We start from the raw sequence: 72,089 nt of genomic DNA on the forward strand, positions 1-72,089 counted from the left end.
ATAATCAAGCCAGGAACAACATAGGGTCTGCTATATGATTCATTCTCAGGGGTTTTTTTTGGTTTGTTTTTTTTTTTTGAGTAAATAAACAAGGTTCAGATTCAACTAATGTTTATTGAGCTCCAGTTATGTTCCAGACATCATGCTAGGCACAATTACAAGCATTAATTCAGTTAGCACTCAGAATAATCCTGTGTGAAAATGGTCCTCTTATCTACTTGGCTCAACTTTTTTTTTTCTTGTCTCCCATAACTAATTAGCAAATCATATTGGTTCTGCCGTCAAAATCTGTCTGAGTCTGATCACTTACTATCTCTACCTCTAGCACCATGGTCTAAATCACTGTCGTCCTTTGCACACACTGCTTCAAGAGCCCCCAAGCTGCTCTCTCTGTTTCCACTCTGCATTTCCCCTCCCCTCAGTCCATAACCATTTTCCTACAGAGAAGACAGAGCGGGAAAGTGTGATCTGATTAAAATATGAATATATTGTATAGCTCCTAGGATCAGTTGTATGTGGAAAGTGGAGGAGAAGGAAGATTTGGGAGAATGTTGTACACATAAATAACCAGAAATCTAAAATTATAAGAAGAGGACTCGGTCCTCATTGATGTCTATCAAAATGGAAATAGGGAGGAATATATTTGGTTATGCAGTGTAGGCAATTTAAATCGTATATTTTTTTCTATTGTTGTGAATCATGCAAAATATAATGTGTTAGAGCTCCTAACACATACAGCAAGGACAGGTGGTATCAGTACTGCAAACAGTGAGCACGCCCTGTGTGTAATGTTGCATGTTTTCTGCATCCCAACTTCGGTAATGAATTCTGATCCACTGTGCCATAAGAAAGACTGAACTATCTTTTTATTCTCTTAGAGAAAATTACACTACAAAGTTATTGTCATGTGGAGAGGTGATCAAAGAGTAAGCAGGTAAAAGGAACAGGACGAAGTTATTACAAGAGTTTTATCAGCCAGTTAATTAACAAAAACATTAGGATATTTTTCTGGATTTTGTGGTATTTGTAACATTTGTCAACATTTAAAACATCGCAATGTGCTGTGGTTTCTTTTCTCATTCTTAATAAATACTCACTTTCAAACCTAATTTTGTGTTTGAAATTACAGAGACTCCCACCCTCCTTGCTCCCCGCAATCATTGTTTAAACTTTGAGCCCTACAACATCTGGATCCCTCTCTGCTTTTGCTTTATTTTCATAAGCTCACTCACTTACATAATCTCCAAAAGGTCCTTCTCCCTAGTTTGAAGGGTATTTCTGCTTTATACAACCCAGAGAGCTTTGACGAACACAAATAGCTTTAAAGAAATTAGTGGCAGAGTAACAGGCAGAGGGACGAAGAGGACAGGTATAGTGGGTGGGCAGAGAAAGGTCCTAATTGCGGTGCAGCTCTCAGGGAGGGCATGGCCATATGGGGGGTGGGTGGAGGGGCGTCCTTAGGGTGTTCCTGAAGATCCCAGGGGAACCTAGGAATCATAGGACAAAGAAAACCCCGCAGCCCCCAGCCCCGCAAAGAAAAAAGAGCACAGAGGGAGACGGAAAGGGGCTGGAGAATTTAGCCAGCAGCCAGTCTGCTCCTTTGCAAGTTGTACACACTCCTCCATACAATGTGTTGACTTTGTACGGGGAGGCTGAGGCGCTGCTATCCATTCAGATGACGCTGGTGTGGAATGAAAGCAGAACGGCAGGAGCTGTGTAGCGGAGAGGGCTCTTTTGATTTGCAGCTTCTTTTGTTGCTTTCCTTTTCAGTTTCCTTGGTTCTGTGGTTTGGACCTCCACAGACCTAGAAAAGTTCAGAAACTTGAAAGGGAAGAAGCCCTTCTTCCCCAGGGCTGGTTCCTCCACTTTCATCCTGTGTCAGGTGTTCACACCTCACAAAGATGGTGCTAAATGGAACTCTCTGCAAACTCTGGGTAGCTGGGAGTCCTTCTGAGATGTTATGTTCTGGCAATAATGGAGTCTTGTTACTACAGGCTGTTAACACGCACCCTTCCATTGTTGGAGACAGACATCCAGGTAGCCACAAAGCACATGGCTTCCAGGAGGCTCTCAGGCTGGAGGATCTCTCAGAGAGTTTGGTTTTGTGAAAGGAACACAGAAAGCTCGGGGCCTTACTTCTAAGAGCTCTTTTTCTCTTTTTCCCTGAGTAAGCCGTTTAATTTTATCTCTGATTCACAACATAAGGAGTTTAAAGTAGTTGGTTGTAGGAAACAACCAACAAGTACAAGCAATTTCAAGGAATGTGCTTTGAGATCAGGTTGTGTTATCTTCTTTGAAGGATCGGGATTCTAAATATCTGTATCTATGTCTATATCTATATACAATAGGCTAGATATATTGTTTTCTGGAATTTTCTATGTATCATTGTATCTTGACGCCTAGAGAGGACAAATACATGGCATATATTCTAATATGCAACCATTCCCTGTCTGTGTAAACACTGCTATTCGATCATGGCATTCTTTCCTGCTAAGCTCTGATGTGGCTTCCAAACCATTTTCAAAGAGGGTTCTAGAGAGTCCCTCTCAATTGACTGAAATTTGTGCCTCACTGAAAAAGATTGTTGAGGGGAGAAAAGTTCCCTTTACATGATTCAAAGATTCTTTCACCAAAGAACTTCTTAAAGGCCAGACACTTATTTGCTTACTGCCAAGATTAAAAAGGAGAATATGAAGTTTCAGAGAAAGTTTAAAGTAAACAAGGGATAGAGGGGCTGGTGAAATGTGGGCGAGAGAGAGAGGGGGGTGTGTTTAATTTATATTAGGTATTTTTGTCTGCTAGGCTGATGATTAAAAAAAATCTACCTTAGCAAATCAATTAGAGTTAGAATGACAGGCTACAATAGTAAGAGTTGAGACAAGCTTCATTAGGCATTTGTGAGTGTGGCTTTTTTTCATCTCAGAGGTCTGCCTGGGTCACTGGAATAACTGTGAATTTGGGTCAAGGACCCGAGTAAGGAGGGGAAGGCTCATTTATCATCAGAGAAGGGAGAGACAACTGTCCTCACTCTATTTGACTCCAGCTGTGAAGTGAACAGCTTATTTTGTTTTAGTGATGATTTGAGAGAATCATCAATAAAATCACCCATACTGTTTGCAGTGCAGCAATCTATCTGTGTGTCTGTGTGTGTGTGTTTGTGTTTGTTTGTGTGTGTGTGTGCTTGTATACATGCACATATTCTTGATGCAAGCAGAAAGGGAAAAAGCAGGGAAAAACTTTACCTTTACACCTGTATTTACATACGATTTCCTCCTTTCTGCTCACTGATGTTAGGGACTCATCTCAGAGTCTCCAGCTGGTCCATCTTTGTCCCTGATGGTTAGCATATTGAGCCGGTTTTGCAGCTTTATTCCTCAAATGTGCTTCCGTTGCCTACTGTGCAACTCATATAACCAAGCACAGAGGATTCTTTGGAGGAAGGAGTGATTAACTGGAAGAAATGGGCTGAGTAGACTGTCATCAATCACTTTCCTTTATCTTCAAGAGCTCATCTCTTGAAACTTAATCATTTTGAAGACTCTAAGGTCCTTGTAATAATTTCCTGGGTACTTACTAAGCTAACACACACTCGGCACGTATGATGTGTGAGGCACTGTGCTAAGCATCTTCTTTTCGTGATTTCATTTACTCCTTACACCCCCACTGCGTGGTAGTAAGTTATCCTACCATCCATACAGTTATTCAGGGACCTGGGCTGATGGAAAATTTTTCCTCTTCAACAAATAGTTTTTAAGGTCACCTTGGGGATCACCTCCATTCTAGCTAGGTGAAAGATAAAAAGAATACGATGGAGTGCTGTGTGGGTGGTCTTTATGTGTCATGTCTGGAAGTTAAGGCCCTCAATTCTGTTCATATTCTGTTGGCTAGAACTTAGTCACTTAACTGCCTCTAATGGTAAAGGGAACTGGGAAATGTAGTCCCTGGCTAACCAGTTACTTCTCTGAGACATCTCAGCTCTATGGGGGAAGGGTAACACAGTTAGCCTTTGTCCTAGTCCGTCCCTCTGGCTACCAAGTATGTAAGAAGAGCACCTTTCTTCTCAGACTGTTGCCTTGGAGAGACAATCCTGAGTCCCATTCATTTATTGCATCCATTCATTTACTGCATATGGGCTTTCTGGGTAATGCACTGTCCTACATGGAGTGTGGGTGAATGTGACTCCTCGTGACCTGCAACACATGAACTGAAAGCTGAGTTATCTTCTCTCCCCTACCATACATCGATAAATAATGACAGTTTAAACACAAACACATAAACCCCAACCTGGAAAATGAAAGCATGGGAAGCTCACAGCCATGATTGAGCTGCAGCAATGATGAAATTATCCCTGGCCTAGTAGATGATGGACTTTTACAAAAAGTTTTTATGAACATTTGAATAGAATGCATCTTCTCTGTTTGGTACATACACACACACACACACACACATATATATAATATATGTTACATTTAAATTTGTATGTGTCTATAATATTATATCTATATGGGTATAATATTCATACCTATATAGGAAGAGATAACACATGTATAATGGTGAATGGATTTTTTAATTCAAATTCTCTATATCTCTACTTCATTTAAAACCTTTTTGTTGCACAAAATAAAGTATACATTGAGAAAAGTGCTTGAAACATATGTACATTTTAACATAGTAATAATGTGAACATTAGTACGATCATCATGTATGTCAAGAAATAACATTACCAGCATGCCAAAAGTTCCCCTCCCCCATCATTTTGTTATCACATCCCCTTCTATTATTGCCCAAGGTAATTACTCTCCTAATGTAATGAGATTCACTACCATGTTTTCCTATGTAGTTTTACCACCTAAGCATGCATTCCTAATATATATACTTTAAATCTGTTTTTGAATTTTGTGTGAATGGACTTATACTGTGTTTGTTTCTCATGTCTTATTCTTTTTACTAAACATTGTAATATTTATTGAATATCGCTGTAGTTGATTTATTTCTATTCATGATTTAGAAGAGCTTATCTCTTATTCTAGCCTCTTACCTTTTTCAGTCTTACATTTTCAGGTAATGTGTTCAATTCTATGGCCTGCTGTTTTGCCAAAAATTAATCAACAATTGTTCTGTGTTAATTACAAGATATATATTTTTTTGTTTATCTCAGCTTTTTTTTCTTTCAGTTTTTATTCAGTTATAATATGTATACAGTAAAGTACAAAAACTTTAAGTGCATAGCCTGATGAATTTTTACAAATGTAGGTATCTGTGTAACCACCAGCCGGATCAAGTTATAGAATTTTTAGCACCCCAAAAGTCTTCCTCATGCCTTTATCAGTGAATACACATCCTCCACCTATATTAACCATTCTGGTTTCCATCATCATAAATTAATTTTTCTTTTTGAACTTCATATAAGTGAAATCATACAGTAAATTCTATTTTGTGTCTGTCTTCCACTCATTAGTATGTTTTGGGGTTCCATTCATGTCTTTGGGCATACCAGTAGTTTGTTCCTTTTTATTGCTGTGTAGTTTTTCATTGTATGAATATATCAAAATATGTTTATCCACTCAATTATAATGAATAAAACTGCTCTGAGCAGTCTTTTTTAAATTTTGATTTAAAAAATTTTTTATTGAAGTATAGTTCATTTACAATATTGTGTTAGTTTCAGGTATACAGCGAAGTGTTTCATTTTTTTATATATATGTTGTTTCAGATTATTTTCCATTATAGTTTATAACAAGATATTGAATAAAGTTCACTGTGCTATACAGTAAATACTTGTTGATTATCTATTTTATATATAGTAGTTTGTATCTGTTAATCCCATACTCCTAATTTTTCCCTCCCTCCCTCACCCCTTTGGTAACCATAAGTTTGTTTTCTATGTGATATTAATAGACTGTGAGTCTATTAATATTTTGTATATAGATTCATTTGTATTATTTTTTAGATTCCACATATCATATAGTATTTGTCTTCCTCTGCCTGACTTACTTCACTTAGTATGATAATCTCTAGGTCCATCCATTATGCTGCAAATGGCAATATTTCAATCTTTTTTATGGTTAATATTCCATTGTATATATATACCACATCTTCTTAAACCATTTGTCTGTTGATGGGCACTTGGGTTGTTTTCATGTCTTGGCTATTGTAAATGGTGCTGCAATGAACACTGGGGTGCATATATCTTTTTGAACTAGAGTTTTCATCTTTTCTGGATATATGTTCAGGAGTGGGATTGCTAGATTGTATGGTAGTTCTATTTTTAGTTTTTTTAAGGAACCTCCATACTGTTCTCTGTAGTGGCTGTACCAGTTTACATTCCCACCAATGGTGTAGGAGGGTTCCCTTTTTTCCTCACCTTCTCCAGCATTTACTATTTGTAGACTTTTTTTTTTTTTTTTTTTTTGGCGGTACGCGGGCCTCTCACTGTTGTGGCCTCTCCCGTTGCGGAGCACAGGCTCCGGACGCGCAGGCTCAGTGGCCATGGCTCACGGGCCCAGCCGCTCCGTGGCATGTGGGATCTTCCCGGACCGGGGCACGAACCCGTGTCCCCTGCATCGGCAGGCGGACTCTCAACCACTGTGCCACCAGGGAAGCCCCTATTTGTAGACTTTTTGATGATGGCCATTCTGACTGGTATGAGGTGATACCTCACTGTGGCTTTGATTTGCATTTCTCTAATAATTAGTGATGTTAAGCAACTCTGAGCAGTCTTGAACATGCCTTTTGTGGATATATACACACATGCACACATAACACATACTTATTTATCTTGGGAATATATAGAGATGTGAAATTGCTGGGTAACAGGGCAGCTGTATACTTTACTTTATTCAAACTGTTTTTCAAACAGTTTTAGGAAATGCTTGTAACACTTCACACTCCAACTGGCATTGCCTGAGTATTCCAGGTGCTTCATACCATCACCAACACATATGCTTTCAGTCTTTAAAATTCTAACCAGGGGATGGCAAACTTTTTTTATAACTGGACAGACAGTGAATATTTTAGACTTTGTGAACCATAAGGCCTCTGTTGCAACTATTTACCTCTGCCATTGTAGTGCAAAAGCAGCCATTGAAAATAAGTAAATACAAGGGCATGGCTGTTTTTGCTGATCTTTGATTTAAAACATCTGTTCCATTACATCTGTACTCCAGCCAATGGGTAAAGGAAAGAGAAAGTGGAAGGCATTTTTCTTTTCTTTAAGACAATGGCGCACAGTTGCACATATTGCTTCATCCCATATCTTATTGGGTAGAATTTTGTCACATGACCAATAAGCAAGAGGGGATGAGAAAGTATTTAGCTTGGTCCTCTGTGATAAAAAATTCTCACGGCGTTTCTTAAGAGAAGAAAGGGAGAATGGATATAGTGAGACAACTAGCTATCTTTTCTACAGTGGGCCATGTCCTGTGGAAAATTTCTTTAAGTCAAGGAAAATTGATGTTTATTTCTATCATTATATTCCCTCTCCATGTTTTTCATTCTTTTCTTCTAGAACTCATGGTAGAGAGATACTGGCTTTCTAAGATCTGTCTTGAAAGATTTAAGATTTGTCATGACTTTTGCCACTTCTCTTATAATTTCTATCTCTTGGTCCATTTGATGGATTTTCACCTTGCTAATGCAGTTTTAGTTGATGTCCATTTTGCGATTTTGTTGATTTATTTCCTTTTTAAAAAAATCTTAGCAATCCTGTTTTTAATTTGCTGACTGATGATCATTTTTCACAGTGCTCTTTTATAGCTGTAAGTCCTATCAAATCTCTTGAAGATAATTGTTATGTATTTAAATTTATATTCACTATTGTTCATAAGCTCATTTACAGGGATTGGTTATTTTGGTTTTCAGCCTTTTATCTCTTTCATTTGTTAGTTTTCTTCATAAGTTTTGTTATTTTGGCATTCTTATATTTATAATTTGGGGTCTAGATTGATCAGTACTAGTAGTTGGAATGGATTTCTTCAGCATAAATGAAAATAGCTGTTCTTATGGTAGATAATTCAGTTATGATTACAGGATCTGTGGCTCTACAGCTGTGTAGGGCAGAGGGGAGAGAAACATTGGGCCGTGTAGCCTTTTCTTTAGGTGCATGAGTAGCTTAACTTTGGATGCTAGGAATTTCATGCAACATAGTGTTCCAGTGCTTGCTTGAGTTGTCTTTTGGGGGCATATCTTCCACTTTATTTAGAGGGTTGTATTTGAGGCTTTCATTCAAAATGTATTGAAGATGATTTGAAAGCAGGGACCATTGCAGCTGCTCTCTAGCACTTTAATTTTCTCATGGACAATCACAAGATTTGTTGACTCTGCTGAAGCTTGCTACTGTACCTGATTCTCTTACTTGGGGATTATTCTGTAGTTCTGTTGGTCTTCTCTTTTGCCTGAGGTTGTAGGTTGTAGGTTGTAATTTCTTCGGGAGTTCACTGTCAATCATATGATGTGTTTTTTCTATCTTCCTGAAGTTCCTCAATGATCAGGTTGGCTGATGCACCTTCCGTGTTCAGTCAGCCATCATGAAGCGGGACTGCCTCTATCTGTTGAGTTTTGTGTCAGGGCTGTTGGAGAATGAGCCAAAAATCTCAACAGGGTCCTTGGAATAGGCTAAAACTTTGAAAGCAAACGTCCTTTCTGTGTTTCCATAACTTGTTTAAAAGCATTCCAGCAGAATGTTTCATTTTGCTGGAATCTTTTGGAAGGACAGTTTTGTGGAAGTCCTGAGAGGTATATATCTGGATAACAGCACAGAGTCTGGTACAGGAGGCATTACGGGACTGTCAAGGGAGCCAGTTACCATGCTAGCTAAGGCCTGGAGGAATGGAATTGAGTGACCAATGGTGAGATGGGGAGGTTTTGTAATTTTATTTGTTACACTTTGCTGTGGTTTTGTTTCTCTTTATTTAGAATGAAGCCCATCAACTGATTTTCAAATTGACTTTTGGCATTTTGACAGTATTTAGAGGAACAAAGTTGGGATCTAGCTATTGCTTGGATTTATCACGAATTACTCGATTAAAACCATTATTTCATTAAGTTCCACTTTCCTTAGTTAAGTTTATTATTATATGACATGTTTGTTTTTCTTTTTATAAAAATAATATATGCTCAATTGTAAAATTTTTTAGCAAATGCAGATAAATTAAATAAAATAATTTAACGCTTAGTCCCTCTATCCAGAGGTAACTCTTGTTATAAAGATATATATATATATATATATTTAAATATATATATCTTCAGCTCTTCCTTCTCCCATGTGTGAATTAGGCTTAATAGAAATTAGGTAACTTACTGATAGTTATTCAGTAAGTGGTGAGGCCATGATATGAAATAAGAAAGACTTACTCCAAAGGCTTTGTTCTTAAACACAACAATTTATACTTTGCCTTATGGATCAAATCCTAGCCTTCGAAAGTCCTGGAAGATGTAGGATTATAGCAGTTGGTAGCCATCAGCCAGGAGCCGAGTGCAGGAGGTTGACTTCTGTAAAACATTCTGTTGGGTCCTGAGAGAAGTGTTGTTCTTTAGAAGGTCTATTTCTCTTAGTTTTCCAAAGGTCCTGCTCTTGTTGATGACACGTATCTTGTTGAATATGAAATTCTACTCCTTGGTTCACTGTCTTTAGTTTTTGTCTTTAATAGAAAGTCTGTACTGTTGAACTCTATAGAAAAACAAGCCAGCAAACAAACGAAAAACGCTTACGTGGATTCTAATATTGTAATTATCAACTTGGGTGCGGTTTTCTCCTTGAGGTTCAGCAAAGATAGATGAGGCACTGTGCATGCTACAGCCTTCTTCATTATCCTCCGATTTGCTCATCTTCTTGGCAGTCTCATGGAAGTTTTCAGGGACCCAGAGAACAGGGTTGCCATAACATCTCTCTCAGATCTGCTTCAGGCAGTGCATTTCAGCCAAGAGGAAGCCTTGTAACGTCACAGGTATCTGAAATTGCAGGTGATGGTCCAAATTCTTGGCTCCAACTATAAAAGACTGATTTCCCCAACTCCTCTTCTTTGGACTTTCTTGCTCTGAGGCCAGGCTCGCACTGTTTGCATAAAGTACTGTTCCATCTGAAACAGCTGTGCCTAGAAGCAGATGAGAGTCGGCAGAGTAGGGATCATAAGTCAGCAGAACTGTGCTACAGAAGCATTTTCTGTGGCTGCTTTTGGTGGCTGCTGACTAGAAAATCAGACTCTCTATAATCAACAGAACTTGATGCATTCTTAACTTCTGAAATACATCATGCATTTTAGAAGTTAAGACTCTAAGCTCAGAGATCCTTAATGGCTTACTACCCTGGACATAAAGTGCAGCTCATAGATTCTGTTCTTTATGTGCATATTTTGATCTCATCAAAATGAGTGTTATCAGAATTCCTTTTAAATAGGTTTTTTAACCTATTTAAAAAACCTCTGCCTTTTCCTCCTCTGCTGAAAGTCACATGGTCCCATCTTCCCTACTTGAGTGACGTAAGCTACTTCTACCTGCTGTCCATAAGACATATCTTGGTGGGGATCTTAGCTATACTCAGGAACAAAAGGAACACTGTCATTTCAGCATGTTAAGAAACTGGGGAGTGGTGGTTCCTATCACCTGGCTGGTGAACAGTCTCGTGCTTCCTTCAGTGCAGTTCTTATAAATGACAAGTTTTGGGGGTTTTTGTTCTGTTTTTACATTTATGACTTGGTGTTCTTTTTTTCTATAACAAAGTTCAGCCATCCCAGGATGCTCTATCAATCCTAAAAGTGGTATCAAAGATAGAATTCAATTAAGAAGGCAAGCAGGATTTTGAGACTTTAACTGATACACTGAATAAGACATTCTTAATATATCTTTCCTTCTCTCTTATGCTATCTGGCAATCATCTTCAACCACAGCCTCTATCATCTATACTCCCTTCCCACAGTTCACAGAGCCATGAGCTGTGACCCCGATTTTGGCCTGAGTGAGAATCTACTATTGATGATGGTGGCAAAGCTGGTGTTGGGCTCACATCATGATCCAGGTTCCTGAGGCAGAGTTAGACACTATAACCAGCCTGTCACCCTATGGGTGTAAAGCTTGAAAGCAGAGTGACCAAAAAAATGAAGACAAATCAATAGTTTCTCTTTCCTCATGAGGAAGGCAATCGTATGCTCTTCTCACTCCTAATAGTACACTTCTGAGGCATCTTTATTGTCTGGTTGGGTATCCTCCAATACCTTGAAAAAACATTCAGTGTGATAGCCATATGAAGTTACTGACCAGGAAAAAGCAGGAAGTTGGGATGTAACATATTTAGTCAATGATAAAGTACAATTGAAATGATTGGGCTATAAAAACTGGCTCCCAAGCAGACACATTTCTATATGAGAGTATGTGATTGTAGAAGAGACTAGCCGTCCACCAAAATTGAGTGCTGTGCCTTCCATGGTATAGGATCAACCTTGGGAAGAAGTTGCCCACCTAGGGACTACATTTCCTGGTCCTCCTGGCATCCAGATATGCCATGTGACTGCTCTTGCAAAGGAGGAGAGGTATTATTTCCTGGGCCAGAGTTTTAAGAAACCAGTATCTCTTTGACCATGTCTTTCCCCTGTCTGTCATCTGGTTACAGGCGACGCCAGGGGCCTAGGAATTGACAGAGCCACCAGACAGTAGGATTCTGGTTCTCTAAATCTCCATGTGGAGGAGAGTAGCCTGCTCACCTAGAACACTTTCACTAGATGCTAACAGTTTTATTTTTAAGAGGAGCTGGTGTTGCCCTAACTAATACAGGCAGGGAGGCAAGTTGGGATGATGTATTAGTCACGGCAATGACCTTGTCTGTATTTGTGCTTTACGTTTCAATAGCCCAAATGATGCTGTATCCAGTTGCGAATTGCCCAGATGCCCCGGCAATGGATGTACTTATTTAAGTCAAGCTATGTGATCCTATTCTTTTGCCACTTGATTTGCTAGCAGGTGTTTAAAATGGAATGCTCTCCTTTGTCTGAGCATGTGCTATCAAAAGTTGTCTATCAACAGCAATAGAAAATGCAACTAACAAAACCTATTTCTTTTAGATCTATTTCTGCATGTCTCATATTCTCAATGTCATTGGTACCACCCTCCCACACCCAAGTGGTCATCTGGCCTTCCCTAACACAGTTCTTTAATTTCATTGAGAACAGACGTTTGTCAGATTTAGGTGGCATATGTGCTAATCATAGTTTAATTGGTCTCTCTTGGTCTGTGGTGGTACAGGTGTGATGCAAATAAAACATATCTGCAATGGAGGCGATTGGAATTACGGTCAACTGACAGCAGGCATCAACCTCTCAGTGCCTGAAGAGCCAGTTTATTGGATAAGACAGGACAATTACCACAAACGGCCCATCAGAATGGTTAGAGCTCCTTACAGGCTTTGAGGCAGGTGTTTGTGCCTTCCGTTTAATCTCTTCCTTTCTGGTTCCAGGCCACATGCAGCCCTTGGCACCAGCAGAAGCATTTATACAGAAATCTGGGTCACCTGGATGCCCAGCGCAGTGGATCAGGACATTCATTGCCAAACAAGGCATGAGCTCCCTATAACGCAAGCTCAGTTTCTCCAGGGGAAAGGTAACCTGACTTGCAATCTTTTTTGGGTCATCTGTGTATTTTGTGCAGTAGCATCGTGGAAATTTAGAATGTTTTTTCGTTAGCTCTAGTGGACCTCCTAGAACATTTTCAGTTCAAATCTCTCATTTTATAATTGAGAATTTGGGGTCGCAGAGAGGTTAAGCAAGGGCCCCAGGTACAGCCTATTAGGGGCGAAGCCCAGGCGAGATTTTAGGGCTTCTCAGCCAGTGCTGATTACAGGACTTCCTGTTGCTGTTCTGAGCATCCTTTCCCGTCCCTGGTCGGCTCCTGTTCATAGAAGAAGCTGAAGCCTCAGCAGCTTTTAGAGATTGGAGAAGTAAAACAGATACCTCCAGAAGGAGAAGTTGTGAATAACTGTTTTCTTCTTAACACCCCTCTTTTCTCCTGTAGGGATTTTTTTTTTAAACTCATCACAATCAAAGTAGCTATTATGCCACAGTGGTGCTTTTCTGTCTGCTAGTGTTGAAGTCGTTTGAGATCTGTGACAATTCTGCTATATAGCAAAGTTCTACTTCATATATTATGGTTGATCATCAGAGTTTCACGGAGGACATGTATTGGAATGTTAGTATCCCTCTCTCAGAGAAGCAGAACCTGGGCTTATGAAATCTCTTATAACTTTCCTAAGGCTACCTGGGCCGTGCTGGCAGAGCTGGGATTTGAACCTGAGACTGGCCTCTGCCAAACCTGTGCTGTTGACCTCATGATACCATGGTCCTGCAGAACACTCAGTGCTTCTGTAGTGATTTAACTTACTCCCAGGGAGTAGATTCAGCTTTGGGAGAGGCTGTTTCACAAGGTTGATGATACATTTTCTCAACTCTCCTCTTTCAGGATCAAGATTCAGATGGAAATTTTCTTATTAGATCTTCTGAAACCATAAGTGGTCTGAACGTTGTTACAGTGATCAAACTAGGATCAAACTTGGACTCAGAGAACCGGACCAGAGCAGTGGAAAGATCCAGAGGTCTGGGTAACGGTACAGCCTTCCTGAGAAATCTGTCAGTGAAATCACTGTTGAGTTGTGTTAGATGTTAGTTCATTGTCTTTAATTAATTTAGTTTCTTTGATTTTTTTTGGCAAAAAATTGGTCTTGGCTACATTTTACGTGTTTACCACTTTCCTCATAGAAATATAGTCCTTGCTACTTGGATCATTGCTATCAAAACTAAACAATTTCTAGGCTAGTAAAAAAAATTTGAGCATTACTGTTTTATGGACCAATTTATAAAACTGTCAGCTTTCTAGATGGTATTTTTTTAGTTGTGGATTTTTCTCAGAAAATTCCATGGTTCAAAAGCCTTTTTTTTTTTTTACAGTTCATTACACAAATTTTACCCCCATGATATCCCTGCTGATTGTGTGCAATTCATCCAGTTTTTCTTATGTTCATTGCAAAGAACAAAAGGGATAAAGGCAGTGGAATGGCTTTTTAAGAAAAGCCAAGTTCTGGGAGAAATTGGCAGGCACCACTCAATTATTGGTTTAGGAAAAGCGCTTCTAAATCCTTGTCTGGATGGCAGGATTGAATGTGAAATTTGGGGGGCTTTCTGATCCAGATGCTTTTCTTGTTCCCTAGCAAGTCTACGTTTTCTTCTTTTTGGGAGGATGAAGACAGAAAAATGAAAGGTAGCAAAACTCAGTTTTTCTTTGGTTTTTTATTGAGCGATTACTCTAGTCCGCCCATGTTTTGCATGTACTGCTTTTCATAATTACTAGTTAGCATATTTGAATATACAAATGAGCATCATCACCTAGATAAAAGCATGACCAGTTTCAAAGCCTGGAGTACATGTGCAAAGAACTATTTCCCTGGATAGAGGTGCTCAAGGCTGAAGATGACCTTGACAATCTTGTCTTTACTGCCAAGAACGTGTTCAAATGCCTAGGTGCATACTTCCCATATATCTTTAAAGTCTAGGACATTTCTTTCTGTCTTTTTTTCCCTCTCTGTTTTCTTCTGCAGTATTTATCCAACTTGTGTTCCATTTTCTTTAATGTAGTTCTCTGCTCCTTGGTTGGCAGATAGTCTTATAAACAAAAAGGGTTTGTAATAGACTATTACCAGGATGAATGGAGCCTTTGGACACTTGCCCAGAATCTGTCTGTATCCTTTGATATAAGAACATTGGATTGTTAGTTTGAATTGGAGAGAGTAGTTTGGCTGCAATAAAGGTTACAAGGAGGAGGAGAGACAAAAATTATGAGGGTGTTGTTTTGTCTTTCTTGCCTATACAATGGAATGGGTTTGAGTTCATTGCTTAATGGGGCAATGGTCAGTAGTTGCTGTAATTTTTTTTCTTATGAGAGTCTTTAGGGATTCTGGTGCCCAATCAGTTGTGTTGCAGAACCTCGGTGTCACATTATGGCACAGAATGGAAAAGATGGATGTCTCTAAGCACTGTTTTGGCACCTTTGGAATTGGCGTCATGGAGGAGTCTCTGGAGACCATGCTCTTGCATGGACACTGGCATTCACAGGGTGGATGTGGTGAGAAGTTGCTGGGGGGAAGCTCAAAACACCTATGGAGGCAGTTGGTGGAGGAGAGGGAGAACATGGCAGTTCTGTGTGGTGGCTATTGCTGACATATCGGTTCATGGGCATGTGTGAAGCATTCTTTTGGGAGTGACAGCGTCTGGGGAACCTTTTAAACATCCCTTAGAACCACTGCAATTCAGGAGTCAAGCAATCTGTTATTCCTGTGAGGAAAGAGTTGGTTGTTCTCAAGTTACATATTAATTTGTTAAGTGTGGTGAGTGTCCAGAGCTGTGATTGTCTGAAATTTTAACTTACTTGCAAACTAAGGAGTCAGCCTGCGACAATTTCATGGATGCCGGTTGAAAACATAAGACTCCTGGGTAGAGAAAACAGACCTCCTTATTCATGGCTCCCCAGGCAGCATGAGCATCATGATTTCCTTGGTTCCCCTTGTCCCCAAGTCCAAAGGATGACGCAGAAGAGGTCCAATGGGATAGCTGTGCATATAATGGGTTTGTGTCATGGTTGAGGAACCCCAAGCTTAGGAAACTCCAGTTTTTTAAAGAGGCTGCTGATAAACCTGACCAACTTTTGCCTCAGAGGGAGACATTATCTGTCTTACATTGGTCAGGAAACAAATCTGTCCTCTGTCCCAGAGGAAGATACTATCTCTAGCTTCCAAGGCTGTTGGCTATTCAAACATTCTTGACAAGATAGTCTAGGAAAAAACTGTCAATGCCTCTGCTCAGAAAACTTGCAGGAACATGAGAAACCTATGAAGAGTTGACCCCAATGATATGTTCAAAAGACTCATATTTTTATAGTTACTGCATTTAGGTAATGCCTGAAATCAACGGAGTAATACTAATTACGGTAAAACAGGAGGAGTGTTTTGGGGGCATATCAGTTTTTTATGTCTCCCACTGAGGCTTTCCCTCCTGTGACCTGTAACTTGGATAGATTTTCCAGGGTGGTGCCTTTTTTCTCTTGTTATTAAGGCTCATCTGCCACAGACACTTAGGATCTGTCCACAGTGCTAATTGGGATACAAAGAAAAGGCTTTAGACTAAATGTTCCAGTGTCCATTAACGAATAGTGACAGGAACCAGAAGATGTCATATCCTGTCACTATGTAATATGCTGGATCACCTCCCCAGATTAACTAGGGAATAATGAAAAGTCTATGTGTGAGTGAGTGAGTGAGTGTATGTGTGATGTTTGATGTGTGTGTGTGTGTGTGTGTGTGTGTGAGAGAGAGAGAAGAAGAGAAAAGGGGGAAAGGGAAGAACGGAGAGGGAGGAGGGGGAGGGGGTGCTGATCACAGCCAGCATTCAGAAAGAGCGTGCACATATATGTGCTTTGATGCCGTTGGGCTAGTGAGGCTCACTTAAACGGCATTTTAAAGCTCTTAAATTTATCCTCTCACACCTTCAAGACCTGCAAATGATAATCCAACCTTTTGGATGGTGATTCTCTTGGATAAACATGAAATTAGCCTCAGAAACACCTTCTCTTAATTCAGATATTGCTTAAATCATGGCCTTACAGTATTCCAAAGTCCTAAAGATTTTGCAGATAGGAGGAAAAAGGAAGTCAGTAGTTTAAGTATTTGAAAACAAAGTGAAACAAGGAAAATAATATATACTTTACAGGAAGAGCCTCTTAAGCCTGTTTGTGGCTAATCTGTTAGCTATTCTTTGGCTAAGGTGGAATGAATGTATTATAAGAGCGGCTCTATCGAGCACAGTGTGATGATAGCTTAATCTGACTGTGGCCGTGGCTCACAGATCACTGTACCCAGTCAATACTCTATTATTGCAAGTTAAGTGGTTTGGTACAGTATTCCACGCACAGGGTATTAGAAGCTGTGTTTCCTAATTTCCTAAGCAATAATGGTATGAGCAGTATGCATTTTTTATGATAAAAACTAGCAATTGCCTCCACAGAGTTAATGGTTTTTTATGTACCATTGGTACAGGAGATTCAGTCATAAATCAGAGCAAAATTAAACGTAAAATATACTAAATTTTGGCAGAATTAGATTTTCTTTGCAGAGACTGAAGTCTTCAGTTTTGCTTGGAATCAAACTTTGGTTTTCTTCCCAGTGCTTTTATTTTTTCATTTTATTTAAATGGGTATGCTGTTTCTTGATTAAAATTGATTCCAAATAATTATAACAATAGTAAATCACAGCATGAGCCTGGGTGTTCTTTGTAGCTCCTGGAGGCTGTCTCCATCCAGCCTTTCTGTGCTCTCCAGTTTTTAAGTGTTAACTATATCTGCAGCACAGACGGGGTTATGAACCACACAACAAAGGCTGTGGAGTGAAAGATCATTCCTCCTTTCAAATGGCAGCTGTTTGCACAGGTTGGCGACCCTGAGCAGGACAGAACTTCCTTGGCGGATTGCTTATCTGCTCATTTTACAGTAAATAGAAAGTAAGAAAGGACAATGGTTTTTCCTCATTAGGAGCCTTGGTGAGGATTGTTAGTTTCCACGTATCAGGAGCCCTAGCCCAGGAAGGTGGGAGAGCAAGGGGTGGTTAGTGAGAAGGGACATGGGTGTTTCATTCAGACTGAAGGTAGAATTAGAGCTGCCCGTGGGTGATACGAACAGGAAGTTCAAAGTCACTGTAGTCAAGCTTATACTCTTCTCTCTCCTGGAGGTCTCCTTTTTGCTCCTCTCGCACATCTACTTCATTTTTCTTTCTGCAGTTGGGCTTTTTCTGCATCTTTCTGCATGTGCAGAATATGGTGGCCTCAAAGGGTCTCAGTTTCAGTGATCAGTCCCACCCGCTAGGTCAGAGTCAGGCCCAAAGGCTGTCAGGAGCTGGGCCACACCTTAATTACCAGGTAGTGATGGGACAGTGGCAATATGCAGAGTGCATTTCTTCCTTAAAAGCATTGAACTTAAACAATATTAGTATAGGTAAAACTAAACACAACCAGAGGGACTTCCCTGGTAGTCCAGTGGTTAAGACTTCGCCCTCTAATGCAGAGGGTGTGGGTTTGATCCCTGGTCGGGGAGCTAAGATCCCACATGCCTCACAGCCAAAATAACAAAACATAAAACAGAAGCAATATTGTAACAAATTCAATAAAGACTTTAAAAATGGTCCACATCAAAAAAATCTAAGAACAAACAAACAAAACCACACACACAACTAGAGTCTACAGGCCAAATGGAGTCTTGAGGCTGCCAGTGTAAGATCCCTTGACTGGGCTTTCTTAGACCATTTCTCAAGTTCAGGGGATACCTAACTTTGTCAGCAGGGATGGGTCTAGGGTTAGGTGAGTGGAGCCTCAGCAAAATTTAAGGCAATGACTAAAAATATCAATAATCTGGATAAATAATACTTCAATGTAATATTTTACGAAATAAAAATTAATGCAAAAAATTCCGTGGTGAACAGAATACAAAATTTTGAATAAAGGGAGGATCACTATTACTGATTTTTTTCTTTTTGCCTCAGGTTCTAGTATGGCTCAGAGCAGCATGGTTTGCCAGGTGTCTACCCCTAGGCCAGTTAGTTATGGGCAGGAGAGTGAGTACCATTAATACCCTGTGGGTGAAGGGGGTCTCTGTTCTCAGCAGTAGGGATGTGGGCTAGGCAGGCAAATCCCAAAAGATGTCTGCTAAAGGATATTAGAGCATGATACTTTCTTCTGGGATACGGTCCTTGTATTAGCCAGCTCGGGCTGCCAGAACAAAATACCATACACTTGATGGCTTCAACAAGAGAAATCTGTTTTCTCACAGTTCCGGAAGTTGGAAGTCCAAGATCAGGGTGCCAACACTGTCAGATTCTGGTGCGGCCTCTGTCCCTGGCTTCCAGATGACTGCCTTCTCCCTGTGTCCTCACATGCGCGTGCGTGTGTGTGTGTGTGTGTGTGTGTGTGTGTGTGTGTGTGGAGAGAAACTCTCTGGTGTCTCTCCTTGTAAGAACACTAATCCTATCATGAGGGCCCCACCCTCATGGCCTCATCTAACCGCAATTACCTCCCAAAGACCCCCTTTCCAAATACCATTACATGGAGGTTGGGGCTTCAACATGTGAATTTTGAGGGGACATAAACATTCAGTCTCTAATAGCCTCCCCATATTAGGAATATACTCCAAACATTGTTAACTCCCCTTTAGTCATCTTTCCTGAATTTGTCATGTATAAATTAATCTTTTCTTAAAAAAATCTAGTTATCTTTTGACAGTTGTGTCAACATATAAGCTCAATAAAGTTAAGGTTTTGGGGCTTCCCTGGTGGCACAGTGGTTGAGAGTCCACCTGCCGATGCAGGGGACACAGGTTCGTGCCCCGGTCTGGGAGGATCCCACATGCCGCGGAGAGGCTGGGCCTGTGAGCCACGGCCACTGAGCCTGCACGTCCGGAGCCTGTGCTCTGCAACGGGAGAGGGAAAAAAAAAGTTAAGGTTTTGTCATTGACTTCTTATTCCAAATAAGTTGCCACAAGAGTATATTTTTGCAAAGCTGAATTAATCATCAGAAGAATGACTCAAAGATTTAACTAGAAAATGAAGTTTGGGTACTTAACCATTTCTGAAACCCCTGGGACCTGACCAGCAATTACTCTTCCCACCCATAAGAAGACAGAAACATTTAGCATATGGTTTTTCTTTCCCACCTAAAATCAATCAGAATTATGTCATTTTGTAGCTTACTGTAGTCAATCAAAATATGCCTAGTTCTTCTAGTTGTAAATCTGCTAAAGACATTTTTCAGAAAGGCCTGTCAAATTATTAAGTGATAGGAATATTGGTAGAGAAAATAATTCCTTTAGACATTTTGTAGGGACTAAAAAATTAAGGAATTTTTTTTTTTTTAAGTCTCCTCAAGGGCTGTTTTGGTTTTGATATTCAAACACCATATTGGAGAACATTTCAACTGTGAGTATAATCCTGAAAATACTTTGAGCCCTGACAGTATCTGTCCTGGGTAGCCTTGTATCAAGATGGCAAACAAATCCTGGAAAAATTGGGAAGTATTTTTGTTTTCAGAATGCTTTATATGCAGTTCCCCAGAAACAGCTCAAAAAGACAGATACTCTTTTATAAAAGGTTGCTGGTTTAGCACTTCCCAACTTACAAAAGTTGGAATTTCCCACTGGCTCAGTAGAAGGATTTGTATCACTTATTTTAGATTCACTTAATAGCACATTTGTGTTTGAGATAAAGCCTGAGTCCCACCAGACAAGTAAGATTGTTCTTAAAAATTTGCCTCCTGGGACTTCCCTGGTGGCTCAGTGGTTAAGAATCTGCCTTCAAATGCAGGGGACATGGGTTTGAGCCCTGGTCCAGGAAGATCCCACATGCCACGGAGCAACTAAGCCCATGCGCCACAACTATTGAGCCTGAGCTCTAGAGCCCGTGAGCCACAACTACTGGGCCTTCATGCCACAACTACTGAAGCCCGCACCTCTAGAGCCCGTGCTGTGCAACAAGAGAAGACACTGCAATGAGAAGCCTGAGAACTGCAATGAAGAGTAGCCCCCTCTCGCTGCAACTAGAGAAAGCCCACACGCAGCAATGAAGACCCAATGCAGCCAAAAATAAAGAAATAAATTTATTAAAAAAAAAAATTGGCCTCCTTCTGTCTCCCCACCATATATACTCAGATCTAAAGTAGAGTCTTCTAAATGTTATTTCACCACTAGATATGACATCGTATTTTAAACCAGCAGCAGTAGCTGCTGTTTCTCTTTGTAGAGAACATGGTTGGATGTACAGCAATCAGATCTGTGAAGACTGGTGAGTTTTCAGTTCCTTAAGTGAAGTCCTAACTGTAGTTACCCCATCCCCCCCTTTGTATTGGCGTAGATGGGAATGAGGGTGAAGTAGGTGGTAACACATGGAAAAGTACCATAAGGTTTATAAAAAAAAAAACACTGCTGAGTAACACTTGCCTAATCACATGTGACCTCAGTATATTTATTGCATTTTGTTTTCACTTTTGCCCTGGCATTCATCATACTCTATCCTTCTTTTCCCCTCCTACTTGCCACTTTTATTATAATTTTTTTTTTTTTTTTTTTGCGGTACGCGGGCCTCTCACTGTTGCGTCCTCTCCCGTTGTGGAGCACAGGCTCCGGAAGCACAGGCTCAGCGGCCATGGCTCACGGGCCCAGCCACTCCGCGGCATGTGGGATCTTCCCAGACCTGGGCACGAACCCGTGTCCCCTTCATCGGCCGGCAGACTCTCAACCATTGCGCCACCAGGGAAGCCCATAATTTTTTAATTAAGACTTTTTTTAGAGAGAAATTTTTTTCATAGCAAACTTGAGGGGAAGGTACAGAGGTCTCCCAAATACCCCCTGCTCCCATACATGCATATTCTCCCCATTATCAGCATCTCCCACATAAGTGTACATCTGCTAAAACTGACGATCCTACAAAGACACATCATAATCACCCAAAGTCCATCATTTACCTTGGTGTTCACTCTTAATGTTGTACATTCTATGGTTTTGGACAAATATATGGTGACATGTACCCATCATTACAGTATTATACAGAGTATTTTCACTGCCCTAAAAATGTCCTGTACTCCATGTATTCATCCCTCCCTCCCTACCAAAAACTTGGTAACTGCTGATCTTTTTACTGTGTCTATAGTTTTGCTTTTTCCAGAATATCATATTCTTAGAATCATACAGTACATAGCCTTTTTGGATTGGCCTCTTTTCACTTAGTAATATGCATTTAAGATTCCTCCATGGGCTTCCCTGGTGGCGCAGTGGTTGAGAGTCCGCCTGCCGATGATGGGGACATGCGTTCGTGCTCCAGTCCGGGAAGATCCCACATGCCGTGGAGTGGCTACGCCCGTGAGCCATGGCCACTGAGCCTGCGCATCCGGAGCCTGTGCTCCGCAACGGGAGAGGCCACAACAGTGAGAGGCCCGCGTACCGCAAAAAAAAGGTATTTTTTAGATGTGATTAACATTTGCAAGCAGTAGACTTTGAGTAAGGTAGATCATTCTCCATAATGAGGGGATGCCTCGTCCAATCAGCTGAAGGCCTTACGAGCAAAGACAGATTCCCTAAGGAAGAAGCAATTCTGTCCTGAGATTGTAGCATGAAAACCCTGCCTGAGTTACCAGACTGCCTGGCCTGCCTTGTGGAATTGGACTCAAGACTGCCGTGTTATCTTTTACCTGAATTTTCAGTCTGCCAGGTTACCCTACAGATTTTTTTTTTTTTTGGCGGTACACGGGCCTCTCACTGTTGTGGCCTCTCCTGTTGTGGAGCACAGACTCCGGACGCGCAGGCTCAGCTGCCATGGCTCACGGGCCCAGCCGCTCCGCGGCATGTGGGATCTTCCCGGACCGGGGCACGAACCCGTGTTCCCTGCATCGGCAGGCGGACTCTCAAGCACTGCGCCGCCAGGGAAGCCCTGTTCCCTTGTTTTTTGTCGAATTGTTCTATTCCTGAAGGTGGGGATTTGAAGTCTCCAGCTATTTTTGTTGAATTATATATTTCTCCCTTTAATTATTTCAGTTTTGACTACATTTATTTTGGGGCTGTGTTAGTTGAATATATGTTTATAATCGTTATGCCTTCTTGATGGATTGACCTTTTCAGCATTATAAAATACCTTTTTCTCTAATAACAATTTTGTCTTAAAGTTTGATTTGCCTGATAAAAGTATATCCACTCCAACTTCTTTTGGTTACTCTTTGCATGGTATGTCTTTTATTGTCCTTTTACTTTTCACTTACTTGTGTCTTTGAGTGTAAAGTGTATCTCTGGTAGACAACATAGAGTTGGAATATATATATTTAAAAAATCCATCTGTCAATATCTGCCTTTTGATTGGAGTGTTTAACCTGTTTATATTTAGTGCAAATTACTGCCAAGGTAGGATTTATGTCTGCAGGTTTGCTATTTATATCTCTATGTCTTTTGTCCTTTTTGTTTCTCTGTTCCTCCATACTGTTTTTTTTTTTTTTTTTTGTTTGTTTGTTTTTGCGGTACGTGGGCCTCTCACCGTTGTGGCCTCTCCCGCCGCAGAGCACAGGCTCCGGACACGCAGGCTCAGCGGCCATGGCTCACGCGCCCAGCCGCTTCATGGCACGTGGGATCTTCCCGGACCAGGGCACGAACCCAAGTCCCCTGCATCGGCAGGTGGACTCTCAACCACTGCGCCACCAGGGAAGCCTTTTTTTTTTTTTTTTTAATATTTATTTATTTGGCTGCTCGGGTCTTAGTCGTGGCATGTGGGATCTTTAGTTGCAGCATGTGGGATCTAGTTCCCTGACCAGGGATCGAACCCATGTCTCCTGCTTGGGAGCGTGGAGTCTTAACCACTGGACCACCAGGGAAGTCCCTCCATACTGTTTTGCTTTGTGTTAATTAGATATTTCTTAGTATAACACCTGAATTCCCTAAGGCTGCTGGTTTCCACAGCTATTCTCTTTGTTAGACTGTTGGTTTTCAAGGTTATTTGCAGAGCTGGGTAGAGGGTGATGGAATAGGTTAGGAATAGGTTACATTAAAACACCACAAATCTCATTGTCCTTATGAGACTCAGATGTTTTCCTTGAATAAACACTCCTTGGATTGTTTTATGTCATTCTTTAATTTCCAGTGGTCTGAATAAATTGATTTTGACAATTTTTGCTAGTGTTCCACTGTTGTTGCTGTTGTTGTTTTTTGCTGTACGTGGGCCTCTCACTGCTGTGGCCTCTCCCGTTGCGGAGCACAGGCTCCGGACGCACAGGGTCAGCAGCCATGGCTCACGGGCCCAGCCGCTCCACGGCCTGTGGGATCTTCCTGGACCGGGACACGAACCCATGTCCCCTGCATCGGCAGGCGGACTCTCAACCACTGCGCCACCAGGGAAGCCCCTCCACTGTTTTTATAGAGTGGTTTTTCAGATATCCTTTTCCCACCATTCCAAATTTCTAGAGATTTCTTGAAACCTTTTTTTTTTTTTTTTTTTTGCATTTACGCGGGCCTCTCACTGTTGTGGCCTCTCCCGTTGCGGAGCACAGCCTCCAGACGCGCAGGCTCAGCGGCCATGGCTCACGGGCCCAGCCGCTCCGCGGCACGTGGGATCCTCCCGGACCGGGGCACGAACCTGCTTCCCCTGCATCGGCAGACGGACTCTCAACCACTGCGCCACCAGGGAAGCCCTTGAAACCTTTTTTGTTCTTTCTTTTGACTGTATTTATTCTCTGAGTATACATTTTAAAAAAATAATAAACGTATGCTCTTTTTTCCTGAGCACAATAGCCAAGATATTTTATCTCTCTGAGGATATTATTAATTTAAAATATTTTTTTTCACCCTATATGATCTCCATTTTCTCTAATTGGCTTCAGTGTCTTCATTTTGTCCTCTCTTCAGACAACAATGGCAACTGTAGTAGCAACCATTTATTAAACACTGACTCTGCACTAGTTCCTCTTCTAGTGCATTATACATATTAACTTATTTAATACATACTTATTTAATCTTCACTTTAACTATTGGAGATATCATTTTCTTAATTTTACAAAGCTGAGACATAAAGAGGGTAAATACTTGTACATAGTACAAAGTTGCAGAGTTGCAATTCAGGTATAGTCTGACTTTCACATCTTCTTTCTCAAATATTAGCCCATACTTGGGTCATCTGCTCCTATGTACCAGTGGGGTTATGAATATTTTGAGCATATGTGTGAGGCTTGTTGACTATAGCGGTGTTATCTGTAGGGTAAATTGGGTACTTCTTGGCTTTTCTGATTGTTACTTTAGAATGTAGCCTTTTCTTGTCTACTAGTAAATTATCACTTGTCCATCAGCTTTCCATCCTTCAAAATTTTTTGTTTAGTTCTTACTTTTTTTCTTTTTACATCTGTGTGTTTATGCCTTAGGGAGGAAAAAGGTTTACTATATTTTAGAAGGGTTTTGGGAAGGACCAGAATTAATTGCATGTTTTCAATACACTGTCCTTTTAATCATTTTAAGCATACTTAAAAAGAAATGATCTCTGACAGTTTTATTATCTGAAGTTTTGGGGTGGGGCATCTAGTTCTTCTTTTTATCTGCTGATTTATCATGAACATTAGATTTTTCCTCTTGAGCTCTATAATTTTGTTTTGCATGTGCATTACCAGCAGAGCTTTCTCCATGGGATTTTTATGCGGTTTGGGCTGAGTCTTTCTCTACTGAGGTAAATTTCTCCTTTTCTCCTGCCAGGTGTTCCAGGATAACTTTTTATGTTAATTTCTTGCCTTAGGAATACAGGGCCCTGCAAAGACAGTATGAAATAAACCCAGACTCATGGGAAGAAAGGCTTCAGGTTAAGAATTTTCAGGGAAGGCTTCCCCCACTCCTCCTGCCTGGAATGTAGAACTGCATCTGCCTCTTTATTACCTTCCTGTGCCAGTGAGCATATAAAACACCATTTAATTGAAAGTGCAGTCCTCTGAAGGTTCTGGATTAAGGGTGAAGGTCTCATTTTCAACTGTCTGTTTCACATAGGTCCCAGGTCTTATGTCCTATGTGTGCAGCTATTAAAATCGAAGACCCTGGGCTGAGACCAGACCAATCCCTTCCCCAATCACCAAACCAGGACAACTTGGTACTGTCTCACTGAGTTTCCTTCCATCTTCATTTGTGATTCCTGGGGATTTTCCTTAGTTTTAAGCTCAGACATGTATTTAAAAGGATACTTGTGATTTTTTAACCAAAATATCTATATATTTTATAACAGGAGGTATTCCGGTTATCTGATCTGATATTTTTGCTTGAAGCCCTAAAATTAACTTTTCTTGCTGAATTATTTCATGTATACTCCATAGATGTTATCCTTACATTGAAAGTATGTGTAATTTTTTCCATGACATTGCTGCTAAATCAAAGAATATATCTTTTACTCAGCTTTATTGAGATATAATTGACATATAACATTGTGTAAGTTTAAGGTGTATAATGTGTTGATTTGATACAGTTATATACTTAAGAAAACTTAAAGGGGTGTGATGGATTGTGTTGTGGAAAACCTATCAAATACATCCTCTGTCTCTTCAGAAAGCTTCACAACTGACAGAAGTTATAGAAGGAGGTAAATTTGGGCTTGATATGAGGAAAACCTCTTGCTGACTAGAGGCAGCTACACATGAAAAGATAGTCCACCTTACAAATGGTTGATGACTTTGTCCTTTTCTCATCATTGGGAGCCATCAAACACAGGTAGACATTATCTTATCTGTAATAGTTAAGTTCTCAGACTCTAAATGTAGGTTACAGTACTTGTGATTACATTTAGGACCCACCCAGATAATCCAGGGTAACCTTACCATTTCAAGATCCTTAACTTAATCATATCTGTAAAATTCTTCTTTGCTATATAAGGTAACATTCACAGATTCCAGTGTTTAGGACAGGGATATCTTTTGGGATCCATCATTCAGCTTACCACAGCAAGCTTTGTGGACGTCAAACAAATATCTTCATTGCCCTAATACCACTCTTTACAGTATCTTGGGCAAGTGTCCTCCAGCCTCCACGTGAGCAATGTCACTGTTAGGGAACTAATATCATTGACCATTAGTTTGTACTACAATAACCTTTAGCCCTTTCCTATTCTCAAGAATCTATGGGTTTGGAATTAGTGTTTTGAAGTTACTTTTTCAGGAACTGATTTATATTTACTAACTTCCATTTGTACCATCTATTACAAAAAAGAATATGCTAATATGCTAAGCTCAGGTGAATTTATCCCAATCCATGCCTGAACGGTTGAGGTTTTACAGTGACCTATCACATTTAAAATAAATATATTAATCAAAATTCTTAAGTTTGCAAGTGTTAAAAAGTAACCAAGTGACTTAAGCAATGACAAGAATTTATTGGCTCACATACCAGAAAAGGCTTGGAATAGGTATAGCGTCAGCAGGATCTGGGGCTCAAATGGTGACTTGTTTGCTGAGGACTTAGTCTCTTCATCTCTGAGTTCTGTTTCTTTTTGTTTGATTGTATTCAGCCGGCTAATACTTAGATGGCTAGATTATCACCAGGATGACCCAAGCAACCTTGATATCTTCTTAGACCTCAGTGGAAGAAGCTCCATTTTTTCAACTGTTTTTAGAATTTGCATTTATTGGGTTGGCCAAGGTCATAAGCCCAACTTTGGATCATGTCAGATCCATTGAAACTGCAGGGACATAGGGTAAGGAGTGTTGGTTCTCCTTTAAAATATTAAAAAGTCACTATCAGAAAAAGGGACATATGTGTTGGTCAGGCCACAATAACAGATGCAATACGCAAAACATTACATGTGATATGCAAAACATTACATATGCTATATGTAATCATAGTTTCAGCTCTAAGTTTAGCCGGAGGCTTATGGAGTCAATCCCGTTGCTTTTAAAGCCGTGCATCAGGCTCTGGGTACATTTATGTTTGTTTACATATTTAGATAAAATTTGCCAGATGGGACAAATCCATCGGTGCTGCCTAGCCAGTAAGCTGGCTTCGTGGAAGTGATCAGAGAATGTGGGTAAATTCATCTTTGAACAAATGAATTAAATATGCACAGTAAATGGTTTGATGCACAGCAGGAAAGTGCTGCCTAATCGTTGGGGAAGAGAGCAAAGCCGGCAGAGCAGCAAGCCTCACGCAGTCACTCCTATGGTAGGGTCTGAGAGGTGGCCATAGCCAGGAGGCTAGCAGAGTGCTTTGTAGCACAGCGCTCATCTGAGTGTGCAATATGTTACCTACAGCTGGATCTGGCATAATCATCCCTGACTAATGGGAGGCGAGAGGAGGGGGTTCAAGCACTGAATAAATAAATTACTTAATTACATATTATCAGAGAGAAGAACAGATGGTCAACTTAGCCCATCTCCTGATGCCTTTGGCTTTGGAACGAAGAATAGATCCTCAGAGATTGTAGCAGGTTGGGCTCTTGATTCTGTATATCCGTTGGTCCTACCAGAGGCTCATGGTCTTCAGGAATAAACAGGCTCATTTCTCCAAGGCTGAAAGGCACTGGGTGCTCTGGTGCCTACTCTAAGCTGAAGCTGGACAGGCCTAAGCAGGTCGGCATTTTCCACTTTGTTAATTTTGGCACCAGATGGAGGTGGAAATGGATTTCATTTCCTGCAAAATGGTTGAAAAGTGATTTTCAAATGAGGATCTAATCAAATGTGAAAGGGGTAGTTGAGCATTTACTTAATGTGCTCAGGAGCATCTCCTATCACTGCAGACCATATGCTCGTTTTCCTCAGCTTTGGATGTCCCCATGGAGAATCCACTTCTTTTTCTGAGTACTGGTTGCTCTGGTGTTAGAGAGAAGTATAGCTGGGGTTGTATTTTGGAAGCACCATGTTTGTTTTCAGATGATTCTCTTTGGTATGGTAGGATCTGCAGAGCACTTGTTCCCAAATGCTGGTCTGGGGATGGTTGCATCAGAATCACCTGGGTTGTTTATTAAAGTTACGTGTTCTTTAGCTCCAGGCATAGAGATTCTGTTTCGCTCGGTTTTGGGTAGGATCTGGGAATCTATGTTTCTAAAAAGCTCAACAAATGATTATGAAGCAAGTGTGGAGATCACTGTGTTTCAGTTGAGGGGCAGGAAACAGATAGTAAATTCAAAAGGGTTATTAAAGAGATTTTAATAATGAGTTATTTACAAAAGTGTGGGCAAGTTTATTTTTTTGTTATATTTAATGTTTAGCATTTTTATTTTTTTTTTACATCTTTATTGGAGTATAATTGCTTTACAACGGTGTGTTAGTTTCTGCTTTATAACAAAGTGAATCAGTTATACATATACATACGTTCCCATATCTCTTCCCTCTTGCATCTCCCTCCCTCCCACCCTCCCTATCCCACCCCTCCAGGCAGTCACAAAGCACCGAGCTGATCTCCCTGTGCTATGCGGCTGCTTCCTACTAGCTATCTACGTTACCTTTTGTAGTGTATATATGTCCATGCCTCTCTCTCGCTTTGTCACAGCTTACCCTTCCCCCTCCCCATATCCTCAAGTCCATTCTCTAGTAGGTCTGTGTCTTTATTCCTGTCCCTAGGTTCTTCATGACATTTTTCTTCTTAAATTCCATATATATGTGTTAGCATACGGTATTTGACTTTCTCTTTCTGACTTACTTCATGCTGTATGACAGACTCTAGGTCTATCCACCTCATTACAAATAGCTCAATTTCATTTCTTTTTATGGCTGAGTAATATTCCATTGTATATATGTGCCACATCTTCTTTATCCATTCATCCGATGATGGACGCTTAGGTTGTTTCCATCTCCGGGCTATTGTAAATACAGCTGCAATGAACATTTTGGTACAGGTCTCACAAAAGTGTGGGCAAGTTTAAAGGAAACTATTAAGGGATGATGGGCCCCCACAGCTAGCAATAGCAGGAAACAGGTGCAAGGGGCAGGAGTAGTTATCAGAACTTGGTCAGACTTAGAGGACTCCTGGACAAGAACTGTGGACCAACCCATGGTCCAGCAGAGAGAAAAATATTTTTCTCCTTTTGCTCTTTGATCTCAATCTGGTGCTTTCCATTGGCTAAATCCAAAGGGCCAGGGAGTCCAGATGACATAGCCCATAAAAATCAGACTCCTGAGATGCAAAGCAGGATGAAGAAGGCTGGAGAGTGGACCTAGAGGGGCAAACAGAGAATATCTAGCACACGTTGGTATAGATAACATTTTCTAGTCACACATTTGTGTGCTAAGTTGTGGATGGCAAATGTATGGATCTGTTTTGTTCTGCAGACATACTTCTTTTCTCAGTGTAAAATTGCCTCTACAATTTCATCATAGAGTCTAGAAACTCTGAAAGAGCATGGGTGACATCTTTAGAATTATCTTCCTGTGTCCTGCCCGCGGTTCAGTCCGTTCACATTCTGTCTCTCGAAAAGGCTATGAGAAGAATATTTTGGAAGATCATAGTTGTCTGCCTGGTTGTCAACTTTAAATTTGGCAATATACCTATAGTATACTTTATCCTCTCTTATTCAGTAATTGTGGGCCTATCATTCTGATTTTTATTATTTATTTATTTTTGACTGCGCGGCATGTGGGATCTTAGTTCCCCGCGCCCCCTGTATTGGAAGCGCGGAGTCTCAACCACTGGACAGCCAGGGAAGCCCCGGGCCTATCATTCTATATTCTATGAATTTATTTATATTTTCCATGAAGCTATTTTTATTTGTAACGAATGTGCTGACTATTCAGGCTGACTGTTCTAAACATAGCTCCTTAAAGAAGCCACATTGCTATACCTCCTAAAAGACTGCATTCAGCCATGTTGCTTGGTTTTGATTTTACGTGCTATATTTCGTTCACTGTATTTAAAGCATACTTTGAATGGTCACTTGTAATTAGAACTCCACATCAGAAGGATTGGAATAATTTTGATTTTAGTATGCTGCCTGTGGAAATTTGAGCACATCTTAAAATATAGCAGAAAAAGAAAATTTATAGAAATTGTCCATGAGATCCCTGGAGATTTATTTGTGGCTTCCGTTTTAAGTCTCCAGCTCCCTCCCCCAGTGAAGAAGTTTTTGGCATTTAGAGTCCCCCTTGATGATAAAAACTAACAGCTCAAAGACAGAGGCTTTCATTACAGCTATTCATTAGGACACCTGTGCTTGGTTAAGAGGACAGTCACTAGTCTCACCCCAAGGAAGTAATATGCATACTGATTGCTGGCATCTCTTAGCACCTACTGCCTCCTGGCACTTTACCTGCAACTCGCTTATTCCAGTTGCTCAGGCAGGAACCTTGGAGTAAACTTTGATTCTTTATTTTTCATTATGCTCCACCTAAATCTATCAGCATGTCCTGTCGTCTTTATTTTAAAAACATATTCAGAATCTGACCAGTTCTCACCACCTGCACTGCAGTGCTGTGGTTCAAGTCCCCATCCTCTCTCGCTCAGATTATTGTGGTCGTCTCCTAATTTCTCTGCCTGCTTCTTTTCCTTCTCCCTGCCATCTTTTCTCTACAGAGCAAACAGAGAAAGCCTTATGAAAGGTCATGTCATGTAGCTCCTCTGTTCAAAACCCTCTGATGGCTCCCATCTCACTCAGTAAAAGCCAAAGCCATCACCAAAGCTTATAAGGCTTCGCATTATCTTTTCTTCTGCTCTCTCTCTGACCTCATCTCCTTTCACTCTCCCCTTCTCTCATTGTAATCCAGCCACAGGACGCTCCTGCTGCCGAGCCTTTGTATATGTCGCTCCTTCTGTCTAAAATGCTCTTCCTCCTGTTATCTTCCTGGTTGACTCTCTCATTTCATTCAAGTCTCTTAAAATATGACCCTGTAAGAGAGGCCTTTGCTGACCACCATATATAGAGTGCCCACCATCACTCTGTTTTCACTGCAACTCGTTATTTTTCTTTATAGGACATATCACCATCTGACATATTTACCTGTTTGTCTCTTCCCCACAAGAATGAAAGCTTCTCGAGTGCTGAGACTGTTGAGTTTAGGGCTGTATCTCTGGCATTTATTTTAGTACATGGCACATAGTTGGTGCTCATCAAATATTGGTTCAATGAATGAGCAGATAAATGAATAAAAAATAAGTTGTTCTTAAGAAGTACATTGTCTAGCATTTAGCAAAAATAACTCGGCAATTTTCCATTTTAAGTAACATTTTATTGAGTACTTATCTGATACTTCACTGAGCATTCTATCAGTCACATTGCCAGTGACGGATGCTTTGGTTTATAGACAAGGAGGGGGATATACATATCCTATATACACACTTACATAAAATAAATATATGCGTGCATATATTACATGTGAATGTGTCTGTGAATATATGTATGAATGTATGTGTTTGTGTGTGTATGTGTTCATTAGTGTGTACGTGTATAAAATTTTTTTGGCCCAGGTAGGAGATGCCTTCCTATTCAGTGTCTCCCTGGAAAAGTCTTCATCTTCTGCCCTAGGAGGCAGTGCCAGAGGCAGGACATCAAAGGAGGTGACAGTGGGGACCTGTGCAGTATTGGGGAGACCTGACTGTGGAGTGGGGGGGAAATTTATGAAAGGACTGAACAGTATTCCTCATGGGCTTTGTGAAGCTGGGGTTACTAACTGCCAGTGGAATAGGGTATAACAGAGATAATGGCCCTTAGTAGGAGTTCAGCCCTCTATTCCTACCTTGGGGGCAGTAGCCTAATAAACCTGAGTGGTCAACATTTATAGTAGTCTTCACTCTCTTCCAGGACCCTTTGAAACATATATTTTTTGAGTTTAGTTTTTGCCTGAAAAATCTGCATCCCATTTGAATGAAATTGAATAAGTTTCAGGGCCCAAGCAGCATGTCTTCCATCTGAAGCAAAATGGAGATGAATTTCTATTAGATGTTCCCATTATAATCTGTTTCTACCTCTAGTTTTCATCAAAAATTGCTAGGAAGTACCACGTAATGTATGATCAAGATTTGCCCACTGGCAGCAGTGTCCCATTATCTTAGTAAAGAAGCACAGAATAATTAGTCTGATGCATATAGATAGCAGCTTCTTACAGCGAGTGACTTTAATTGTGGTGAGTAATATATATGGAGTTTGAAGCATTATATATTTCCCTCCCAAGAAGACACCAGTTACTAATTCAGTTGACAAACTAATAATGTTTCAGAAGATTTAATGCAAACCGAACATCGTAGTCAATAGCCACTGTAAAATGTCCACTTTATGGCCTTATTTTTGCCTGAGCTTAATTTATGATAATTTGGTGGTTGCATATAGCCTGAAAGTGTGCTCTTGGCTTGAGAATTAGTACTTGGGTATTGCATAAATCATGGCTGAATGTGTCGGCTTCCTCTAATGCTCTTCTCTCTCCCACAATTGGAATCCTTCTCGTCTTGTCATTTCCCTTGCCTCATTCATACCTGCGAATTCACGGGGCTCTGAGAGCTCAGTATTTAGAGGACCACTTCCTCATAGAGTAGCATCTTCCAAATGCCAGGTAGAGTGCTTCCAGACTTCAGAGGGGGAAAATTCAGCAATTCTTTTTATGAGATGGAGTATTTGTACCAACCCACCTTAAGTGCTTTAAAAGAAAATGTAATTCCCCCATCCCACCCTCCCATTTGGCCCTAAACTCTGTGCTAATATAAAAGGTAAGATTTAAAAGTATATTATCTGAATGGTTTCTTTTCAGGACAGGTTTATATTGGTTGTTTTTCTTTAATTAATTTGAAAAATAGGACAAGTAAGCTAGCATGTTCTAGGCCCACAGGTAATCTACCTGTGGACCTAAATATGTAATAGGAACCCACTAACTATGCTGTAGGATTTAGTTTAGGTGACTGGTCTTCAAAGAAATACATGAGATATTTCAGAATGAATGAGATAATTGCCTACCTTCTACTGCTCTTTATACTCATCTACAAAGATTTAAAATTTTTAGTTGTGATTAGTCATTTTCAGAAGTGATTAAAAATTTTAAGTAAACAAATATCATATATCTAATTGTGGACAACCGTACTCTAAATGTTGTGGGAAACCATGTTTTAAAATTTAGGTTATTCCGAGGAACTTCCCAGGTGGTCCAGCGGTTAAGACTATGTGCTTCCACTGCAGGGGGCGAGGGTTCGATCCCTGCTGGGGTAACTAAGATCCTGCATGCCGTGTGGTGTGGCAAAAAAAAAAAAAAATTAGGTTATTCTCTTGAACACCCCCAAATCATAATTCACATATTACCATCTATTTTTCAGTTGTATAACAATGTTCTTCTACATCAGTTATGCAACTGTCTTCCTTTACTTATGTATGTTATAATCATAATAGCTAACATGAATATAGACTGTACAGAACTTTTATGTGCATTATTGCTTTTAGTCCACGTATCAACTCCATGTTTTTGGCATTCTTATTCATAATTTAAATGTAGAAGAAGCAAATTTAAAATGTATTTAAAATTATAATATTTTTCTAATTATAAAATAACAAATATTTATTATAAGGAATCTGAAGTGTCAAAAGTAGATGTTAATAAGACTGACCAAAGAATAGAAAAGATAAAAATTACAGATAAAAATATCCGTACAAATATCAGAAATAAAATAAGTGGATATCACTACAGAGTGTGCAGAATTAAGAGGATAATAAAGAAATCCTACAAAACACTCTATGCATGTGAATTTGACATTCAGCAATAGATAAAAAGTACTAATTCCTTAAAAAATTTAAATTATCAAACTCACTGAAGATAAAATAGGTAACAGGGTTAGTCTTATTACTATTAAAAAACTGAGTACATAGTTTAAAATCTTTTGTAAAAGAAATCTACAGGCCCAGGTGGTTTCACTGGTGAATTCTAACAAACACTTAAAGAATTAACACAAATTCTATATAATTTCTTCCAGAGAATAGAAGAGGACGGGATACTTCCCAACTCATTTTATGAAACCAGCATTGTCCTGATATAAAAACAAGACAAAGACATCACAAGGGAAGAAAACTACAAAACAATAAAACAATCTATCTCATGTGTATCACTGTAAAAATTTTCTATAAAATATTAGCAAATTCAATCCAACAATGCATAAAAGGAATAATATAACATGACAAAGCAGGTTTTATTCTGGGAATGTAAAGCTGGCTTAGTATCTAAAAATCAATCAAAGTAATCTACTGAGTTAACACTTTTAAAGAAGAAAAACCATATGATCATATCAACCAACACACACACACACAAAAAAAATTGCCAGAATTCAACGTCTATTTCTTATAGTGACTCTCAAAAAACTAGAAATAGAAGGGCATTTCCTTAACCTAATAAAGAGTATTTGTAAAAAAGCCATCACCAAAATCTTTAATGGTGAGAGACTGAATGCTTTTCCCAGGAAGATGGTAACAAGGAAAGGATACCTTATCTCACCACTCCCATTCAATACTCTACTAAAAGGCCTAGCCAATGTAATAAACAACAAAAAGAAAGAAACAACATGAATTGAAAAGGAAGAAATAAAATTGTCCCTATTTGCAGACATGATTTTCTACATAGAAAAGCCAAGGTGGGCCTCCCTGCTGGCGCAGTGGTTGAGAGTCCGCCTGCTGATGCAGGGGACACGGTTCGTGCCCCGGTCCGGGAAGATCCCACATGCCACGGAGCGGCTGGGCCCGTGAGCCATGGCCGCTGAGCCTGCGCGTGTGAAGCTTGTGCTCCGCGACGGGAGAGGCCACATCTGTGAGAGGCCCGCTTACCGCAAAAAAAAAAAAAAAAAGCCAAGGAATTTACAAACAACAGCAGCAGCAGCAGCAACAACAACAACAAAAACAAACCAAACTAAATCAAACTGAATAAAAAACTCCTAGAACTAATAGGTGAATTTTGCAAGGCTGCAGTCTACTAGTTGTAATATTTTATTCCTTCTCTTATTCTCCTTATATTGGATACAATTTGCTCTTCTTTTTCGAGATTTGTAAGGTAGAAACTAAGGTGATTAATTTTTGATCTTTTTTTTTTTTTTTGGCAGTACGCGGGCCTCTCACTGCTGGTGGCCTCTCCTGTTGCAGAGCACAGGCTCTGGATGCACAGGCTCAGCGGCCATGGCTCACAGGCCCAGCCGCTCCATGGCATGTGGGATATTCCTGGACCGGGGCACGAACCAGTGTCCCCTGCATCAGCAGGCGGACTCCCAACCACTGTGCCACCACGGAAGCCCGAGTTTATTTTTGTGTATGGTGTTAGGGAGTATTCTAATTTCATTCTTTTACATGTAGCTGTCCAGTTTTCCTAGCATAACTTATTGAAGAGACTGTCTTTTCTCCATTGTATATCTTGCCTCTTTTGTCGTAGATTAGTTGACCATATTTACGTGGGTTTATGTCTGGGCTTTCTATTCTGTTCCATTGATATGTATTTCTGTTTTTGTGCCAGTACCATATTGTCTTCATTACTGTAGCTTTGTAGTATAGTCTGAAGTCAGGGAGTCTGATTCCTCCAGCTCCCTTTTTTTCCCTCAAGACTGCTTTGGCTATTCGAGGTCATTTGTGTCTCCATACAGATTTTAAGATTTTTTTTTGTTCTAGTTCTGTAAAAAATGCCATTGGTAATTTGATAGGGCTTGCATTGAATCTGTAGATTGCTTTGGGGAGTGTAGTCATTTTCACAGTATTGATTCTTCCAATCCAAGAACATGGTATATCTCTCCATCTGTTTGTATCATCTTTAATTTCTTTCATCAGTGTCTTATAGTTTTCTGTATAAAGGTCTTTTGTCTCCTTAGGTAGGCTTATTCCTAGATATTTTATTCTTTTTGTTGCAATGGTATATGGGAGTGTTTCCTTAATTTCTCTTTCATATTTTTCATCATTAGTGTATAAGAATGCAAGAGATTTCTGTGCATTAATTTTGTATCCTGCAACTTTACCAAATTCATTAATTAGGTCTAGTAGTTTTCTGGAGGCATCTTTAGGATTCTCTGTGTATAGTATCATGTCATCTGCAAACAGTGACAGTTTTACTTCTTCTTTTCCAATTTGTATTCCTTTTATTTCTTTTTCTTCTCTGATTGCCATGGCTAAGACTTCCAAAACTATGTTGAATAAGAGGGGTGAGAATGGACATCCTTGTCTTGTTCCTGATCTTAGAGAAGATGCTTTCAGTTTTTCACCATTGAGAATGATGTTTGCTGTGGGTTTGTCGTATATGCCCTTTATTATGTTGAAGTAGGTTCCCTCTATGTCCACTTTCTGGAGAGATTTTATCATAAATGGGTGTTGAATTTTGTCAAAAGCTTTTCCTGCATCTATTGAGATGATTATATGGTTTTTATTCTTCAGTTTGTTAATATGGTGTACCACATTGATTGATTTGCGTATATTGAAGAATCCTTGCATCTCTCGGATAAATCCCACTTGATCATGGTGTATGATCCTTTTAGTGTGTTGTTGGATTCTGTTTGCTAGAATTTTGTTGAGGATTTTTGCATCTATATTCATCAGTGATATTGGTCTGTAATTTTCTTTTTTTGTAGTGTCTTTGTCTGGTTTTGGTATCAGGGTGATGGTGGCCTCATAGAATGAGTTTGGGAGTTTTCCCTCCTCTGTAATTTTTTGGAAGAGTTTGAGAAGGATGGGTGTTAGCTCTTCTCTAAATGATAGACGTCACCTGTGAAGCCATCTGGTCCTGGGCGTTTGTTTGTTGTAAGATTTCTAATCACAGTTTCAATTTCAGTGCTTGTGATTGGTCTGTTCCTATTTTCTGTTTCTTCCTGGTTCAGTCTTGGAAGGTTATACCTTTCTAAGAATGTGTCCATTTCTTCCATGTTGTCCATTTTATAGGCATAGAGTTGCTTGTAGTAGTCTCTTAGGATGCTTTGTATTCCTGCGGTGTCTGTTGTAACTTCTCCTTTTTCATTTCTAATTTTGTTGATTTGAATCCTCTCCCTCTTTTTCTTGATGAGCCTGGCTAATGGTTTATCAATTTTGTTTATCTTCTCAGAGAACCAACTTTCAGTTTTATTGATCTTTGCTATTGTTTTCTTTGTTTCTATTTCATTTATTTCTGCTCTGATCTTTATGATTTCTTTCCTTCTGCTAACTTTGGGTTTTCTTTGTTCTTCTTTCTCTAGTTCCTTTAGGTGTAAGGTTAGATTGTTTACTTGAGCTTTTTCTTGTTTCTTGAGGTAGGCTTGTATAGCTATAAACTTCCCTCTTAGAACTGCTTTTGCTGCACCCTATAGGTTTTGGATCATCGTGTTTTCATTGTCATTTGTCTCTAGGTATTTTTTGATTTCCTCTTTGATTTCTTCAGTGATCTCTTGGTTATTTAATAACATATTGTTTAGCCTCCATGTGTTTGTGCTTTTTACGTTTTTTTCCCCTGTAATTGATTTCTAATCTCATAGCATCATGGTCAGAAAAGATGCTTGATATGATTTCAATTTTCTTAAATATACTGAGGCTTGATTTGTGACCCAGCATGTGATCTATCCTGGAGAATGTTCCATGCGCACTTGAGAAGAAAGTGTAATCTGCTGTTTTTGGATGGAATGTCCTGTAAATATCAATTAAATCTATCTGGTTTATTGTGCCATTTAAAGCTTCTGTTTCCTTATTAATTTTCTGTTTGGATGATCTGTCCATTGGTGTAAGTGAGGTGTTAAAGTCCCCCAGTATTACTGTGTTACTGTCGATTTCCTCTTTTATAGCTGTTAGCGGTTGCCTTATGTATTGAGGTGCTCCTATGTTGTGTGCATATATATTTATAATTGTTATATCTTCTTCTTGGATTGATCCCTTGATCATTACATAGTGCCCTTCCTTGTCTCTTGTAACATTCTTTATTTTAAAGTCTATTTTATCTGATATGTGTATTGCTACTCCAGCTTTCTTTTGATTTCCATTTGCATGGAATATCTTTTTCCATCCCCTCACTTTCAGTCTGTATGTGTCCCTAGGTCAGAAGTGGGTCTCTTGTAGACAGCATATATATGGGTCTTGTTTTTGTATCCATTCAGCAAGCCTGTGTCTTTTGGTTGGAGCATTTAATCCATTCATGTTTAAGGTAGTTATCAATATGTATGTTCCTATTACCATTTTCTTAACTGTTTTGGGTTTGTTTTTGTAGGTCTTTTTCTTCTCTTGTATTTCCCACTTAGAGAAATTCCTTTAGCATTTATTGTAGAGCTGGTTTGGTGGTGCTGAATTCTCTTAGCTTTTGCTTGTCTGCAAAGCTTTTGATTTCTCTGTCGAATCTGAATGAGATCCTTGCCAGGTAGAGTAATCTTGGTTGTAGGTTCTTCCCATTCATCACTTTAAGTATATTATGCCACTCCCTTCTGGCTTGTAGAGTTTCTGCTGAGAATTCAGCTGTTAGCCTTATGGGAGTTCCCTTGTATGTTATTTGTTGTTTTTCTCTTGCTGCTTTCAATAATTTTTCTTTGTCTTTAATTTTTGCCCATTTGATTACTGTGTGTCTTGGTGTGTTTCTCCTTGGGTTTATCCTGTATGGGACTCACTGCATCTCCTGGACTTGGGTGGCTATTTCCTTTCCCATGTTAGGGAAGTTTTTGACTATAATCTCTGCAAATATTTTCTTGGGTCCTTTCTCTGTCTCTTCTCCTTCTGGGACCCCTATAATGCGAATGTTGTTGCATTTAACGTTGTCCCAGAGGTCTCTTAGGCTGTCTTCATTTCTTTTCATTCTTTTTTCTTTATTCTGTTCCGTAGCAGTGAATTCCACCATTCTGTCTTCCAGGTCACTTATCCGTTCTTCTGCCTCAGTTATTCTGCTATTGATTCCTTCTAGTGTAGTTTTCATTTCAGTTATTGTATTGTTCATCTCTGTTTGTTTGTTCTTTAATTCTTCTAGGTCTTTGTTAAACATTTCTTGCATCTTCTCAATCTTTGCCTCCGTTCTTTTTCCAAGGTCCTGGATCATCTTCACTATCATTATTCTGAATTATTTTTCTGGAAGATTGTGTATCTCCATTTCATTTGGTTGTTTTTCTGGGGTTTTATCTTGTTCCTTCATCTGGTACATAGCCCTCTGCCTTTTCATCTTGTCTATCTTTCTGTGAATGTGGGTTTTGTTCCATAGGCTGTAGGATTGTAGTTCTTCTTGCTTCTGCTGTCTGCCTTCTGGTGGATGAAGCTATCTAAGAGGCTTGTGGAAGTTTCCTGATGGGAGGGACTGGTGGTGGGTAGAGCTGGCTGTTGCCCTGGTGGGCCGAGCTCAGTAAAACTTTAATCTGCTTGTCTGCTGATGGGTGGAGCTGGGTTCCCTCCCTTTTGGTTGGTTGGCTTGAGGCAACCCAACACCTACCTAGGCTCTTTGGTGGGGCTAATGGCAGCCTCTGGGAGGGCTCACATCAAGGAGTACTTCCCAGAACTTCTGCTGCCAGTGTCCTTTTCCCTTGGTGAGCCACAGTTGCCCCCGCCTCTGCAGGAGACCCTCCAACACTAGCAGGTAGGTCTGGTTCAGTCTCCTGTGGGGTCACTTCTCCTTCCCCTGCATCCTGATGTGCACAGTACTTTGTGTCCTCCAAGAGTGGAGTCTCTGTTTCCCCCAGTCCTGCCAAAGTCCTGCAATCAAATCCCTCTAGCCTTCAAAGTCTGATTCTCTAGGAATTCCTCCTCCCGTTGCCAGACCCCTAGGTTGGGAAGCCTGACATGTGGCTCAGAACCCACACTCCAGTGTGTGGACTTCTGTGGTATAAGTGTTTTCTAATTTGTGAGTCACTCTCCCAGCAGTTATGGGATTTGATTTTATTGTGATAGTGCCTCTCCTACCATCTCATTGTGTCTTCTCCTTTGTCTTTGGATGTGGGGTATCTTTTTTGGTGAGTTCCGGTGTCTTCCTATTGATGATTATTCAACCAGTGTTCTCAAAAGAGGGAGTGAGAGCATGTCCTTCTACTCCGCCATCTTGAACCAATCTCTGCATTTTATGGTTTTAATTGAGCATTTTATACGATTCCATTTTTCTCTCATCATATCCATTATACTTCTTTTTACTTTTTTTAGTGGTTGTTCTAGAGTTTGCAGTATACTTTCACAAGTAATCCAAGTGCACTTTTAAATAATACTTCATGGGTAGTGTGCATACCTTATAATAAAAAAATAATCCTAATTCCTCCCTTCTGTCTCTTTTATCACTACTGTCATTTATTTAACTTATACATAAGTACACATAAGCATATATATTAAATAAATATATAATAAATAAATATATAATAATTAATAATAATGTATATCAACATATATAAATATATAAAGTTGAATAAAATTATACATACTTGAATTCTTTGTTGCTATTATCATTTTAAACAAACTGTTTTCTGTTAGATAAATTAAGAATAAGAAAAATGAAAGATTTTACTTGACTTTCACTTGTTCCTTCTATGTTTCACCTCCCTTTTTTATGTAGATCTGAGTTTCTGAACTATAACTTTTTCTTCTCTCTAAAGAGCTGCTTTTATATTTCTTGCAAGGCAAGTCTGCTGGCAACAAACTTGCTTATTTTTTGTTTGTCTAAGAAAAACCTTTATTTCTCCTTCACTTTTGAAGGATGATTTCACAGTGTACAGAATTCTAGATTGGCTCCCAAAGTGAAATTGTTAGGAAAAATCTAACAAAATATATTGTATGCTGTCTGCTGTAAGTACTAATGCTGCTGAAAGAAATCTAAGAAGATGTATATGCATGGAGAGACAAACCATATCCATAGACAAGAAGACTCAGCAGAGGAAAGATTTAAATTCTCCCCAAATTTTTCTATAGACTTAACAGAATTCTAATAAAAATCTCAGCAGGCTTTGTGTAGATACAGACAAGCAGATTCTAAAATATATATGGAAAGGCAAAGAAATTAGAATAGCTGAAAGAATTTTGAGGAAGAAGAATAAAGTTACAGAAATCAAACTACCCAATTTAAAAACTTACTATAAAGCTACAGTTATCAAGATGGTGTGGTTTTGCCAACAGGATGGACACATGGATCAATGAAATGGGACAGATTCCAGAAATAGACTAACACAAATATGATCCTTTGATTATATTTGCACTTGAGGAATTTTATTTATTTAAAAAATAAACTATTTTAGAACAATTTTAGATTTACGAAAAAACTGAGAAGGTAATACAGAGTTCCCATATATCCTGTCTCTACAGTTTCACTTATTATTAACATCTTACATTAGTGTGGTACATTTGTTACAATTAATGAACCAGTATTAATACATTATTATTAACTGGAGCCCATGCTTTTTTTCAGATTTCTTTAGCTTTTACCTAAAGTTCACTTTCTGTTCCAGGATTCCAGGTAAGATACACATTACATTTAGTTTTCATCTGTTCTTAGGCTTCTCTTGACTCTGACAGTCCCTCAGACTTTCCTTATTTTTGTTGACCTTGACAGTTTGGAAGAGCACTTGTCAGGTCTTTTACAGATTGCACCTCAATTGGGATTTTTCTGACATTTTAATCGTAATTAAACTGGGGCTATAGTTTTTTGGGAAGAAGACTGTAGAGGTACATTGCCTTTTTCATCACATCATATCAAGAACACATACCACCAATATGACATCACGGTTGGTGTTGACCTTGAGCATCTGGCTGAAATAGTGTTTGTCAGGTTTCTCAAATGAAAAGTTGCTCATTTCTCCTCCTTTTTGAACTTTACTGTTTGGAGACAAGTCTCTATGCATAGCCCACACTTAGGGAGTGAGCAGTTACGCTTCCCCATGGAAGGACTATGCAAGTAAATTATTTGGAATTTTTCTGCATAAAATATTTAGTTGTTCTTCCCATTCATTTATTTGTTGAGTCGTTTATTTCTATCAGTATGGGCTCATGGATAGTCCATCCTGGGATCCCATGTCATTCTAGTAATTTTTTAAAATTTGCATACATTAAGGTCCATTGTAAAGTGCTATAAAATTGAATAGGTTTTGACAGATGCATAGTGCCCTGTATCAGCAATTATATATCATGCAGAATAGTTTCGCCACCCTGAAAATTCTCCCGTGACTCAACTAGCCAACCCCTCCTCCCTGCTAAATCCCTGGCAACCACTAATCTTTTATTGTTGCTATAGTTTTGCCTTTTCCAGAATGCTACATAATTGTAACTAGTATGTAGCCTTTTCAGATTGACTTCTTTAACTTAAATGTGTGCATTTATGACTCATCCATGTATTTTCATGACTTGATAGCTCATTTCTTTTTGTTTCTAAATAATATTTCAGTGTATGGTTGCCATTTGATTTTTTTAAACATCTTTATTGGAGTATAATTGCTTTACAATGGTGTGTTACTTTCTGCTGCATACCAAAGTGAATCAGCTATACATATACATATATCCCCATATCTTCTCTCTCGTGTCTCCCTCCCACCCTCCCTATCCCAGCCCTCTAGGTGGTCACAAAGCACTAAGCTGATCTCCCTGTGCTATGTGGCTGCTTCCCACTAGCTATCTATTTTACATTTGGTAGTGTATATATGTCCATGCCACCATTTGATTTTTACAAAGATGCATAAGCAATTCAATGGAGAAAGAATAGACATTTCAACAAACAGTGTTTTAACTATTTGAATCTGTATGCAAAACATAAGCCTCAATTTCATTCTTACACCTTATATAAAAATCAACTCAAAGTGAATTACAGGGACTTCTCTGGTGGTGCAGTGGTTAAGAATCCACCTGCCAATGCAGGGGACATGGGTTCGATCTCTGGTCCAGGAAGATCCTACATGCCACAGAGCAACTAAGCTCGTGCACCACAACTACTGAGCCTGCACTCTAGAGCCTGCGAGCCACAACTACTGAGCCTGCATGCCACAACTACTGAAGCCCGTGCACCTGGAGCCTGTGCTCCACAACAAGAGAAGCCCCCTCAATGAGAAGCCCATGCACTGCAACAAAGAGTAGCTCCCGCTCACTGCAACTAGAGAAAGCCCACGCACAGCAACGAAGACCTAACACAGCCAAAAAAAAAGACACCAAAATGAATTACAAATGTAATTTTAAAATTATTAAACTTTTAGGAGGATATCTTCATGACCTGGGGTTAAGCAAAGTATTCTCAGATGGAACTGCAGAAGTAGGATCCATAAAAGAAGTTGATAAATAGGAAGTCATCAAAATTAAATATCTTTGTTCTGCAAAAGACATTATTTAGAGAATGAAAAGACAAACTATAGACTGATAGAAAATATTTGCAAAACACATGCCCAACAAAGGACTTTTATCCAAAATATATAAAGAACTCTCAAAACTCAATAGTAAAGAAACCAGCAAACCAATTCCAAAATTAGCAAAGACTTGGACAGACACTTCACCAGAGAGTATGCATGAATGGCACATGAAAAGATGTTCAACACCATTAACCAACAGGGGAGTGAAAATACATCATCTGGCTTCTTAGCCCTTCTCTGAATTCCTTTCCTACATCTCCTGCCTCACTTGCTCCACGTCAGCCATTTGCTGTTCCTAGAATATCCCAGGTACAGTCTTGAGCTCCACCTGAAATGCACTTCCTCCAAATATTCAAGTAGCTAGCTAGCTCTCTCACCTTCCTCAAAATTTGCTTAAATGTTACAGCCCTAATGAGGCCTCCTATCTCCACCTTGTTTAAATTGCAATTCCACATTCTTCTACTCTCAACTCTTCTCTGGTTTTGTTTTTCTCCATAGCATTTGTCATCTTCCAACAAATTATATAATGTACTGATTATACTTATTACTTATTGGTTATATTTACCTAGTAATAGCTAAATTTTATGGAGACAAATCTTGGATTTTCTTTACTCATGGATCCCATTGCCTGGCATATAGTAGATAATCAATAAATATCTGTTGCTTCTATTAAAGAAATAAGGTTTTTGCCCATGAGTGGAGAGAATTTTGATATTGTGATGTCTGAATATCAAATACCATTTTATGTGCTTTAAATTGTTATAATTTAGTGGTTAGTTTAGGGGGGTACTTTAATATAAATACTATCACATTTTTCTGTATCTGTATTAGAATAACATGATGATTTCATACAGAATTCCTAGTTCTGAGACTTATGACTAATTATTCTGCTTTCTAAATATTGCTTTATCTTTTTATATTTTTGTCTTTCCTCCTCTTCTTTCTTGTTATTTTTTTCTGGGAATTTATAATTGATCTGTATTAGTGATATTCTTGTATTCTTTTTCCACAGTATAAAATAATACCTTTTGAAAAACTCAGAAGTTTAAGGTAGTGTTAATAAACACATTTATGAAATAGTTTTTAATTTTCAAAGGAAGGAATGATATCATAATAGAGCAAGGCTTTGCCTTTTTAGTTCACTTAACATATGGAATTGGTACCAAGAATCCAAGAGGACTTAACAGAATTAAGCAAGTAGATATTCATTTTCACTAAATAAATTAGGTAAACTCACAGAAGCAGAAGATTAGGTCAGTTCCATTTTTTCCTTGCTGCTTATGTCCACAGCTGAGTTTTTTGGATAAAACTTCAATGAGAAGAAAAGAGTAGATAAAAGTCTTTAGTTCTGCAAATGTTACTCACAACAAATGTTATGGGCAACTCAGCTCTTAGTTCAGTTCTTAGCTCAAGCTCATGTTTGAAAATATTGATGTTGCTATTTCTCCAATATAAAATGCATCAAATGGCATAGGCTTGAAAAACTTATACAGGCAGTGTTTATACTGAGAGCCATTTAGGTTTAAATGGTTATTTGTTCTTTGACAAGTCTGTTCAAAAAGGAGTGTAATGAGCATGAGCTTCAGAATCAGAAAATGCTGGGATTCAAGAGGTGAGAAAAGCAAAGTCCCTGGCTTCTTGGTGAATATATCCTAGTGGAGGGAGATGGGCATTCAATAAAATAATCACAGTGACATGTAATTACAAACTATAAAAGCTTCAGAAGTAGGGTAGGGGGAACTATAGAAAGGAAGGCAGGTGATGGAGCTGTCTGGGAGTGCAGGGCAGGTATCTCTGAGGAAGTGGTGTTAGAATTGGAATATGAAGGGTGATGGTTTAGTAGGTGAAGTGTGATGAGGTTGGGAAGGATTTCCAGTCTGAGACAACAGTATTAAAATATCCCTAGGGCAGAAAGGATCATAGCATGTTGGCAGAACATAAAAAAGGCTGATAGGACTAAGGTATGGGGAACAAGGAGGGTGATGTTGTTAGATAAGAGCTGGGCAAAGGCTAGATCATGCATCACCTTCAGGGTGCTAATAGGAATCATGATTTATCACTAATAAATAATCTCTAGCAGCTCTGGGAAGCCATAGAAAGGTTTTAATCAAAACTCAAATGTTCAGAATTTGGTTTCAAAAATGTCACTTAAGGGACTTCCCTGGTGCTACAGTGGTTAATGTTGTTTCCAATACAGGGGGTGTGCGTTCGGTCCCTGGTTAGGGAACTAAGATCCCATATGCCATGTAGCGTGGCCAAAAAAACCCAAAATCTCTTCACATAGCTAAATGTGAGAAAATCAACTGGGGTAAGGAGAGCTAGAGTGGAAACATGCTAGTTAGGAGGCTACTTAGTATTAGTAATGATCAGGCAAGTGACAGTTTGGACTAAGGTGGTTTGGACCAGATCAGTTAGGTGGCTGTTGTAATCATCTAGGCAGCAGATGATGGTGGTTTGGACTTAGAGCAGTGGTAGAGGAGATGGAGAGAGATGAATGCATTCTCCATAGCTGTCTCATTTCTTCAATGTCACATGGACCACTATAGACCATCCATGTTATTGATGCAAATGAATTAACTGCCCAGTGCCAGTTGATATAAAACTTGCAGGCATAACTATAGTTTAATGGATCCCATTTTGGAGTGTTTTTTTTTTTTAAAGACAGATTTCCATCAGGATATTCCTGCAGTTTTAAGAAAGATGGCATGATGACTGCAGATAATCTGTCAAAGCTCCAAGAAAACACTAGATGAGGAGGGCCCTTGACTCAGGAGCTGCTATGATGGCTGGCAGCTAACACAGCAGCAGGAGGTAGGGAGGTGACAGACACGCAAGGCAGATGTTCTACTGAACTCCTCCATCTGGATGGGGCCTTTTGGTTGTACTGCTCTTTCCCAGCCATGCGTGAAGCAAGTGCCAATGATGCATCTTCATTAGGATGAACAGGACCTTGGATAGTGGAAAAGCAATCGCGACTCACTGAAAGGGTCAATGAGAACCGAAATACTCTACTGATAGCACTGTGGGAAAGCGATGGGGCCATAATCTGTTCAGCAAGTGTTTTTCTGGAAAGAGGACTTGTTGACAGTATTAAGGAAGGCTATCTAATCCTAACTTGCATCAACAACACAGGGATGAAATATTTTAAAAATAACCACCTTTTGAACACTTGCTCTGTGCCAGGTTCTCCGTGATCTGCCTCTACTCCCTTCCCCTTATTTTTCAGACCTCACTTCCGCCTACTCTGCCCACTGGCCACTGAACATCAGCCACAGTGACCTCCTCATTGTCCCTTGAAGACCCCAAGCATGTTGCCATACCATGGAACTTGCGCTTGCTCTTTTCTCTTGTCTAGAAGTCTCTTCATCCACATATGTGCATGGCTTGCTCTGTCACTTTAATAGATCTTCACTCAAATTCATTGCCAGAGAGAGGCCTTGCTTGACCACCTTTATCCCCAATAGCACTTTTTGTTACTCTCTAGCCTTTCACATTGCTTTTGTTTCTCTACATAGTTCTTGGCACTGCTTAACTATAAAGTACACAAGTTTGTTTATCTCTTTGGTTAGAATGCAAGCTCCATTATGTGGAGATTTTGACAGTCCTTTCCACCGTGCTAACCTAAGTGTCTAAACAGCATCTGCACAGAGTAGGTACTTAAGAAGTACTGGAAGAAATGACCAAACGGATCTCACTTAATATTCACAACACAGTCTGGGAAGTAGGTATTACTGTTACCCAATTTGATAGAGGAGGAAACAAGATTAAGCATTTTATACAAAATCAAACAGATATTGATTTCAGAGTCTGATCTTTTTACTCAAGATATTCTGTCCCATTTTAATCTTTGATTGTCTCTGAATCATATAAGCGGAAGAGAAAGATCAGAAAATACTATTTACCTTTGTTATCAAAGCTGTCCTTTTGCCAGGCCAGAGGGTATAATACAAAGAGAGAGTGAGGGTGTGGTTGTTGTCTAGGTATTAGAGAATCCACATAGGAAAATTGTTATGGAGTGAATGTTTGTATCCCTGATATCAAAATTCATATGTTGAAATCCTAAACCCAATATGACAGTATTAGGAGGTAGGGCCTTTGGGAGGTAATCAGGTTTAGATGAGGTCATGAGGGTGGAGGCTTCATATAAGATTACGTGCTCTTATGAGAACAGACAGTGATCTCTCAAACTCTCTTTCTCACTCACCTGTCCCTTCCCTCCCCTCTCCTTCTCCTCCCTTTTCCTTCCCTTTCTTCCTCTCTCTCTCTCTTTCTCTCTTCCATGTGAGAACACAGCAAGGAGGCAGAAGTCTACAAGAGGGCCTTCACCAGAAACTGAATCTCATAGCACCTTGATCTTTGACTCTCCATCCTCCAGAGTTGCGAGAAATAAATGTTTGCTGTTGAAGCCCCCCAGTCTCTGGTATTCTGTTGTAGTAGCCCAACCTGCCTAAGACAATAATATTCCCTGCACGTTTCTGCTCAAGGTTGCCTCTAGTTTGAGGGGTACAAGAAAGAATTGAGAGGTATACATCTCACAGAAGAGGCTTGGCGTGATACTTCTTCTGAGGAGCAGACAATGACCTTTCTGGACAAAGGACAAATGAGAGAAACTGAAGACAAATATTCAGGAGATCCTCAGTCTCTAGACACAGGTCTCCAGGAAGGAAAACTGTAACATCTCAGTCTCCTGAAGATGAAGCTCTGAAATCCCATTTCCTTTTTTAGCATTCTGTGTGGTCAGAGGCAGAGAGTGACATCACTGATGAGGATTTAATGATGTGAGGCTCTATTTGCGTAAATAACTGTGGGAAATCCCAAAGCTTACAGGTGGTAATGAGCATAGACTCCAGCTCCCTGAAGCCCCGTGTGCAGTACAATCTGTTCACTCATATCCTGGTCTACCTCATGTGGAATGCTTTTGGTGTGTGGCTATTATGTTACATTTCTTTTCCTATTTCTCAATTCTGGGTTTGCTTGTATGGAAAACCAGAAGCTTTCCCCACAAAAGCATCTAAGCTGCTGACTTTGTGAACTTCTATTACGAGTTTGTCCTCGAGTGGTTATTTTTCGTGTTACCGGTTGCAGAAATATTTATTCTTCGTTAGCAAGCACCTTACCAAATTATGTGCGTTTCAAATAATTTTGCCAGCATAAAAATCAGAACTATAAATGTGGTAAGCAATATGCCCAAAGTGAAATCAAGACTTAGTAATATAACTTGGATAAACTTCAAAGCTGGAAGAATGGGGTTAAAAATTTTTATATTTTAGTTAGCTAAAGGTTAGGCATCCTTTGTTTTTCCAGCTCTGAAAATCTTTAATGTTTGAGTTCACTCACTCTCCTGTCTTTAAAAATAATAAATTAAGCATAATAAGAACCACTTTTAATTAAAAATCTTACAGTACATAATGTAAATCATCCCAATTTATCAATTTCATTGATTATAGTAAATAGATTGGCCTAAATATTGGTTGATTATAAGCCATATCTATTTTTTAATTTTAATTTTTTTGGCCATGCCATGGGGCTTGCGGGATCTTAGTTCCCTGACCAGGGATGGTACCCGCACCCTCAGCAGTGAAAGTGCAGAGTCCTAACCACTGGACCGCTAGGGTATTCCCTAAGCCATAGCTAGAATTTTTTAAATTTGACTTTATAAATACTCATAAGTTTCAATCAAATGGGAAACTCTAGCTAGTTGAAAGTTAGGGTAGTTCGAATTTCAAAGCTCCACTGTATTTTTATCTTTTCCCTATGAAAGACTGATAGTTATGTTTCCTTCTTTTCTTTTTAAATATCAATTTAATATCTCCACAATCTTAAAATTCCTTTATTTTAGTGCTATTTCCAAACTTCTAGTACTGTACTAGAACCTCAGTTTTATTTGTAGCTGTTTCATTGGCTTACTTGATTTAAGCCACTTCAAAATAATAATTGCAATTGGGGGTTCCCCCTTTTCTGAATGTGATAAAGAAAATAAAAATGACTGATTTAGAACAAAAATATATGAAATATCCCAAGAAAACAAAATGCACAATTTACACATTTTATCATCATGGTCTTAATGTGTTACCATATTAGTTTAATTCAACAAATCTTTATGTAGAGCTCATCATGTGCCAGGCACTATTCTAAGAGCTGGATAGATAATAAATCCCTTTATTAATCTGTGTAACACCCCTACGAGGTTGTTACCATTATCCCCATTTTACACGTTAGGAAATGAGACATAGAGAGGTTATATAACTTTCCCAAGGTCACACTCCTAATAAAAGAAAGAGCTGTGATTTGGAATGTCTAGAATATGTACTTTTAACTATTATACTATGTTGTTGGTCTTGATTGCTTAAAAGACAGAAGTGTTTAAAATGTCAACATCTAGGGCTTCCCTGGTGGCGCAGTGGTTGAGAGTCCGCCTGCCGATGCAGGGGACACGGGTTCGTGCCCCGGTCTGGGAAGATCCCACATGCCGCGGAGCGGCTAGGCCCGTGAGCCATGGCCGCTGAGCCTGTGCGTCCGGAGCCTGTGCGTCCGGAGCCTGTGCTCCGCAACAGGAGAGGCCACAGCAGTGAGAGGCCCGAGTACCGCCGAAAAAAAAAAAAAGTCAACATCTAGAACCCTATTAATAGTGTTTGGGGCTATTAATATCTGGAAGTAGATGAATTTTATGACCATTTCTCTTACCTCAGGAATATACGATGAATATTTTACAAGTATGCACATTTATGTGCATTTTACAATAAAATTTTACATTTTATTTACATGTTATTTTACAATAACATTTTACAATAAAAATACAGTTATAACTACATTATGGTTCTAACATTTCCTTACAATTTGTCCTCTCCAAGGATTCAGACATTTCTAGATAATCCCAGAAGAGGCTAATGGAAATGTCCCAGTCTTGGTCAATTTGTGACTCTTACTCCTTTTACCCTGCTTCATCTTTGACTGCTGATTATCTATGTGTTCCATGCTTTTCCACATCCTATGTGGATCCACGATATACTCATGCTTAGCTTATATTGTGGTTGATTTATTACAGCCAAGAAATCAGTTAGCTTTCAGTTACAAAAATTTCTCTCTGTGAAATAGAATCAGAAAAACTAAAATTTTCATTATGACTTAAATGTGAATAAACATGTAGCTTTCTTTGTTTTCTAAAACTAATTTCATATTGCTATCATGTTTTTCTTTTACTTATTCCCTCTCATGGAAAGAAAAAACCCATAAACTTTGGGTTTACAAAATACAGTCAATTCAGAGATAACACTAACCTCTCAGGACTGTTTTGTCCTGAGCTGATTCCCATTGTATGTGAATTGCTGGTGCGGCCTAGGCATGCTGGCATCTGCTGTGGATCACCACAAACCCTTTTTGTCTCTGGTTATGAGGTCTCTACTCTCTGAGATTTCCTTGTCCTGAGCACTGGTCTTCTCTTGTCCCCTTCCCCTCAGGAGCATCTGTAATAGAAAGTTTCAGTAGGATCTTTCAAAGGTAAAATGTTACAGATGCTCCTTAACTAAGTAAGGTGCCAGATTAAAAGGCAGCCTATTTAAAGAAGGATCTTTCAGTCAAATCAAAGTGGTAGCAAGGGGTCAAAATGTTGAGAAGAGAGGATTTGATGAGGAGACCTTCTTTAGAGAATGTTATGCTAAACCCTGAATTAGAGTTCTCCAGAGAAACAGAACCAATAGAATGTGTATATTTATAGGAAGAGATTTATTTTAGGGAATTGGCTTATGCAATTGTGGAGCTTGGTGGGTCCAAAATCTAATAAAGAGGCCAACAGGCTGGAGATTCAGGAAGGAGTTGTGGTGTAAGTCCACAGGCGGTCCTCTAGAAAACCAGGAAGAGTCGATGTTACAGACCAAGTCTGAAGGCCATCTGCTGAAGAATTCCCTTTGGTTCCGGGCAGACCAGTCTTTTGTTCTCTTCAGGCCTTCGACTGATGGGATGAGACCCACCCACATTATGGAGAGCAATCTGCTTTACTCAAAGGTCACTGATTTAAATGTTAATCTCATGCAAAACACCCTCACAGAATTACTCAGAATAATGTTTGACTAAATACCTGGGCACAGGCCAGCCAAGTTTATACATGAAATTAACCATCACAAGTTCTCCTCTTGTCAATTTGGTACCTGTATGCATCACCTTAGACCATTCTTAATCTCCAAAGACAATGACAAGGTCATATATCCGCCTAACATGATACAGCCATTCTGTGTACAACCAGAACCGCAGTAATCCTTCCCCTAGGAGAAGATGTAAATTCCTTGAATGATGTTTACTCTTCTCCTTGATTTTATGGAACTTAAATACTATGCTGTAAAGTTAACAAAACTTAAATACTATGATATAAAGTCAATACATGTATGTTACATGATAAGGAAATAAGAAAGGGGAGAAAACAAAGATTTTTGGGTTTTTTTATGAACATACACAAACATTCATAACAAAATAAGGAAGAAGGACTCATGACATCATTACAACTACAGCCCTCATTTCTATAACTAGTCATGTGCTCACAGCTGATATTTACAACTACTTTCTTCTATCACCCATTCCTTATGCCACTTGTACTCAGCTAGTCGTTGTTCTTTACCTGATAGGCTGCCCCAAATCTTCATTCCTGAAGGGTCTGGGCCATGGTAGGATTGGGTTGTTGTAGTTTTCCATTGACCTTAATCACAGGGCGTAGTAATATTAAGAGATGCCCCAATATTCCAGACATATTCCTCCTTGCCTTCATTGTGGAGAAGCAGTCCAATTTCTTGCTCGTTCTCCAACCAGGTGAGGTAGGGATTGTCTGCTCCTTACCTTAGGCCTAGTTAAGAACTGGGGGCTTCATTGGGACTGCTAGGAGGGCCTACAGCTGCCACAGCTGTGGACTGTGGGGCCTCACTCATGTCAGAGGGAGCCAGAGGAACCTGAGTAAAGGTGGAGAGAGCCTCTGGAAGACTGTATTTAGGAGATAACTACATGTCTGCTAACGGCCAAGCAGATAATGCACATTTTCCATGGTCCAAATGTGGGCCACATGAAAAGCAGACCTGGCCCTGAACTGCTTTAGGTTTTTCCCAAGAGGGGGACAAAGAGCTTCCACTGGTGAGAGTCTCTGTGCGGAGGGGCCACTGGAGAACCATGCTGAAGGAGAAATACCACCCATGTCATTGGAGCTGTTCCCTGATAGGCCCAGAGGGGAAGCAGGATCTGAAACATCCACAAAGAATCTGATTTAAGTATTTGCCAAGCCCAGAGGGCATGATGCTGTTCTATCATTTTCAAGCCAGGTGGAATGCGGCGCCACGTTGAACACTCAGCCCTCTCTGAGATGCTCATGGCTACCTCAGCCACAGCCAGGAAAATGGGGCACCCACTCGAATGTTCTCAAATTCCTACAAAATTATGGTTGGCATTTCTGGGCCTTTTTCTCCCCTGAAGGTGGTAACTTGCTGGGATGCTCCCATCCTTCTCTTTCTTTCTTTTATTTCTTCCTTTAATGCCAGCACTGGAAAGGTTTTCCACTTCATCCCCTTTCTGGCAGGATTTTTTGCCTTATGTTATGGCTTGTTCTTTTTTTATTCCCTATTGGTGACGTAATCTTAATGCCAGAAAGGTTTGTAGGAAGCTAAATGTATTTTAGCCAAACCAAAGACCAAAAGATATTTTGGGAGGTAATCTTATGGCTATTTCTTCAGAAAAACTTCTCTCCTTTGCTCTGCTGATATTGGCGGAATTTTAAGGGTTTGCCTTGCTTGTGGGTGTTTAAGAACCCTCAGTGCAGTAAGAACCCTGACTCACGGTTATCTCCTGCTTTCCACAACCAATTTCTCCCCCTTTATTTAGCTACAGATCCCTTTTATTCTTCTTTTTCCTTCTTTTTTTGGTACTTAATAATCATAAGTTTACTTTTCTAGCCTGAATTAGAGAAGAATTATAATAACCTTATTTCAGTGTTTTACTCTCTTTCTTATAAGTTGTTTGTACAAGCTAGGGTCAGTCATTGGATTCAAAGGAATGGATCAGTTGGCCAATAATTGTATTAAACTCCATTTAAAGTTACACACAGAAAACAAAACCCTGGCTTTTATTTAGACAAAAAAGATAAATGAATATTCAATCAGAGTCATTTCTACTAACCTCAGGATTTTGTCTCAGGAGATCAGGGAGTGATTTTCCATTTTCTAGTCCTGGGGTAGAGGCATATTTTCAGTAAAGATTTTAATTGTGTAATTTGACTTCTTAAAAATAGGATGCTAGATGTAATATCTGTATATGCATTTTCATTAAACATTCTTTTCAATGAGCTATATTTAAAGATTCTTGTTTGGGTTAAGTCAGATTTGTCAGCTCTTCAATCAGTTTGTAGTACATTGTAAAAGAATATACTCAAAACAGAGCTAAGCTGTCAAGCTGTGACAACTTTGAATGAGGAAGATTTTCAAAAATTATGAGTGAGATATTTTAAATGTCTCCTTGACATCTATAGCACTATTCAAAATACTTCATCAGAGGCATGTGCTTTAAAAATGCACTTGAAAATTAATGTGAGGAGCGCAATTTGTCAGTCTTTGTCTTAGCAGACACACCACTGACAGCCACAGAGCATTCGCAATAAGACAGCACTGAATCTCTCTACCTAGATGCTGCCAGGATGCAGGAGAGATGGAGTGACCTGTTCAAGGGGCAGTTAGATGGGCCTCAAGCAAAGCAGAAACGTAAGAGGCTTGATTCCAAGTCCTGTTGATACCTGTTTGAGCCGGTGGTGTCCTTTGCCAGGAGGATCGTGTGATTTAGTGATTCCTGGAAGGAGCCAACTCATCCTTAGCTGTGAGTCAGGGACATGAACTATCTGTCCTGACCTCATCTCATAACAGGGAAGGCCATGGCAAAGAGGCAAAGCCTTGGCTATTTATTTTAAACAAAAAACCCTCCAGGGACACCACTTAATTGGTGAAGGGGCTTTAGGAATGACTCACATTGAGCCATGGACTTTTATTTTTTTAAATAAATTTATTTATTTTATTTGTTTATTATTTTTGGCCGCGCTGGGTCTTAGTTGCTGCGCACAGGCTTGCCACTCTTCGTTAGGGTGCGCGGGCTTCTCATTGCGGTGGCTTCTCTGGTTGCGGAGCACAGGCTCTAGGCGCGCAGGCTTCAGTAGTTGTGGCTCACGGGCTCTAGAGCGCAGGCTCAGTAGTTGTGGCGCACGGACTTAGTTGCTCCACGGCATGTGGGATATTCCTGGTCCAGGGCTCAAACCCGTGTCCCCTGCATTGGCAGGTGGATTCTTAACCACTGCGCCACCAGGGAGGCCCCACCATGGACTTTCATGTTTCTTTTCACCCCTTCCCAGTGCCTGTCAAATGCATATGTTATGTGCTTGTCTGTTGCCAAAGCGTAAGAAATCAAGGTGTGGGAGGGGACACAATGCAGGCTATTGAAGAGAAAAATTTAAAATTGACTAAATGGTGGTCCTGTCCATCTGTATAGTGTCTCTGATCTTTTAAGGTACCCCAAGGGACATTCACAGCAAAGATTCATGACAGGGTCACAGAACCCAAAGTCAGGAAGGCTGGAACCCTAGTTCCAAGAGCCCAAAGAAACTCAGGTAGCTGCTGTCCCTTGCACCACAGCGGCTTCTCTTTTGTGCATCTTTCTGCAGAGAGAAGGAGCTGTTTCACGAAGGCAGAAGTGGCCAACATTGTTCCATGCTGTTGAGGCACTGTGGTAGCAACAGTGGGGGCTGGGAAAGTGGCCATTGGCTTGGGACAAAGGTGACTTAGTGACAAAGGTGACTTTAAGGACAGCTGTTTCAGTGGAGTGGGGAGGCAACAAGCCATACAGGAGTGGGTTGAGAAGTACATGAGAGGCAAGAATATGGCGATAAGATAGCCTTTTGATACTTTACATAGGCTTATCATTCCATTGCTAACCAATTAGGAAAAGGGGCTTTAGAAAGGTTCAGTACTTTACCTGGGATTATACATCTAATGAGTGGCAGATGCAGGATTCCAAAATACATCTACCCCGTGAGGCTAGACTCTTAACTGTGGTTAATTTTTCTACCACTTTCATCAAGGCGGTGGGTCTGTGGTCACCTAACGGAACAGAGAGCCTTCTTGGTCCCAGGGCATGCTGAGGACATGTGTGGCCGTGGACACTGCACAGAAGTGATGGCTTCCATGTTTTGCTTAGCCTCACAGAAATATCACACAGCACAGGGAAGGAGTTTTTCTTCCTAATCCTGTTATTTAGCTGGATTTACCATAGACATAATGTCTCATTTGCCCTAGCCCTCCAATATCACTTGAAGTAAATATAGCATTTTGGTGGCCTATTGTCCCTTATCAGGGTACCTGTAATGATACGGCATTTTATTATTTGACTTCTACATTCTATCTGTAGCTTTTAGAATAAAAGAATAATAGAGACAATTAGTTCTGCTAAATGCATCTTGGAGCCATGTGTTAGCTTATCTATGGATTTTCTCCTTAGATGTTTAAATATTCCCCCTGCAATTTAAGTTTCATCAAACAAAGGAGATCTGATTTTAGATAATTCTCTTGGTGAGAAAGCAATTGCTGCTGCAATCTGCCATTCACCCAGAACCACTGATCCCAGAATAAACATTCATTTATCAAAGAATTCAAAATAAAACACAACATATGCTGTTGTTTATAACAAATTGATGGGTAGAATTCTGCATTCTTCCTAGGTTCTCCTATTGAAGCATTGTTTCATTTACTTTGGTGAAAATTCTTGTAAAATATTAGTTTCATCTCCTTTTACCCTAATTCTTACTTCAAACTACATTTATAGAGTCAGTCCATTATCTTAACCTCTGTGTACAGTGATAGTTATTTAAAATTGTCTTTTGAAAACATTTTAAAATTCAAATGACATTTTGAAAGTCTCTTTCATAAGCCACTCCATCGTTTGGAGCCATTCATTTTGCAATGTGCTGGTAAAGTGCTTGGGAGGAATTCAGGCATCTGGGTTGTGACTCTAGCCTTGTGTGGTGACCTTCTTGCAGCAGCCATATAATCATCTCCTGAAAGCCAGAGTCCAGGTGTAAAGAGGTTGTGGCCATGAAGAAATGCTTTTCATTAGAGTTGTTATTGGGTTTTGCAATCCGCACGTAGCAGGCAAAATGACCATGAGTTGATAATTAAGTGGTCTCTTTATTATTTCAGAGAGGAAAAATCTTCACAATTCTGATAATTGCAAAGCCTCTGAATTGGAGATAAAAAAAATACAACATAAAACACTTGTGTAAGCACAGATTCCCTCCTTTCATTTTTTAAATGTAGATGATATTTTTTTTCTTGAATAATGAGTGTCTTGTAGGACAAGAGGCTCTTGACTGAAGGTTGGTATTAAAATACTTGCTATCTAACAGCAGTATAGCAGATTGTACAAAGGAGACCACTGTTTAATCACTGAAGTTCAAAACCAAGGTTTCTCTCTACGAAGGGTGTTTGGAGCCTCTAAAAAATGCAACAGATGGGTACCTCAAATTTAAATTCTTTTGATAATGATTAAGGATTTGCTACTTAAAAATGATTAAGAATTTGCTACTTTCACTGACAGTCTTTGAAGATGACAGGAGATCTATCAGGAAATTATAAATTTTTTGTGGGATGCATTTTAAAGTAGATGGTTTTTGCTTCTCTGCACCATATGATCTGACTTTTCTGCATTTTAATAAAAGTTTTCACTTGAGCTCACATAAAACTCAGAAAGAAGATATAATTATAAATAAGAGTATGTACATTATTTCTTGTACTTTTACTAAATTGAAAAACTTAAAGGGACTTCCCCAGTGGTCCAGTGGTAAAGAATCAGCCTTCCAATGCAGGGGACGTAGGTTCGATCCCTGGTTGGGGAACTAAGATGCCACATGCTGCAGGGCAACTAAGCCCGCGTGCCACAACTACTGAGCCTGCACACCTCAACTAGAGAGAGAAAACCTGCATGCTGCAACCAAGAGCCCATGCACTGCAACAAAAAAGATCCCGCATGCCTCAACGATGATCCCACGTGCCGCAACTAAGACCCAATGGAGCCAAAAAAAAAAAACACTTAAAAATATTTTTAAAATTTCTGGTGTAAAAAAAAAAGTCTCATCTGAACTGTTAGATTATTTATCTTCCCTCTCTTAATTGTCGTATAGAATATCACCACCCCAGGCAAACAAAACTCACCAGTGACCGACAGGACACAATGATGCTGTTCAAATATTTGTCTGCTAGTTTTCTCATCTGGAATCTGGACGGGATTATGTAAAATTCCATAAACATCAACTATGAATATATTTTTGTTAATTCCTAATAATTTCTTAGATCATTTTCCCCATGTCATTAAGAAGTTGTTTTGAAAATTTTCCACTGTAGTAGGTCCTTCAAGCATTTCCAGGCAATTTCCACTCATGATTTCATGCCCAGAGGAAATCTGTCCCAAACATACTCACCTTTGATTATGCTCAGTGTACAGGCTAATGTGATGTTTATTATGTCTCCTTATAAAATTGACCATTTTGGTAGTATGCCAATGCTTTGCTAATTCAATAGCCGCACATCTAAGAAATTAATTCTATATCTTTATAGAATCTCATAAAACACATTGGATAATATACTTGCTTAGTATCTGGAGAAACCCTTTTTATTTTATAAACTATCAACAGTTATTGATTGGACTACAGAAGGCTGAGGAATTCTGGAGAGGCAAATTTGTGCTAAGTATAAATGAAACATCATATAGAATCATAGAAGATTTGTTAAGCTCCAGAAGGGACTTTTTCTACCATCAGTATATTTTGTGGTTTGGATGGCATACTGAATATGGATGAAAAAAATCAATACTAAATGTATTTTATTTAAATTAAAAAATAGGCATCATATTCAAATGCAGCAGCTCAATGGTTGCACTAGAACAATCTAAAAGTTGTTAATTCCACAGCATGAGGCCCTATATATGCAAAATGAGATGAAATCTACTAAGTGCCAGAGCTCCAGATTGCTGGCTGCTTTTGCCTTCTGATATATGCAAAAGCTCAGTAAAATATGCTGTGTGAGAAAAGAAATCAGTGGGTTTATATTATTATTATTATTTTTTTTTTTTTTGCGGTACGCGGGCCTCTCACTGTTGTGGCCTCTCCCGTTGCGGAGCACAGGCTCTGGACGCACAGGCTCATCGGCCATGGCTCACGGGCCCAGCCGCTCCGCGGCATGTGGGATCTTCCCGGACCGGGGTACGAACCCGTGTCCCCTGCATCGGCAGGCGGACTCTCAACCACTGCGCCACCAGGGAAGCCCTATATTATTATTTCTAGTAGATAAGCTACATTTCTTTGTTGATGAAAAACTTTAGTGGTCCATTGTTTGCTTTTCTCTTATTTTTATTTTGCATTAGAAATTCCCCTTAGACATTAGTGTAATTTTTTAGAAGACTTTTTTTTAGATCATTACTTGTAAAGCACTAGTCATAAATCTACATATATCAGGCTTCTTAAAGCTGTATTTGCATAACTGATTTAAAAGTAACATTTGTTATAAGCTTAAGTCTTGATGCTATTATCCCATGGCAATTACTTCAAACCTCTGTGAAATGTCAAGGATGATCTGTTTATAGTGTGACCCTTATTCTTTCCCTTGCCAAAGCAGAAGGCATTGGATAAGCACTTAGATTCTAGGAAGTTGAGGAGCAGGCACGTAATATCCCTGAGGATTAGTTATCCCTCTCCACCCTCCCTATGGAATAAAAGTCATCCCCATTTGTTGGGTACCTCCACTCTTTTCTCCCTTTGGCACTTCCTTTTGGCTGCTATTAGGGTTAAATCCTAAAATGCACATTTGATCATGGGCCTTCATTGCTTTCAAGTTTATATATTTAGAGAGGGCTTCCTTGACCACCCTGCCACTCTCATAATATAGTTCTCAAGTGGTATACTTTGCTTCGTAGCGTTTTTTCCCTACCTGACTTTAGATTCATTTGTTTATTATTGTTACACAGCACAATTAAAATGTCCAAGGGACTTGTCTGGTGTCCTGAAGATTGTACCTGGCATATAGTAGATACTCAATAGACATTTTTTTGTACAAGTGAATGCATTTTCTTTAAAGGCAAATTATATCTTAACATTCCCTCCTACAGTCTTGTGGTTCCACTGTTTGACCATAGCAGTATGTGTTATTCCTCATTTATTATCCCAAAGAAAAGTATTTTCCTGTTTGGAGATGACCTGTGATCTCTTTATTCTACGTTGAAGATAGCCTGGTTAAAGATGTATTCATGAGAAATAATCAATACAAATTACACTATTTATGTTAAGCTTTTTGTTCTATGAAATGATTTCTTTAGAAATGTTGCTTCCTCTAATCTTTCCAACCTGCCATAATATTATCTGTGAAATTGCTACAAGATTTGCTTGGGTCTTGGATGTGTAGGGGCTGCAGCATGAAAATTACACTGGGGTATTCTAGAAAAGTACATCAGGATTAATTTGTTGTTGTTTTTGTTCTGATCTATAAGCAGTTTAAATTCATACTGGCCTCTGCTGTGTGTGGGAGAGATCCTTAGATAATTTGTTCTTTTAATGATAGAGGTTCTCATAATTCCTTACATGAATACCCTGACAGGAAAGGCAAAATTGCCTTTTTGCCACTTAGAAACAAAGGACAAAGCAGCTGACACATGTCATCTGGAATTTTATATCATACAAACATACTCCCTGTGTCAGCCAGCCTATATGATTCTACCAGTTTCCTTCCAGTTTCTCTAGAAATAATGGGTTAGTTCACCTAAGACAGTCTTGAGATTATTGATACAATCACAAATTGAAATGGGACCGTGAGCTCTTTGCTCCCAGAAAAGCATGCCTGGCTCTCTCTGTATTTGAAGTGATTAACGATGCTGCAGCATTATGGGAAAATGGTATGTCTATAATTATATGAAACCACAGGAGGGAGAAACCCTTTCTGTTAGTGGTCTTTGAAGGCACCCAAGTTATCTGAGTCTGAGCCATTAGAGGGGAAAAGCAGGAAGAAACAGAGTAAGACAAATATGAAAAAAAGAAGAGAAAGTCAGAATATGGAGTAGTGATATTGGTCCCCGGGGAAACCGTGTGTGTGAGACAAAAAGATTGATTGGGGCCATGAAAAGCTAACGGACAGGAGGAGAATTGGTTCAGCAGTTAAACAAGGGACTATAAAACTCATAGAACACTTACCTGTTCTCTAATACTCTCCCTATTGTTCTTATCACTTCACCCCTTCTTTTTTATCTGTAATATGGAGACAATATTTCTCATCTTCATTTTGGGGCACAGTGACACAGACAGACTTTAGTAAAAATAGAAAATACTATGTGACTTATAAACAGCGATATAGAATAGGCAGTCCTCATTGCTATCCACCCCTAACCCCGCCCCTGTTTTGGTGATCTTTAAAATATAAGTCTCCTTAAAATTAGGAGAGTTTAGGATTTATGTGAGTTTCAGAATCACCTCTAAGGTATCAGGGGTATGTGGGCCTCTGTTTTCCTCTCTGGTCCTGGTCACCATTCTGAGGAGACGGGCTGAGACCTCCTGCAGCCCTGGGAGCAACATTGTGTTGACAGGCATGCAGCCTGGCCAGAGGCTGTGAATACAAACTGATTCCTGTCCTGACCACTTGGTGCCACTCTAGCTTTAGGAACTGCTCCGCTGCAGCCAAATCCTGGGAAAAAAACGGCTTCCTCCTAGGTTGGCTTCGGTGGTTTCAGAGACAGTCATTGTTTTGCAGAAGGTCATTTGGAGAGTTAGGTGGCAGATGTGATTAGAATGTGTATGGCGAGCTGCATTCCAGGTGCTTTGTGTGCTAACATTTCGGTGTTATTACCAGCATTAATTATCCAAGGGACATGCAACAAACACAGGTGGGCCCTTGTTGGTTCATTTAAAAGGCAAGGCTCTACAGAACGCTAATTTCCAGGTAGCCACCCAGGCCTTTAACTTGGAGTTTAATTTGGTGATAGGCTGTAGCCCATCAGACTTCATCTATTCATAGATTGGATGTTATATAAGAATTCCTCCCAATGTATGTTACACACACACACACACACACACACACACACACACACACACACACACACACTATAGTAAAAACAGAAAGAACTTGAAAATGCTGTTGTTGAGTGTGCTTCCTGGGTTTTTTTTTTCCCAGCCCCACCCTCTTTACTTGCATAATTTTTATTCATCAACAAAAAAGACATTTTCCTTCACAGGAAGAATCATCTTTTAAATCAGTTAACTACCTCTAGTGTTATCCAAAATATTACCCAAATGACATGTTAACCAAGATGACACATCTTCATTTCTTTCCTGCTTCTCTTTTTTTTCTGGGACCAAAGGAATTCAAGGAAGGGATCTGTGCACAGGCTTTTACAGTTTTGAGATGACTTTCTAGATTGGAGGACATTGCAGCATTTAGCCGAAGGTCCTGTGTTTTAATGGGAGCCCAGGAGGGGGGCTTGCCCATTTCTAAAGATGCTATTGAGAGGAGTGCTTTTCTGACTCGTTAATTTGGAAAGTCAAGAGGAGGCTGCCATTAAGAAATGTCTTTGCAATTAATTGCATGTAAAACCTCAAGTTTTTTTCTGACACATTTATAGAAACTGCTTTGCCTTGTTTATACCGGTACACTTCTGCTGGCCTTAGCATGAGTGGAACGGGCCCTAGCCAAAGTTGAGTGGCTGGCGAAGTCTGTTTCTGAGCCCCTTCTGATTTCATTGCTCACCTTTCCTCTCACTGAACCTAAGCCTTCCTTCCATTTCCCCTTAAACTTTGTTAGTTTTCAGTTTAATTACGTCTGGCATCAGGCTTGCCTACTTGGGGTTGTCCTTGGGTTTGGGGGTCTGGAAGCTCTGTTAGGATCCTGAGTCTGCCATTTCCTTGCTGTGTAAGTTTAGGTGAATTATTTTTCTTTCGCTTTATGTCCCCCTCTGTAAATAGGGCTATTTTGAGCAGTAAGTGCAACACCACATTTAAAGCTCAGTGTCTGGATCGAACACTTAAGGTGCTTGTGAAAAATGGAGGTTTCTGAATCTTATTCTAGACAACTGACTTGAAATCTTGAGGGAAAGGTCCAGGAATCTGCATTTTTTTTTTTTTTTTGCGGTAAGCGGGCCTCTCAGTGTTGTGGCGTTTCCTGTTGCGGAGCACAGGCTCCGGACGCGCAGGCTCAGCGGCCATGGCTCACGGGCCCAGCCGCTCCGCGGCATGTGGGATCTTCCCGGACCGGGGCACGAACCCGCGTCCCCTGCATCGGCAGGCGGACTCTCAACCACTGCGCCACCAGGGACGCCCAGGAATCTGCATTTTTAAAAGAGCTTCAAGAAATACTTATGCTCACCAAAGTCTGAGGATTCCTGACTTAAGGCATAAATCTTCTGAGGGGTAACTGTCTTTATAAAAGGATCAGGGAAAATAGCATAACCGAAAGGAGGGTGTGAGTAATGGAAGGACAGTTGTTTTGTCGGGGAGAGATTTGGGGGCAACTGCAGGGTACAATTTGATCAGGGCTCTCCTGAATCCTATGTAGAAAGGAAAACGTGGAGAATTGATTCATTATGTTGCTGGATAAAGTATGCAGTGCCTCCTTTCTGAAGTGAAGATGCGAAATCCATCTACTTTACTACTTGGTCACTTTTTTCCAACTTGGTTGTACTTGTTTTGGGTCCCCTCTTTGTGTAAACGAGGCAAGGGTTGTTCCCCTCTACTTCTGATTAGCGGACTCTTACTAGACTGCAGGCTGCATAAGGGAAGACAGCATGATTTAGTGCTCCTTTGAGATTTCAGGGTCTTGCATAGAGCACGCGTATAGGGTAGGCATTTGATCAATGAGTACATGAGTTGGGTAGGAAAACAGTTTCTTAACCTCTAGTGCATACTAATTAATCTCCCCCTTTCCTCTTTTTGTTCACATTCGCACACATACTTAAGGCTTGATCAGATTCTGGTTCCTTGAATAATAGACCGTTTTGTGGGAATGGATGCTCTGGATGAAGCTCGGTTCCATTAATTGAGAACTGGAGATGACCAGGTATGGAATGCAGATTTTAAGGGAAATGAATTCAGTCTTGGCTTGCTGCTGGGCCATCTTTCCTGTTCAGATCATCCAGGAGATTCAAGATCCACTGACCCAATACGAGTCCGATTTGCAGAGCTCACTGACCATGTGGAAAATGGAGGGAGGGAGGGTGAGTTGCTACCTGCTGGGCTTCGTTGTTGACCCCAGTACTTAACACCTAATCAGAACATTGTAAGAAGTAACGGCGGAGAGGATCGCTTTGGATATGGTTAATATTTCCCTGAGGCATGAACAACCGTATAATTTTTCTCAAAATTATGTGTGATTGGAGAAATGCAGATTTCTGGGCCCCACTCAAACCTACATACTGCAAACTCTAGGTGTGGGCCAGGGCCTAAGAGAAGTTCAAGAGATTCAGTTGAACTTGGTCTGGAGGAGGCTGTTTACAGGGTCCAGGCCACCCCAAGTCCCCCTAGTCTGCCATTCTGGGCACTAAGGGGAGTGATATCTGATACCTGTAATGTACTTATTGCTCTTCATGTGTAAAACTCTAGCATCAGAGTAAGAAAATTCTTTGGTTTATATATCATATAGCCTTTGATTCCAAGCCTCAGCCTTGTCACTTATAGAAAACCAAGGACTACCTAATATTTTTTAAAAATTAAGATTATCCTTTGTTAGAGCAGTTTTAGGTTCACGGCTGAATGGAGTGGAAGGTGCAGAGATGTCTTTACACTTCCTGCCTCAACACATGCACAGCCTCCTCCATTACAAACATCCCCCTCGAGAGTGGTGCATTCGTTCCAGCTGAGAAGCTACCTTTAGTCATCATTGGCATCCCCAGTCCATAGTTTATATTAAGGTCCACACAACTGTTCTGAACCTCATTTGCTTCACCTGTAAACGTTTTAAGGGTGCACACTTCTCTCATGCGCTCTGCTTGTTCCTGTTCCCATGTGTCAGGCAGGTAACAAGAAGAGTTTTGTAGATTTTGTTGTTGTTAACTTTGAACTCTTTATGTCAGGTGGGCTAGAAGCCACAGTCATTGTTTTAGAGTAGGGCTTCTCAAAACGTTGTTCCTAAGCTAGCAGTTTCAGCATCCCTGGCAGCCGCGTCAATTCTGGGGCCCTACCCCAGCCCTACTAAATCAAACACTAGGTTGGGGCCCAGCAAGCTGACTTCTAATCAGCCATTCAAACAATTGTAGTATTGCTGTAATTTGAGAACCACTGGACTTTAGGGAAACGTTATTCATTGGCTTAAAATTTTAATGAGCACCGATTTGGCCGAGTGGATGATCCCTCATATAGAGGCCTTTAAGGAGACTAGAAAAAGGCTCTTTGTGGCAAGGTGAGGGCAAGACAGTACCATGGATCAGCTATATCACAGTCACATTTATATTTTTGCCTAGGGATGACCCTACCAGTATATGAGACAAATGATTTAACCTCTGGGCTTCGTGGTCCTTGTTTGTAAATGTGGGGAATAATCAGAGTCCAGCTTGATGCAGTTGTTGTGGGCTAAAATGAGGTGGCAGGCTAAGTGCCTTGTACAGTCTGGTGAGCAGTAGATGTTCAGGGACAGTCCCTTTGCTGACCTCACCAGAGGCAGTGTGCAGCGTGTGATTCCACCAGACCGTAAAGCCAGGGACGGGCAGGGCCTGCCTCTCCTTTGGTCAGTGTTATAACTCTAGCAACTCGCACAGTTTCTGACCCAGAACTTGCTCAGTAAATGTTGGTTATGTGAACAAATATGATGGAATAAATGCAAAACATGGAATGAACGAAGACAGTTTTATTGGCTGTGTTGGCTGATACAGTGTAAATATGAGGAAGAGTTTTTGAGGCAAAGCTTAGACCCATCATAAAAAGTTTAAGAGGGCTTTCCCTGGTGGCGCAGTGGTAGAGAGTCCGCCTGCGCGTCCGGAGCCCGTGCTCCGCAACGGGAGAGGCCGCAACAGTGGGAGGCCTGCGTACCGCAAAAAAAAAAAAGTTTAAGGGCTGATGCTGAGGTCCGGGTGAGAAGCACTCACACCTGGCGTCAGATAGGTCAGGTGGAAGGAGGAAGGGCAGTGATTTAGGATCCCCGCCCCCGGCTCAGCCAAGCCCGAATAGGCCCAGCCCCACGCAGCCAACTTCCTCCTCCCAGCACGCGGCCTCGCCCTCGCCCTCGCCCAGCCCCAAAGCCGTTCTGCTGGCTCCGCCCCAAGTGGGGTGAGTGGGATTGCTGGCTCTTCCCCTCCAGGCTCTGCGCTCGGCAAGGTCCCGGAGCCCCTCACAGTGACGCAATATCTGGACAGCAAGCTGATGGCCGTGGAGGCCGAAGAGAAGATGGACTGCTTTCAGGAGTTCCCTGAACACCCTGAAATGATCCTGGACTGACTGAAGGCGCAGCGCGAGCGGGACCGATTTGCTACGTCACGCTGATTGTCGAGGGAAACCATTTTGAGGCCCAACAGGCTGTTTCGGCTGCTTGCAGTAAGTTCTCTTACAAATTCTTTCAGGAGTTTACTCAGAACTTTGGGTGGAGATAGAAGGTGTTAGTAAAACGGACCTTATGTCGTTTAATGCAGGTCATGTAAACAGTAAAATTAATGATACTAGGGGAAGCAACCAATGATGTATGGAAAGCAGCTGAGACTATACAAACGCTAGAAGCTATCAAAGCTTTTGAAGTCAGATACAGAGGTGAATAAGGTGCTCTTCTCACATTTGTAGTATGCAAATAGTTTGGGAATACAGTATAACCTTTTTGAATGAGAGTGAAAAAAATACTAGGACCTGATTTTGCTTTGGTGGAGTTGCATCATTGTTCATTTAAAACTGTGTGTGAGAAGGGTCCTGTTATTTGTTAGGAAGCAGCAGTTGCTTTAGAGATTTTTCCTCCCCAACCTATTGAGGTATAACTTATAATATGATTCACCCCTTTTAGTGTAGAGTTTGAATTAGGGTAACCGTATACCGTGGTGCAAGCAACCACCATAAGCAAGACATAGGAACATTTCTATCACCCTAAATTTTCTCATGACTCTGCAGTAGGCCCTGATCCCCAGCCCCAGGCAACCACTGATAGGATTTTTTTTTCTTTTTCTTTTTTTGCGGTACGCGGGCCTCTCACTGCTGTGGCCTCTCCCGTGACGGAGCACAGGCTCCGAACGCGCAGGCTCAGCGGCCATGGCTCAAGGGCCCAGCCGCTCTGCGGCACGTGGGATCTTCCTGGACCGGGGCACGAACCCCGTGTCCCCTGCATCGGCAGACGGACTCTCAACCACTGCGCCACCAGGGAAGCCTGATATGATTTTTATCATTGTATTTTTATCTTATTTAGAATTTCATATAAAAGGATCCCTACAGTATGTAGTGTTTTGTGTTTCACTTTTCTTAGTACTGTGTTTTAGAGGTTTGCCCCTGTTATTGTGGGTACTACTATTTTGTTTCTTTTTATTTCTGAGTAATGTTCCATTGTATGGATGTAAAATCTGTCGATGGACATATGGGTTGTTGCCAGTTTTTGGCTATCACAGATGAAGTGGCTGTAAACATTTGTGGACAGAAAAAAATTTAAGGGCTATATCATTTAGTGTAAGGAGAATAGGGTTCTCTCACTAAAATATAATGGCAATTAAATTAGTATGGTTGTTAACAGATTCTGAATAAGTCATTAGAGGACATTTTTAAAATTTCAAGTTGCGAAACAAAATGTGGAGCTCTATTGCTGAAATAGTTAGACTAGAATACAGGATAAATCAACTTTGAAACACATTTTTTCTCCTTTGGTTCCCAATGATTCATTTGTTTTTGACTCTCTTCAAAACAGGGGTTGCCAAAAAAAAAAGTCTGCAATTAAGTTCTGTCTTTGTATTCACTTATTCTTCTCCTCCTTTTCTTCTGTGCCTTCATTTTCATAACCACCCCGTCTCTTATTTGAGTTCTAACTGTATACCAGCTATATTAAGCACCTTATCAACTTTATTAAATTAATATTCTTAACAACTGTGGTGTTACCACCCCATTTTACAGATGGAAAGACTGAGGCCCTGAAATGTTGGTTATATAAGCAAAACCAGGACCGGAACTTAAGGCTGATTTATTAGCCTATGGTTTTTGTATTATAGCACCTGGTACAGAGAAGAATCTTCATATTTCTTTCTGGCTAGCCATGATTACCTGTTACTCCTACACTTGGCAAGGGTAGGTGAGCTTATTGATTCTTAAAAGACTTGCAGCTGGAAAAGGAACACAGAGAAAATTGCCAGAGCTTGGGCCATAGGAAAAGGAAGAATAGCTTTTCACCTGAGAAGTGGAAATGCGAATGTCAGGATGGAAAAAACTTAAAAGGGAAAGGCTTTTGTAACCTGGGAATTGATGAAGGAATGCCCTCAGTGCTCTTTGTTCTTTCCTTTCTACCCCCTGGTTGCTTCTATTCCAAGGTCCATGATTTGAGCTTAATTTTTCCATGGCCTCTGACATGGGCTGCCTGTGTTCTCTCCTGCTTCATCTTCATTCATGGAAACTTGAAGTTTTCATGTCTGTCAAGTCATTTCTGATCACTCCAGGCAAAAGTGATCTCTCCTTTGAGTTCTTGACTCTGTTTGACATTCACTAGGTACTTAATTACATATTTTTTTGTGGTAGCAATAAATTAGCTAAATAAAAGCTGTTTAATATCAGATAAGTATCATATTGTTCCACAACCACAATTGGATTGTAGCAGTCCTGTTAAAAATAGCAAGCATTTAAAATAAAAGGGAACGTAACGCAAAAAAAAAAAAAAAATTGCAATAAAGGGACTTCCCTGGTGGCACAGTGGTTAGGAATCACACTGCCGGTGCAGGGGACGTGGGTTCGAGCCCTGGTCCAGGAAGATCCCACATGCCACAGAGCAACTAAGCCTGTGTGCCACAACTACTGAGCCTGTGCTCTAGAGCCTGCGCGCCACAGCTGCTGAGCCCGCATGCCACAACTACTGAAGCTTGTGCATCTAGAGCCCGTGCTCCGCAACAAGAGAAGCCACCGCAATGAGAAGCCTGTGCACTGCCATGAAGATTAGCCCCTCTCGCCACAACTAGAGAAAGCCCGTGCGCAGCAACGAAGACCCAACACAGCCAAAAATAAATAAAATTAAACCTTATAAAATCCCAGTAAAAATGAAATAATAGCTAATATTTATTCATTCATTTATTTATTTTTGTGGTACGCGGGCCTCTCACTGTTGTGGCCTCTCCCGTTGCGAATCACAGGCTCCGGACGCGCAGGCTCAGTGGCCATGGCTCACGGGCCCAGCCGCTCAGCGCTATGTGGGATCTTCCCAGACCGGGGCACGAACCCGCATCCCCTGCATCGGCAGGCGGACTCCCAACCGCTGCGCCACCAGGGAAGCCCAATAGCTAATATTTATTGAAAAACATTTACTGTGTATCATTATTTCATCTATTTCTCACATGAACTTTATGAGATGGATATACTATTATTCCTGCCTTATGTATGAAGGAATGGAGGCTTAGCGAGATTAATTTCCCCAGGTTGATACAGCTAGAAAATATAGTCCAAAAGGGAATATAAAAATCAACATAATCCTACCATCCAATAATAATTACTCTTAAATTTTAAGTAGATTTGAGGACAGACCCTTTTTTAGAAACTTAAAATGCTTAACAAAGTGCTAGTCAAATAATGAATACTCAAGGTATATTTATTGAATAATCCAGTGCATTCCACAGAAACACCATTGAATAAATCACAAGGAAGCTGAATCATATTTTCCTGACTCGACTACTTAATTTAGTAGTCCTTTCCTTCCTACACAGCTGATTGTCCAGTACGAGGTTTTCTACCCACTGATGTCAAAGACAGTTGTTATGGAGAAATTTTGGTCATAGGAAAAAACATAGCTTCCCCAGCCCTACCCTTTACTTTGTAAAAAGAAACCAGAAAGGATAAATTCTAATGTTTTCTTGAGTAAACTTCCCAGGCCCTAAAAGTTGCATTTTTAGAAAAATTTTACTCAACTTAAATCCCTTGTGGTTCTGTAATGTCCTCTGTAGAAAAATATCTTGAAATAGCTATGTCTCTTTTTTTCTGAAAAATTGTTCTTCCTTTGGTCTGTGAAGATTTAATTATATTCGTTTTTAAAAAACCAGCTTTGGCCATATTTTCCTCTCCTGTTTGAATTCTTCATCTTTTTTAGTGAAGAGACTCATGCTTTTGTCTGGATCCTTCTCTTTCAGAGTTCTTAGCCTTTCTTCAAAAACAGATGTTATGCCAGTAGTCTTGACTGGGAGCACCATAGAAAGTAATGGCTGAGAGCATAGATTTTGGAGTTTCAAATACTCATTCCATCACTTTTTAGCCTTGTGATCTTGGGCAAGTTACTTAACTGCCTCAGTTTTCTCATCTGGAAAATGGCAACAATAATATTTTCCACTTCACAGGGTTATTTTGAAAATTTCATATGGAACACATTACATATAAGATGCTTAGCATACTGCCTGATGGATGTTTAAACATAAGAAAGGCTTTCTTTTCTCTAAAATATTATCCATCGGAAGACTGAGTGGCATTTAATAAAAAGTTCTTCGGAAGCCTCTCATAAGGGATGCACTGTAAAATAGCGTTAAGATTTGTGGAAAACACAGAAGCCCTAAAGACCACTGAATGTTAGTTTTGCATCTTAAAGAGCTAGTCTGCCATCATAGGTTTTAAAAAGAAGTAAAACTATTTAACACAGCTTGTAATTGTTCCTGGGGGTTTGACCTCACAACTTTAAGCATTGTATGCCAGTGTAAACCAAAATTTTAGTCCTTAAGGAAGGAAAATTCTGTGTGTTTGGGTTTGTGGAAATTAGGAATATATTCCTACAGGATGATGAGAAGAGTAAGTGCCCTAATGTCATGCTGATGAGGCTTCAGGTGTGGGTAATACTGCTACCGATCGCATTTTCACAAATTCAAACAGTTTAGACGGAGGAGAACTCGATGAGCTCTGGAAAGCTGTTAGACATCTCAAAATGAGGATCCAGAGTTGTTACAGACATAATGATAACGATACATGTGAAGAATTCAAATAAAATTATTTTAGTAAGGGATTTCCCCGGTGGTGCAGTGGTTAAGAATCAGCCTGCCAATGTGGGGGACAGGGGTTCGAGCCCTGGTCCGGGAAGATCCCACATGCTGCGGAGCAACTAGGCCCGTGTGCCACAACTACTGAGCGTGTGCACCACAACTACTGAAGCCCACGTGCCTAGAGCCCATGCTCTGCAAAAAGAGAAGCCACCGCAATGAGAAGCCCGTGCACTGCAACGAAGAGTAGCCCCTGCTCGCCACAACTAGAGAAAGCCTGCGAGCAGCAGCGAAGACCCAACGCAGCCAAAACTAAATAAATTAAAAAAAAATTACTTCAAGTAATATGAGAATAGTAAAGAGGAGTAATTCTAAATTAATATATTTCATATAATATGTGATTTTAAACATGAGTGTAAGGAATAAAAAAAGTCATTAGAAGTAAATGTTTAACTCTTCTATCTTAATGTAAAAGTTTATGTGCTTAAGTCAGCTAGAAATATTTTAGGAATCTTCTTACTAGGAAAATGGAGGAATCATATTCAGGGTCACAATCTATTTTGGTATATATATGGTAATGAGTTCTAAAAAATAGGCCAAAATAATATTGGTAACAATATACTTTTAAAAGACCAGATCTTCTTAAAAGTAATCAACCTGATAATTTGGAGTAGTTCATTCAGGTCTTTTGTCCCTACATGGACTGTTTTTCTCTTAATTTACCATTGTCTCTTTCTATTGATCTTTTTGTTTGTTTATCTTCTGGCTTTTGTTGTTCGTAAGAGACCCATTTTTTTTTTTTTAATATCTTTACTGGAGTATAATTGCTTTAAAATGGTGTGTTAGTTTCTGCTGTATAACAAAGTGAATCAGCTATGTGCTTTTCTAAGAATTTGTCCATTTCTTCCAGGTTGTCCATTTTATAGGCATATAGTTGATTGTAGTAATCTCTCATGATCCTTTGTATTTCTGCAGTGTCAGTTGTTACTTCTCCTTTTTCATTTCTAATTCTTTTGATTTGAGTCTTTTTCCTTTGTTTCTTGGTGAGTCTGGCCAGTGGTTTATCAATTTTGTTTATTTTCTCCAAGAACCAGCTTTTAGTTGTATTGATCTTTGCTATTGTTTCTTTCATTGCTTTCTGATCTGATTTTTATGATTTCTTTCTTCTGCTAACTTTAGGGGGTTTTTTGTTCTTCTTTCTCTAATTGCTTTAGGTGTAAGGTTAGCTTGTTTATTTGAGATGTTTCTTG

At 40.0% G+C, this 72,089-nt stretch overlaps 1 long non-coding RNA gene across 1 annotated transcript; it reads left to right on the forward strand.

Annotated features, from left to right (window-relative positions):
• Positions 1-12,464: 12,464 nt before the first annotated feature.
• On the forward strand, positions 12,465-48,052 carry LOC132518570 (uncharacterized). Its single transcript, XR_009539918.1, has 3 exons — positions 12,465-12,585; positions 41,787-41,834; positions 48,005-48,052. It is a non-coding gene; the product is annotated as an uncharacterized LOC132518570 (long non-coding RNA).
• The last annotated feature ends 24,037 nt before the right edge of the window (positions 48,053-72,089 follow it).

The sequence above is a fragment of the Lagenorhynchus albirostris genome, chromosome 3 (assembly GCF_949774975.1).
Source record: "Lagenorhynchus albirostris chromosome 3, mLagAlb1.1, whole genome shotgun sequence".
NCBI classification, from domain to species: domain Eukaryota; kingdom Metazoa; phylum Chordata; class Mammalia; order Artiodactyla; family Delphinidae; genus Lagenorhynchus; species Lagenorhynchus albirostris.